The sequence below is a fragment of the Haliotis cracherodii genome, unplaced genomic scaffold (assembly GCF_022045235.1).
Source record: "Haliotis cracherodii isolate W230 unplaced genomic scaffold, xgHalCrac1.p SCAF_29, whole genome shotgun sequence".
NCBI lineage: Eukaryota > Metazoa > Mollusca > Gastropoda > Lepetellida > Haliotidae > Haliotis > Haliotis cracherodii.
Window position 1 is genome coordinate 459,421 of NW_027266285.1, and position 72,089 is coordinate 531,509.

The window sequence follows — 72,089 nt, forward strand, 5'->3', positions numbered from 1 at the left end:
TCTCATTTTGTATCTTGTTAAAAATGATAAGGTTAAAAAATGTATTAAAGTATCTAAAGTATCTGATGTTTGTCAACTAAGTCAAACCTAAAGTCCATGTGGTTGTGTAGAAAGTTGCAACAAATGTTCTGATTAGAGTTTAAAATAGTTATTAAACGTCAGCTTTTGTCAGTTGGCTGTGTGTGTATATATATAAAATGGTTTTGTTTGAATGGTGTGAGCGGAGACCCTGAGTGATGGTGAATGCATTGTCACAATGTTGTATGATTGTGTTTGTGAATTACAGGCAATCTATGGTCATCTAGCGTTCAATTACATGGCTCAATAGCATGTTTAAATATATTTTATCTTCATGTACACTTTGTATGTAGCCTTTGAGGGTTACTACATGCTTATTTAAATGTTGCAGCCATAAATTTCCGAGTCCCGCGATGGGATTCGAACCACGGACCTTCTGATAAGAGGTCGGACGCCTTGTCCACATGACCAAAGAGGTTAACCCCGTCAACAAGCTGACAAGGTAAGGATGTCATCTGTGAGATGACTCCACGCCCTGCTACACCTGCGAGTATACAACGACATAGCTCAAAACGTGTTCTTCAGTGGCTGGTTAATTCGTAGAAACATAGCAGACCAACTTGTCATTTTGCCATTCGCGGCATCTACATAGAACACCATCGTCAGCAATGTGTTTCACACATTCCTTCAGTTATTGTTTAGATATTAAAGGACATGGATCAGTCGTATCTCGTACACACTGCAGCAGACACAATGCAATTGTGCCCTGGCGGCACATGAGCAGGCAAATGCGAGGACATGATTAACTCCTGCCGTCCTTGATAGGACCATTTCGGATTAAAATGTGTAAATATTCTGATCAAGATCCTGTGATTTGTGGCGGGAAATTGACAAACAGTCAGATATTGTTCAGGAAGCGTCCCGATTCAGCCGTTTCCAGCCGAATTCGTCCCGATTCTCCCTTTCTCAATCCGAATCTGATCCGATTTGTATCTTCCACAGGATAAAAATCGACCGAATCTGTCTCGACAGCGTCCCGATTCTCACTAATGTGATTCGACAGAGATTCGACAGTGACCGGACAGTGAACCGACAAAGACGGTTTGCATTCCGCAAGATCTGGACGCAATCTGGACTGAGTCGACAAGAAACGGCAAAGAACAATTCTGCCCGTTCATCACGACAGCGTCCCGATCTACAGGACACTGTCCAGACAACACATGACATTGTTACAATTTTGATCCGATACAGCAGAATCTGTCACGACATAGTCACGATTGTAATCCGACCAGACAAAATCGGCTGAGTTTCCCGAATGTTATGGGACGCACCATACTGTCGGGAGTGCTTGGCCGACCTCGATGGACCTTTCCCGATCCGGAAGACTCTGTCGCGAACGTATACGACTGCGTTCAGACAATGGTAGGACATTCCAGATCATTGAGGATGGTAATCCGACTTTTTCGCGTTTCGTGTCGTAGCGCTGTCAATTAAAACTATTTTCCAAGATTATTGGGAGGTCCAAATTTCAATGTACTGATCTTCGTCGGGGAAAAAGCGAACCTCTAATGTCAATTGTATGTACATTGCACGGATATTCTGAAGATGTGGCGCCAAAGTGCTGATCAGAGTGATGTAGTCTGCGGGTGTTGGGTCTCTATCTCTGACGTCTGGCTTCCTGTTTATTTGCAACGGGGTACAATTTGGGAGATAAGATGATGCGTTGCCGGACATCTCTTTACAAAGGACACAGGATGATTTCAAATGATTTGTTAACATATTGTATGCTGGTCATTTAAAGACAATAGTGGGTTGGGAATCTTTCTCTGCTTGAGTTGTATATCCAGGGTGGTATACAATATTAAACGCCTATGTACGGTTCAAGAATGCAACATGTATCCTATATCTTCTCCTCTGTTCACTGATAAGCTGTCTCCGAGATGTGTGTGTGTGTGTGTGTGTGTGTGTGTTGGCGGGGGGATGATTGCAATGGACAACTCAAAGGCGATAGTCTCAGGTAGGCGTTTTGACAGTGACATCAGCCAGAACAGAATGTGTGCGAAACTGCGATTCAAACCCAAGACACGGAGATCCTATTGGCGCCAGGCAGGGTTACAATACGTACTATCTTTTAACGTCTTTTGGTATGACGCAGAAGGGGATCGAACCACAATCTGGTGAGACGTTCTGGCCACCAGACCACGGAGGCGGTCCCTACTCAAAGAAATCACCAGAGTTATTCGTTTAAGAAAACCCCGGCATGATGGTCGTACAAGGCGCCGCAATTGGTCAGGCGGTTTGACTGGGTGAATTGGCCGATGGCGTGTCATCGTACCCCAACGGCATGGCTCGTTACTCCGAACACCAATCATTGATCATCTCGACTCGATTATCTACAGGCCGCCGTTATATATAGAAGCGTTAAACACACACACACACACACACACACACACACACGTGTTCACAGTGTATTGACTATGTTACCAAATCACTTTATGTACTATTTTTTACGAATGTGGAATATTTTTAGCATTAATATCAATTTCGGCAGGACCTAGCAATGACTGTCCTCAAGCACGCATGACAAGGTATATTGTTCAATTTCTCATCAGTTATCTCCCTTTATATGATACATTAGTGGGACACGGTACTACTTGGGCGGAGATGTGACTTATCAAGGCCGGTGCCAGTGTCCATTTGCTGTTCACGCCTTGCACACGCCGTGCAGGGGGGATATATAGACGAACAGCCGATTCTGCTGTTTAAGCATCTTAAATATAATTCTTTCAAATGACAACTACTGGAAAAGCTGTGCCATCATGCGATGTCGACGACAGGAGAATTAAACAGGAATGACCAAAGAATGATATAACATCGAAAAGATGTTTGAGAAGTCCCGAGACACGGAACACATAAGGTAAGATGATACCGCTGACAAACAGCTGTTTCTTAGCGTAGGTCACTTGATGACATTGCCTTGACATTAGTGCTGGTACACCAGAGTAAAAGTCGATAGTGTTTTTTAAGAGGTGGAAACTGACGCGGACATTCAATAATACTTTGTCATCAAATTATTATCTTGAAATAAATGGCCAGCTGAGGCTCATCTGAGCTGAAAACGCTTGCCAGTTAAAGGATAATTTGTCACCACTGAATTATTATATTATAGCCGAGAGTTGAATTTTGTGTATATAGTGCATTAAGGCATTCTTCTTATGTTATAGTTCCTTTAGAATCATCAGAATGACAGATGTTTCTAGAACAAGGCCCACATTTATCATATCGGACAGGATGTCAACTGTATGTGGTTTATATTGTGGGGAGTTCTTGTCACTTTTGAGAGCATAATTACTTGGTGAGCACTGCCCTCATATGTCAGTTCATCTAAATCAGGGTTCTTGTAAGCTGATGTCAGTACGTGCAGTGTACATACATCTGAAATCACAATTTCACAAATGTAGAATTAATTAAGCCTTGGTTTTGCTGTCATGTCCCAGGAGTGGTGTTAATACTACCATTCTAATTAACTGTACTCTCAATATTATCACTGAAACTGACCACACTCAAACTGTGTTGTTATTGAATCTCACTACATCCAGGGAATAGTGTCACTGGAATTGATTGCACAATCCTGCAAATGTTTATTGAGATATACTCATTTAAAAATGTATCTGTAGGCTCATTTAATGGTGTCATTGAAATTGACTGAGGGCTCATGCAATGGTGTCATTGAAGTTGACTGTAGGCTCATTTAATGGTGTCATTGAAATTGACTGTAGGCTCATGCAATGGTGTCATTGAAGTTGACTGTAGGCTCATGCAATGGTGTCATTGAAATTGACTATAGGCTCATGCAATGGTGTCATTGGAATTGATTGTAGGCTCATGCAGTGGTGTGTGGCATTGACATTGACTGTAGGCTCATGCAATGATGTGTATCATTGAAGGTGACTGAGGGCTCATGCAATGGTGTTATTGACATTGACTGTAGGCTCATGCAATGGTGTTATTGACATTGACTGTAGGCTCATGCAATGGTGTCATTGAAATTGTCTATAGGCTCATGCAATGGTGTCATTGGAATTGATTGTAGGCTCATGCAGTGGTGTGTGGCATTGACATTGACTGTAGGCTCATGCAACGATGTGTGTCATTGAAGGTGACTGAGGGCTCATGCAATGGTGTCATTGCCATTGACTGTAGGCCCATGCAATGGTGTTATTGCCATTGACTGTAGGCTCATGCAATGGTGTCATTGACATTGACTGTAGGCTCATGCAATGGTGTCATTGAAATTGACTGTGGGCTCATGCAATGGTGTCACTGAAATTGATTGCACACTCCTGCAAATCTTGACTGAAATGTACTCATTTAAAATTCATCTGTTATTCTTGAGTTTGAATGTGTATTCTCTCTAAGAATATGAACAAGAAAATGAAAGCAATCTTGCACATTTTATACTTTTCCAGCATTACACTAGCTGTCTGACCATCATGGCATTACCAGTGTCAAGCATCAAGGCAACCAAGGGGTCCATAGTTTCAGCCTTGACATACAGCTCAAAATGTTTTGTACCTGTGCAAAGCCAGAAGGGATACCATTGCTTTTCCAGATACTGTACCAAACCCATGAAGTATGTGAACCAATTTCTTCAGAGTTCATCAAATAGTACCATCAGTAAAATTTCCAGTCGAACTAAAGTGTCTGGAAATGTCCACTTGGGAAGTGATATCCAACAGACATCTGTGAGAAGGTAAGATATTTTATGGTAGAAAAGGAAAGTGTTTAATGGGTCGTGTTACATCCACTATCTAAAACTAAAACATCCACTATCTATAATGAAGAGATACAAGAAAAAATCTGGTCCTCATGAAAATACTACTTTAATATTTTCTTTTCTTTTTGTTTCTAACCATTTTCTTCAGTGTGAAGTGAAAATGTTGTCTGTGAGACTTGCACTTGCCAAACATCCTTACAGTTACAACCAAATTGAGTGAACAGATAGACCAATGTTGTCTGTGGTGTAAACAAGTACTTTAGAAACAATGCTTGAACCAACAGTGTAGTGGGCAATAATGAAAGCTTTATCAGTCAAATAACTTCGATAATTCTTGAGATGGCTAAGCCCTGTGAAGATCCAGGTTAGAATTGGTCTTCAGCAACCCATACATTTTCATTGTTCATGAAGGTAGATAACCTTTTTGTTTGGCAAATTGGAAATGTCACATTTGAAAACAGTGGAAAACTAGCATAATTAGTAATTGTGCTATCCAACTCTTTCAAGAATTGTACTCCTGAAATGACCAAATATATGAGAATGGCTGAAATGAGTGAAAAGGTCAAATAAGTGTAAACTCTAAAGACCATCAGCAAGGCCTTTGACCCAAGATGATGTTTTTTACCATGTTTGTTTATATCTGCTAGCGAAGGCTAAGATCAGCATAGTATTTTCAAAAAAAAACAGTAGTGAGTGAGTGAGTTGTGTTTAACACCGCTTTTAAAAGTATTCAAGTTATATCACAGCGTGTCAGTTTAATGTGGGAGGAAACCCCAAAGTGATGCAGGTCTCAGATGTTTACCGCTTCGGTGAAACCCACGAGCATGGGTATGGTACTGATAAATCTGGAAACATAATCGGGGCGAACTGGGATTCGAACCCACAATCATAGGTTTCTGGTGTGCCCAAGGAACGCAACTCTGCACAGCAAATTGCGGCGCCTTAGACGACTGGGTCACCCATGCCCCCCAAAAAACAATAACACCAGCAAGAAAATTTATTGTTTTTTGGTAATTGTAAAAAGTCATTTATAGTTTCGTTTTATTTCTTTTACCTTAAAATAGATATAAAAAACAAGTACATAAAACAAGTTATTAAGTTGGTCAGGGCTAAAATATATCCTTCATAATTCTCAAATTACACGTGTTGTGTGTCCACTCCAACAGCAAGAAACTGGAAACTCACACAAGTCTTCTGTCGGATCCCCGGGTACTTTGTGCATCACTGTCCACATGTTGGAGTCATCTGGACAAGTACAGTGGGACAGTTGATCTAGAAAACATGCCTGATCTGAAGCGCTTCCTCAGTGAGGTAGGTCAACATGATGGATTCCTTGATAAAGACTGTCAACCTTCAAAATAAACTGAACAAATCCTGTTCTTTTACCATAAAACATATGAAAATGATATATGTTGAGTGTGCTTTGGTTATATTTTCACATTTGCTAGTGTCATTATTCACCCGCAAGATGCTAAGCAAACAATGCCTCCATCAGTAAGCCAGGATGAGGGGTTTTTCTTCAGTGATGACTGACAGCTGGACAAGCTGTGAAGGATATGTGTCCTGTATTTTATAATATGCTATCTGAACAATGTCCCTATTTACCTTTTGACATTGACATTGTTGACAATGAAAGCAGGTTAAAAGAGTATAATCACATTGTCAGGCCATGTTGAAGAGTGGCAATTTGTGAAACTTCCCAGGTTATGGTGGAGATTGTCCAATCATCATTTCAATAAAGACAATGTAAATGTATTACTAAAGAAGTAAAACTAAACTGTGCAGAAACCATCAGGAACTTTACATGAAGGATCATTTATATCCACAAAACACACATACACATTGAGCAGACAAAATGAATCTGCATGCATTTGTATGGTTTAATGTGATGAAACATATTTTAAGGAAATTAATTTGTTGTTAAATACAAAAACTATTGTGAAGAGTTTTGAGAAAAAAAACATGCTATGATCTAATTGTATTAGGTAGGTTTTGCCCCACCTGTTACTTCACATCCTTCTGTTTTCTCCTATTTTCCTCGGGTTCCCAGAGAACAAACGTTTGTGTAAACAAAAATAAATTACAGCCAATGGCTTTCCTTGTGTTGTAATGTCATTTTAAGCATTAGAATAATTTAAAGTCAAGTGAACTTATGTCATAGACTGTTTGTCCAGCGTCAGTTGTGCATCATGCATTGGCCATCTTCTCTTTGGAAAATATTAAACCAATGAAGCTGAAACTTCATGTACTTCTTCCCACTATTGATGACACATCATATTTTTCAAGAAGTTGGAATCTGATTTTCAATTCGGCGGCAACGGCAGCTACAATGAAAGATCTATTTATATGCCATTACTGAGTCATTTTTAATTAGATTTGCTGCATGTGCAGTTAGTAATAGGGTTCAGCATGTGTGTTCTGTTGGTTTTTTTTGCAATATTTTAACTTTTGACCTTGATTTGACCTTTCTCTTTGTCCATTCTGAATGCTGAAACAAGGCCTACTAATGGCCAGTACTCAGACCTTTTCTTTCAAAATGTTTTGTGATCTTTATTTGACCTTTGCTTTTTGACCATGCTCCTAAGTTCTCTCAAAAGCGTTTCCTCCCATTGTAAACATTATCTCCTCAGTGACCACTGAACCAGTGAAGCTGAAACTTCACTTGCTTGTTCTCACAAATGATGTCACCTGAATATGTTTAAGAATTTTAAATTGCTGACAGCCTTACAAAGGATCTATTTATGGGGAACTTGGCCAATGTGGCTGAACATATATGTTCTGTTGTTTTAGCAATGTTTGAAATTTGACCATACTGGAAGTTGAAACTTCTTATGACAGTTACCCAGGCATTTCTTGTTAAAAATGTAAAGAAATTTAGTATGTGTGTTGTTAGTAGTTGGGCTCAGTATATGTGTTCCTTTTTTTGCGATATTTCAGATTTTGTCCTCCATTAGCCCTTTGATCATGCGCATAAGTTCACCCAAAATGTAGTCTACCACACTTTAGACATCATCTCCTCAGAAACGAATAAAACTTTACATTAATGTGCTCACCAATGACATCACATGAATTTGTTAAAGAGGTTTGAAGTTTATTTCAATCTGGCAACCACAGCATTGAAAAATCTAGTTATGGCACATGTTCGGTGTGTTTCAAGAAAGGGAAGAATAAATATACAGCTTTAGTATACCAAACTAATTATTATGATATGGATGATCTTGACCTAAGTTTTCTAAATTGAGAAAAATCGACAAACTTTTACTTCAAGACCTTTTGTTTGGAAATTAATGACAATAATGCTTAAGTCAACCATGACATAATTATTTAATAATTTTTAATCCTTGTTTCGAAATCATAGTAAAAGGAATGCATATGGCAAACTTTTACTTCAAGACCTTTTCTTTGGAAATTAATGACAACAATGCTTAAGTCAACCATGACATAATTATTTAATAATTTTTAATCCTTGTTTGGAAATCATAGTAAAAGGAATGCATATGGCAAAATATGCCTGTTTTTCTTTGAAACAGATTCTTCCAATGACAGAAGTTTTAATTACATATTTGTAATGAGTAACAAGAGTGTTTTAGTACCTGCACTCTCAGCATGCATTTGCATCAGGAAAGACAATGAAGTCTTCTGACACTTTCATTGACTGAAGATACACAGCCTAGTTGATAAACATTTGTGTTGGAAAGGATGAGTAACAAGTTTTAAAGTAACAGTACAGGATTGTTATGGCCTGGCAAGTTATGAACCTGACTATTTTAAGGAGCTTGGTTCCTGGTGCTTCCAGAACAATAGGAGCTGAACACAGTTAAGCTGTAAGTGTCATTCTTGTGGCATAGTTTACAGTTTATTGGCTTAAACTTGATATTCTTCAGGTTGGGACTGACCCCAGAGAAGCCCGCTACTGGCTGAAACAATTCACCACTTCAGAACCAAAGAAACCTTTTGCAATTGTCCAGGTCGACCCGGAAATCTTTATGGATAAAAAACAGGTATTTGGAAAAACAACAACTAACTTTGAACTACAGCTTTTGCACAGGAAAAATAATGCACCCTCATGCAGTCTTTGTTGAAATTTGGAATCGGCTTTTTCCTTCAGTAGGAAGGAATATCAAGTGATTTTCATTCTGTAATCTTTCTCCAGTTTTACCTCTGAAATAAGTCATATGATGCTCAAGATGTATTGTTCTAAAATGAAAAGAAGTTTTGACTTTCTTCTTGGCACATTTCAGCTAGATCACCTGACATCATGTCTGTCTTTCCTTCAACGGAACAGCATGCGACCTGCTGTTGTCTGTGGCAGCCATATTGCATCTGGCCATCGGTTCCCTCTGGAGGAGCTCCAGGTGATCAATCTTGGTCATGTCTTTCTGTTGCATATATGTCAACACTTAATGTGAGCCAATGCATGAGAAGTACTAGTCAAAGCCATGTGTTTACTTTAAGTGCACATGTAAGTAGATAAGATGAAGTTGTTAGTCGACATGTGGTGGACTAGGGTCCCTGGGTGATGTCCCTTTGAAATTTGTCAGTTTGAGAGTTGTCTTGTTTGTTTTAGAGGGGTTGAGCAGGAGATTTTGATCTATCTGTATGGTTTGAAATAGAAGAGTTTATAAAAACAGAAAGGACATTACACACCCTATTGCTTTGTAGGCAATGTGGGGATTCTGGATGAAACTTGGTTCCTAGCAATAGATGTTGTAGTGAGACTCAGGGACTCATTTGATGGTGGATCAGTGTTACGTGACGGTGTGGATGGCTGCTAATTATATCACTGGAGTATTTACAGACCATCGTGATAATGCTGGAATAGTGCAGCGTTAAAATAAAACAAAAAACTATATACATTGCTGATTTTAAATTTGAGTCACATATGATAGGTTAAATTTGAAATTCCAAAAAGAAATATTTCTCTGCTGAGTGTTGTTGAGAAGGGAGAAAATCCTTTGATGTTCAGTTAAAAAAGGTATATTACTCTGTTGGTATTTTTTGATAGGGGATACAACTCTTTCCTGTAAAATGTTAAAAAGGGAAATAGAATATCACATTAGACCAGCTCCTACTAAGTGTAACTGATTTCTGTTTCAGAGACTGAAGACACAGGCTGTGATGTATAGCACTGTGCTGGCCAGTATGCTGGAGGCCAACAGAGTGCACTGTCGCCCACTGTTCATGGGGAGCCACATCATCCAAGCTGAGAGAGCTAATGGGTAGGTACTGAATGGTTTAAATCACTGCAGGTCAGATATTCTAAGGGACCAACTATTTGATATTTTTTGACATTTGTGAGCAACTCATGCCATTCCGGTTCAAGCAGAATGGAGACTTGTGCTGCTCTCCCAGCAATTGCTTACTCATGTTGAAAAGTATTTAACCTGTCTGACGTATACATATCATTTTGCTACACAGTATGTTTAGCATGAAAACAGACCATTTTCTTTGATGAAAATCAACTTATTTATACTAATCTTTTGCTTGTAAAATAATATTTTAAAGTTTAAAATGAGATGAAAAATGCTGATATTATGAAGGTGTTTTTTTAATTTCTACAATGAATCTCTTTGAATTATTCTATACTCCCCCAAGAAAGAAACGCAAAGCCAGAATCGGTGACAATATGTAGAGACATTTAATTTGATAAAGAAAAATGCGACAAGGATGAAAGTTTACAAGACGGATCATACAGTGGTTAAGGTAAAAACACAAGGATGTGAATGTCACATATTGAAAGTCAAGGTCATGAAGGTGTCAGTATCTTGTATGGCCACCATTGGCAACCAGAACAGCTTGGCATCTCCTTTCCATGGAAGCCACAAGGGTCTGAATCATGCGTTTTCATGGGAATTGTAGCCCCTTTCTGCCTGAAGTGCTTGTGCCAACTGTTGCAGAGTCTGTGGCTGACGTTGACGCACGCGTCTGTCCAACTCGTCCCACAAGTGTTCTATCGGATTCAAATCCGGGGATCTTGAGGGCCAAGGCAGAACCTGGATGTTGTTAGCCCGCAGGAAAGCTGTGGTGAGATGTGCTGTATGGGGCCGGGCGTTGTCATGCTGAAACATGACTTTGGCGGTATGCTTGATGGGTACGACGTGAGGCCTCAGGATCTCGTTGATGTACAGCTGAGCTGTTAAGTTGCCCTGGACATGGACATGGTCAGTTCTGCCAGTGTGGCTGCCCACATCATTATGCTACCACCACCGAATCTGTTGACCTGTTGAATACAGCATGGTGCAAAACGCTGTCCCTGACGTCGGTACACACAAGTTCTTCCATCTGAACGATACAGCCAGAAACGGGACTCGTCGCTGTACCACACCCTCCTCCAACAAAGTTGCTGCCATACCCTGTGTGCTTGGTACCACTGACGTCGATTTTGACGGTGCTGTGCCGTTAAAACGACCCCATGAAGGGGACGTATTGCCCTAAGTCCTGCTTCTCGTAATCAGTTCCTGTTTGGGCTGATATCCTGCGCATACCCGGAATGTTGGATGCCGTAGAGGATTGTGGCTCTGTCCCGGAGATGACGTAACCGGATGTGTCGGTCCTGCCCCCTGGTGGTCACTCGTGGTCTACCTGATCTGGGACGGTCATGTGTTGTTCCTTGATTTTGATATCTGTCCCACAGTCTTGTTATGGTGCTTGGCAACACGTTCAACACCCTGGCTACTGCAGATCGTGAATTACCAGCTTCCAATCTGCCTATTGCGTTGTTTCTCTCTGCTTCGCTGAGTCTTGGCATTGTTCTGCATTAAAGTGCGAGTCAAAAACAATTGCCACTCGAGTGAAAACCCTGCGCTTTTAATGCCCATGGAAGCATGTTACACGTGCAGTGAATGGGTGTGTTTTGGTGACATGGTTAGCACTTGGCTGCGTTTTGGTCAATTTTGCATGTTTTTCTCCCTGAAAACAACTGAATCAAATTTCCATCTCATTCTTCATGGCATTTGGTACCCATAACACTACATCTCCCAAATCTTTCCTGAAAACACCAACATCATCTATATTACTATTTCAGTAACCATTTTTATCCCTTTTGCGTTTCTTTTTTAGGGGAGTATATTAAGAGTCACAATTATGATTTTTCCTTTCCCGTGCTTGATGTCGCAATTTGAAACTTATTTATGTCACAACTGCTTTAACGAATAGTAAGCAAATTTATATGTGTTCATTTCATAACATTTTTTAGGAATGCCTAATCCACCATGTTTTGAAATGTACCAACAACATATGACCATTGTAATATTGAAACCCCATTTGGATTCTGAGTTAGATTTTGTTTCCAGTAACTAATGCTTGTAAGAGGCCACATATATGGACCGAGGCGTCAGGTACAGTGACTTGGTTGATTATGTGTCATACCCCGATTACTTGGATAGTTATTCACAATATCAGCTGCTGTTTTTTCTGGTCAAGTCTCAATTATTAACAGTATGCCATTATATACCTGGAATATATTTAATATACCCAGGTGGTAACTAAACACCAAATAAACCTTAATATTCATTTTTTGCTGCAATTTAAGTTGTTAAGAAAAGGAAAGAACAATCACAATCTTATCAAATAAAGTCAAGACATGCATACAAGCTACCTACATACATACTGTGTGCTGGATATGAGAAACTACAGCTTAGCTACAGTTGGTATTAAACTGACCAAATTGTATGGAATGATACAGCAAGGAAAGTGCCTTGCAGAGTTGAACACACAATCTATATATTTCCCTTTTTTTTTTAACAAACACATATTGCCATGATGTATTTTAAAAATAATAGGGACAATATTGATCAAAGTACCCCATCCTGCTGAGTATTCTGATTGGCTTGAGCCATTTCGACTCATGGCGGGGGGAAGAACAGTCTTGTAGGTTACGGAAATATGTGACTGATAAAGAATGATTTGGGGAGAGCTGTGCTCAAACCCTCTAGTGTTCAAATCAACAACTGAGAGTTATTTCTCCTGATAGCCCCATGTGTGAACAGATGATGCAGATGAACAGTAGATATATTCCTTGCAGATTTATCTCCCCTGTACCTTTTAACCCTTTTAGGCCTACTTATACTGCTCAGTGTTGAATTTAATCAAAACACTACAATGACAGGGAAATCACTTCTTTGTAACTGTTCATCTTCACAATAATTTTATTGCAGTGCCAACTATTGTGGGACTCTGTGTAACATCAACACAGAGATCATTGAGTGGTGTCTGCAGACAAAACACATTCCAATAATTCTGTCATTTGGAGAGACTTCTACTGGCCAAATTGTGGCGCTGGACTTGTGGAGTGTAACGGAAGGGTTGGCTAAGGCTCTCCAGCCACTGAAGGTCATCAAGGTCAACGCTTGTGGAGGCTTTGTTGATGAAGTTGGATCTGTGAGTACTGGAGCCCTTCATTGGAATAGATGGATGTGAAACAATATTTTTATTATGTCTTAAAGCCAGACATTTTTTGTTTCCACATTTTCTTGGTCAATATCCAAAGAGGTAGGATGCAAAATGAGAAAAATATAAGAATATTGCTAGGGTTGACTTGAAAGGATGAATAAAGATCCTTGAAATGAAAGTTGTAAACAAAACCAAAGGTTTCAGTAAAAGCAAATTATTTAAACCAAACACAGCCTTTTGAATTTTTTTCTAGTACTGAAACGTTAGAGTTAGGTATGATCATGGTCTTCTGTGGTAGAAAAGTATTCAAGTTTTTGCGTTGTATCTTTGAACTCCTTTTCAATTAAGCCTGCTGGTGAGGTTAAACTCTTTGAAAGACAGATTTGTTGAAATAATCACATTATGACTGTTTAGATTTTCAAATAAGTTTGTTATTCGGGCAGTCATACACTTTATAGTGTAAAACAACAAACAGACAAGTTATATACCTTGTGTGCCTGACATTGCAGATAGTGGCAAATATCCATCTACCAGTGGACCTGGAAACGTCTGGTGACAAGCCCTGGTGTACACCCGTCATCAGATCGAGTGTAAGAGTTGTATTCCTTGTGTATTAGTTGCATATATTTATTTCATAATAAAAATAACAATAATACTGAAATTGGGATCATACCCTGGTTTGCTGCCAGGAATACAGCCCTTCTGACAATCTGGGTAATGCAAAAGGCTGCAGTGTTGGGGGGTCTTCACATTGGCTGAAAACTTCTGGGTGGGTTTGACTAGGCAGCGCTTCCTGGGAGAAGACCCATTCGCTGTCTGGGCTAAGTGTGGAGAGGGCAAAGGCCCTGAGCTGATGATGAGCCTACCCAGCCTGACTGTGCCAGTATCATCCAACCCTCTTTGCTGCATTTATTTATTTTAATCTGAATAATAATAATAATAATCCTTTTCCAAAATGAGTGGTTTAATTTACATCTGGTATCTGGTAGAAATCATTCATGTAAAATACCTGCAGTAAAGGTGTATTACAGGAAGAGGCATATAAGTATAGTCAAGCTTGAGGATATATTTTCAGATAGAGCGGATATACAAATTGTTGTACAACATGCCGAGGGAGAGCTCAGTCGTCATCACCGCTGTAGACAAGATGTTGAAAGAGCTCTTCACTCACAGAGGTAATGTAGTGTACACTTTAGCATTAACACTTTGCAATGCATCCTGGGTAACTACAGCCCATGTCGGGTTTCCTGGGAAGAAAAGGGTCTCAGAATCCCAAGCTTGTTGAGGATAATTAAATGGATGAAGCTGTCAGGCTTGGTGATTGTGTTTCCTTGTACTTCGATGACACTATAAGTTGTATCAGGATCAAGTGGGTTACTTTGTGTTATAGGTGTCTCACGTTTATACCACGAGGCGGTGGCAAAATCAGACTGCCTTGTTCGTGGCAGGGTATTAGGTATTTTCCCTCCTCTGAGAAATTTATTTTCCACCTAGGCGGGATACAGAGTATTTTATCAAGATCACGTGAACCAATCAGATCTCATAATTCTGACATGGAGGTATGATAATGGCAGTTATTCGAAACCAATGGGCTTTTGAAGTTTCCCATCTTCAACACTATTCAAGGAGACTATTTCTCAAAATCTTTTTGGTCAGATGTGAAAAGAAAAAAAAGAAAAAAGAAATTGTAAAACAATATTATAGTGGCGTAAAAAACAAAACAATCATGACCAGTTTTACGACAATCAGAGCAATACATTTTGAATCCAGTAAGCAACTATAACAATGATTACACATACTCTCATTCATTAAAAATCTGGCGTGTGCCGAGATACTATTATTTTGTGTTCTAGTGAAATTCATTAAAAGACATATATCTCCACATTTGTGAGATTTAAGGTCATTGAATATATAAAACCAAATGTCTTTACTTGAAAAACAAAAGATAACAGTTACATTCATTTGGTCCCGGATACATCCTGCTCTATTGATCACCATTTGACTCCTGGTAATTAGAAATGTTCAGTAGAAACTACCGATAAGAACATACATTTTCAGAGTCCATGAAGTCATTTTACATAGACAGATTGGTTGTGTCGCAAGACAGGAAGTTAACTAGACAGGACGTAATTGCATGGTCAGTCAGTTGATGGATGCTTCTGACCGACTGCAAGTGATGAATTTATCACTACACAGACGGGTTTATCAATGGGACTGCACTGTATCCCCAGTATACTGCAATACGCTTTTCAAACGATACATATTGCAATAGGTTTTCTGTGTAAAAAAATATAACAAGTTTCATTTAGATTTCTATCTATTGTTTAACCTAAACTCTACAAAGAACCTCATTGATTTTTCACAAATGATTTCCCTTTGAAATTGTTTTACAAAATGGTGGAAACGTAGACGTGATTTTTCTCATACATTGTTATCTACCCTGTTATCCATGCTGGGTACTATTTACTTTCATATGTAGAAAATAGGATCTGCATGTACATTCAGTGTTAATCAACTTCAAATATATCGCAATACAAACATTTTGCCAACATTTATCAAAAGAGAAATTTATTTATATTTCATGTGTATTTGTTCGTGTATCTCCATTTACCTATGTCTTATACCTGTATGTCCATGTACTTGTATCTTGTACCTGTATGTCGATGTACCTATATCCTGTACCTGTATGTCCATGTACCTGTCTTGTACCTGTATGTCCTTGTACCTGTATGTACATGTACCTATATCTTGTACCTGTATGTTCATGTACCTATATCTTGTACCGCCATGTCCATGTACCTATATCTTGTACCTGTCCATGTACCTATATCCTGTACCTGTATGTCCATGTGCCTATATCTTGTACCTGTATGTCCATGTGCCTATATCTTGTACCTTTATCTCCATGTGCCTATATCTTGTACCTGTATGTCCATGTGCCTATATCTTGTACCTTTATCTCCATGTACCTATATCTTGTACCTGTATGTCCATGTACCTATATCTTGTACCTGTATGTCCATGTACCTATATCTTGTACCTGTATGTCCATGTACCTATATCTTGTACCTGTATGTCCATGTACTGTATCTTGTACCTGTATGTCCATGTACCTATATCTTGTACCTGTATGTCCTTGTACCTGTATGTCCATGTACCTACATCTTGTACCTGTATGTCCATGTACCTATATCTTGTACCTGTATGTCCATGTACTTGTACCTGTATGTCCATGTGCCTATATCTTGTACCTGTATGTTCATGTACTTGTACCTGTATGTCCATGTACCTATATCTTGTGCCTGTCCATGTACCTATATCTTGTACCTGTATGTCCATGTACCTGTATCTTGTACCTGTATGTCCATGTACCTATATCTTGTACCTGTATGTTCATGTACTTGTACCTGTATGTCCATGTACCTATATCTTGTGCCTGTCCATGTACCTATATCTTGTACCTGTATGTCCATGTGCCTATATCTTGTACCTTTATCTCCATGTACCTATATCTTGTACCTGTATGTCCATGTACCTATATCTTGTACCTGTATGTCCATATACTGTATCTTGTACCTGTATGTCCATGTACCTATATCTTGTACCTGTATGTCCTTGTACCTGTATGTCCATGTACCTACATCTTGTACCTGTATGTCCATGTACCTATATCTTGTACCTGTATGTCCATGTACCTATATCTTGTACCTGTATGTCCATGTACTGTATCTTGTACCTGTATGTCCATGTACCTATATCTTGCACCTGTATGTCCATGTACCTATATCTTGTACCTGTATGTCCATGTACTTGTACCTGTATGTTCATGTGCCTATATCTTGTACCTGTATGTCCATGTACTTGTACCTGTATGTTCATGTGCCTATATCTTGTACCTGTATGTTCATGTACTTGTACCTGTATGTCCATGTACCTATATCTTGTGCCTGTCCATGTACCTATATCTTGTACCTGTATGTCCATGTACCTGTATCTTGTACCTGTATGTCCATGTACTTGTACCTGTATGTTCATGTGCCTATATCTTGTACCTGTATGTTCATGTACTTGTACCTGTATGTCCATGTACCTATATCTTGTGCCTGTCCATGTACCTATATCTTGTACCTGTATGTCCATGTACCTGTATCTTGTACCTGTATGTCCATGTACCTATATCTTGTACCTGTATGTCCTTGTACCTGTATGTCCATGTACCTATATCTTGTACCTGTATGTCCTTGTACCTGTATGTACATGTACCTATATCTTGTACCTGCATGTCCATGTACCTATATCTTGTACCTGTATGTCCATGTACTTATATCTTGTACCTGTATGTCCATGTACATATATCTTGTACCTGTATGTCCATGTACTGTATCTTGTACCTGTATGTCCATGTACCTATATCTTGTGCCTGTATGTCCTTTTACCTGTATGTCCATGTACCTATATCTTGTACCTGTATGTCCATGTACCTATATCTTGTACCTGTATGTACATGTACTGTATCTTGTACCTGTATGTCCATGTACCTATATCTTGTACCTGTATGTCCTTGTACCTGTATGTCCATGTACCTATATCTTGTACCTGTATGTCCATGTACCTATATCTTGTTCCTGTGTGTCCATGTACCTATATCTTGCACCTGTATGTCCATGTACCTATATCTTGTACCTGTATGTCCATGTACTTGTACCTGTATGTCCATGTACCTATATCTTGTACCTGTATGTTCATGTGCCTATATCTTGTACCTGTATGTTTATGTACTTGTACCTGTTTGTCCATGTACCTATATCTTGTACCTGTCCATGTACCTATATCTTGTACCTGTATGTCCATGTACTGTATCTTGTACCTGTACGTCCATGTACCTATATCTTGTACCTGTATGTCCTTGTACCTGTATGTCCATGTACCTATATCTTGTACCTGTATGTCCATGTACCTATATCTTGTACCTGTATGTACTTGTACCTGTATGTCCATGTACCTATATCTTGTACCTGTATGTTCATGTGCCTATATCTTGTACCTGTATGTCCATGTACTTGTACCTGTATGTCCATGTACCTATATCTTGTACCTGTATGTTCATGTGCCTATATCTTGTACCTGTATGTTTATGTACTTGTACCTGTTTGTCCATGTACCTATATCTTGTACCTGTCCATGTACCTATATCTTGTACCTGTATGTGCATGTACCTGTATCTTGTACCTGTATGTTCATGTACCTATATCTTGTACCTGTATGTCCATGTACCTATATCTTGTACCTATATGTCCATGTACTTCTACCTGTATGTCCATGTACCTATATCTTGTACCTGTATGTCCATGTACCTATATCTTGTACCTATATGTCCATGTACCTATATCTTGTACCTGTATGTCCATGTACCTATATCTTGTACCTGTATGTTTATGTACTTGTACCTGTTTGTCCATGTACCTATATCTTGTACCTGTCCATGTACCTATATCTTGTACCTGTATGTCCTTGTACCTGTATGTCCATGTACCTATATCTTGTACCTGTATGTCCATGTACCTATATCTTGTACCTGTATGTCCATGTACCTATATCTTGTACCTGTATGTTGATGTACTTGTACCTGTATGTCCATGTACCTATATCTTGTACCTGTATGTTCATGTGTCTATATCTTGTACCTATATGTCCATGTACCTATATCTTGTACCTGTATTTCCATGTACTTGTACCTGTATGTCCATGTGCCTATATCTTGTACCTGTATGTTCATGTACTTGTACCTGTATGTCCATGTACCTATATCTTGTGCCTGTCCATGTACCTATATCTTGTACCTGTATGTCCATGTACCTATATCTTGTACCTGTATGTCCATGTACCTATATCTTGTACCTGTATGTCCATGTACCTGTATCTCCATGTACCTATATCTTGTACCTGTATGTCCAAATTGCCTACCTTATTTGTTTTAAAATGGAGTTTATTTATACCAACACAAATGAAACAGAGGTTAGGATGTCGTGAACTGTACGATAATTATATTTGTGTGGTTTGTTTTAGGTTCAGGAACCTTCTTCAAGATCACAGAACCTATCCACAGCTATTCCACCTTGGAGGGTATTGACATCAACAGACTGACACAACTCTTCACTATGTATGTATGTCTGTGCATGTGTAGGTACTTCTGCATATATGCAATATGTATGTACTGCAATGTATATGTTACTATGTAGACCTGTGTACAGAAGACTCCCTCTGTCTCAAACCTGAAGGGACCAACCTTTCAAGATTTTGTGTGATTCAACAAACTGAAATAAATTAACATTGATTAAGCATATTTCTTTAATTCTCTATTCTAACCGTTCTCTTACATAATGTTTAAGCAATGACTGGCCACCATTTTACATGTCTCATAATACTCTCCATTAATCAAAAACTTTACCGATTCATTAAAGACAAATATTAGATGTTTTTGTTCAGACCTCATTTGTATTTATGTGCTTAGTGTAATTGTTGTTGGTGCAGTGTATCAGGGAGTTGAGAAATGTCTGTGCATATAAAAGATTTATGATGTTCTAATTGAGTTTCAAGACAAAAGTACATATTATAAAATATTTTAGTGACTAGATATGTGTACAAATACAATTCTTATGAGACGAGATGTTTGTGATGGAAGGTTTAGTTTGCCATAGGCAAGACATTTGAGATTGAGGGATCCCCTTTTTGTCACCACAAACAAGCTAGTCATGAGGCAGTGGAAATCTGACCCCAAGAATTCTGAAAGTATTTCTCCTGTGGCAATTCCTTGGCAGAAGAGGATGTAAGTACCCCATGCTCATAAGTATAGCATTTGTACATATATCTAGTCACTAAAATATAAGTGAAATGATGAAAACTAGACCTTCATTCATGCACGAATATTGTGCGCCGACTATTGATCATCAACCAGTTGTCTGCCCCAGACTTGGATATTTGCAGGCTGTTCTGATATGATAATGGCGTGTGTGGAATAGAACACAGTGTTCACAGTTTTGGAGATCATAATAATAATACCGTACTCGTCGTAAGCGCTCCCTACCAGCTTCAGGACCGTCTGTAAGTCATCTTTGTGAGCACACCTCCTAAGACCGAAACTTTACATTACAGTCCATATTTTTTTTTGTATATTACAGACTTATTACTGATCTTTTACAGAAATAGTTTCGTCAAATTGTCAATAAATATGCTCTCCTCTTTCAGATCATTTAGGAAACCATTAATAGTAGACTACTTCAAGTCTATTGAGGGACAACTTCATGCTGTGTACTTGTCAGAAAGGTGACGAAAGTTCATACATTTCTTTCATTTAGTTTTCTGAAAGACAAAGAACTGACACATCATTTATCTGAAAACACTTCTTATTTTTGAAAGCTGTTGGCTATGAGGTGTTCCCCGTTTAGTGGTAAAGCATGAGTGATACATGTCAGAAGGTGAAAAAATATTTGTTCTGATTGTTCATGTGATCTTGATAAAATACTATGTATCTCGCCTTGGAGGGAAATAAATTTCTCTATCAGGTGAATAAATCCCTTATACCCCGTTATGAAGAAAACAGGCTGAACGTAGATTCCTGAGTGGGAGGATAAATCCCTTATACCTCCATTCAAAACAAAAGCTGCATGCTTTTTCTGAGTCACTGAAAGTCACGTGACATAGCACAAGTTAACCTAAGCTCAGCTCGAACAGCTGTTTTCTGTCAATTTTGAATTTGTTTTAATTCTTTTACAATGTCATATGAAAATATGTCAGTAAGATATAATTGTTTGAGCAGTATCACTCGGGGTGCATTGGGTTTTAGGCATCCCTCGTTAGGTTTTATACCACTGCCTCCTGTCATAGTCGTTCGCAAACATCAATATTAAAATGTTTCAAACTGAAAGTAAGCCTTAAAAGTTGGTAAATAATCCACACCTGTCTGTTACAGCTACAATGCAGCAGCTGTGGTCCTGAAAGATGATATGGACGTACCCTATCTCTGCAAGTTTGTTGTGTCCGTCAAAGCCCAGGTGAAAAACTCAACCCTAGTCCTGATTTATCTCTTGATTTTGATCACACATTATTGTGGCTTTTTCATTTATTTATTTTACAAGTCTGTCATTAAAGTGAAAAGACTCTGATTTCCATAACCCTATGGTAATATTTGATTACATACAAGCCTCCATTATTAAGTTGTACTGTTTTTGGTTGTAAAGTACAACTCTTTTGAATTAATCTTAAGTATGTACGTTAATATTAGTGGTTTGCATCTTCCCACAGGGAGAGGGCACTGGTGAGATGCTCTGGGAGACACTGAAGCGAGATCACCAACAGCTCTACTGGCGGTCCAGGGGAGACAACCCAATCAATTCCTGGTGAGCTAGTTGTGGAAGGGCTTTTGTGAGGAAATTGTATAATGTTTAGAAGCAGTGTTTGGAATAGCCAACTGCCAGTTATCCAATGACCTGTAAGTTTGTCAACAAACTCTTCATCGTTTAATCACATATACAGTCTAGAAATAATAAGAAGCAATTTGCTTTTAATGTTTGAGTTATATGGCAGCTTGGGTTGTATACTCCCCAGGGTGCTGAGAATAAAATTTGAGTGCACACTGACCACGGTAAAAAAAATACTGGGGTAATAATGATATAGCATTATGAACATTCACTTGGCAAATGGGGTCCGATGCATTCCTGAAGTCAAACCCGTCAACAAATTCCCCTGCTTACAAGAGCATACACTGTATGTATACATATTCACTGTCGACCCGTGAACATCCGGGTTTTCAGCAACCCATGCTTGTCATAAGACTAACGACTAACAGGATTGGGTGGTCAGGCACGCTGACTTGATTTGATGCCTGTCATCTTATCCCAATTGTGTGGATCAGGACTCATGATGCCAAACACTGGATTGTCTGGTCCAGACCGCTATCATATAGCTGGAATACTGCTGAGTGGGGCCTAAAGCAGGAACATTATCCTCTGTCAAGTATAAGAGGAGGACATTTTCAAGAGTTGTGGTATGATTGAAACTCAATACACCTTACATATAACAAATATTCACATGAACATTTTTTTATTACGTGAAATGGGAATCTTTATTATTCAAACACTGCAAGCATATGAAGTTGCAAATATTTATATGAGAGTTTGAATAGTATACTTGAATTCTTAACATATATTCATATAGATGTGACAGTAGAAAAGGCTGGTTTTAACTGTTCAAGGCCAGACCAATTTGTAGCTCATCTGAACTGAATGTTACCTATAGCGACATGCTGTCTTGTCCCTTAGTTGTGACAGGATCTGCTCATCATGGGTTTGTATCCAAGATTCATGTTGAGTACCGTCTTTGGTTAGTGAGCACCCTAGCTGCATTGTCTATGGTTTCACCAAAGTGATCAACATACATGGCCTCCCCGAATAAGCTGACTCTTAAGTCTTTAAACTGTTCACAGCAGTGTAGAGTATAGTTCACAGCAGTGTAGAGTATAGTTCACAGCAGTGTAGAGTAAAGATCACAGCAGTGTAGAGTATAGTTCACAGCAATGTAGAGTATAGTTCACAGCAGTGTAGAGTATAGTTCACAGCAATGAAGAATATAGTTCACAGCAGTGTAGAGTATAGTTCACAGCAGTGTAGAGTAAAGTTCACAGCAATGTAGAGTATAGTTCACAGCAATGTAGAGTATAGTTCACAGCAGTGTAGATTATAGTTCACAGCAATAAAGAGTATACTTCACAGCAGTGTAGAGTATAGTTCACAGCAGTGTAGAGTATAGTTCACTCACAATTATTCCTTATTTGAAAAAAATCCTAATGAGGTAGGATACATACCTTAAAGTGTCCAAACTTTGTTATTAGATTATCCCTTAAACTAGAGCAACAATATTTCTAATAATGATATTTTATAATGAAAAAAGGCATACCTGGGTAAATTGTCAGCCTGTATGGTAAGGCTGATTTTTGTGAATACACTATGAAGGTTTGAACCTGTTTTTATCCCCCCGGCATATAATGTGGGGGAATATAGCGATCAGCCAGTCTGTCCGTCCGTCCGTCTATCTGTCTGTAATCATTTCCTTTTCCGGGGCAGAACTCGAAAACCACTCAGTCTTTTTGATAGAAACTTGGCAAATCTATCAGTCACATACTGAAGTGAGGCCTTTTGCTATTTATGAATTTTAGAAATTTTTAGTTTTTACGTTTCCATGGCAACAAGTTGGACTTAGGTTCTATGATGGTGGTGTTCATTTCCGGAGTGTAACTCAAAAACTGTTGAATACTTCCTTACAAAACTTTGTATGTCTACCAGCCACATACTGAACTTGTGCCTTTTGCTATTTTGGAATTTTAGAAATCTTTATTTTTTATGTTTCCATGGCAACAAGTTGGATTTAATTTTTATTATAGGATGGGTTCACTTATGGATTATAACAGATAAACTGTTAAATATTTGCTTGCCAAACATTGCATGTCTATATATAAAGTACATACTGAACTGGTGCCATTTGATATTAAGAAGTTTTAGAAATGTTTATTTTAGAATTTCCATTGCAGCTATTTTGACATGGGCAAGGAGAAATTTTGGGTCAGTTACATGGTTTGGGACCATAACGTGTTAAAATGGGCGGAGGATATAGATGACTTCGTTGACTATACACTTGTTTAGTCATTGTGTCCTGTAATTTGTCATTTGTTTGCATAAAAAAATCCCACAGAAACACACTTGTTTTACTTTCCATTTCATATGGATGCGACCATGGTGGATCTTTTGTGGGTAAACAATGTATGCTTCTTCAAGAACATTCAACTCCTGACTGATTACATACAGAATTGCACGTTTACTTGTGGTTACTTTACAGACAGCTGCCGGGGGGGAAAATGTCATCTTTCTGATGACTCTTGTTTGTAAAAGACATTAGGATCTGGCAAGCAATTTTATTGATTCTCCATTGAAGGATGTTGTCTGTACATATTCTGTCTGCAGGTACTTCAGGAGAAGTGAGGGAAGTTGGAGCAACAGAGATTGGACAGTGTTTTGGTGAGAATACGACCGGTTCATTGTCATAAGGGGTTGTCATAATCATTTGTTACATAAGTCATTGTCTGGTCCAGTGCTACTTACTATGCTGGTTGATATTTTGTGTATATATGCACTAGAGCTGGGATGGGTAACTCGGGAATCCGGGTCAGGATATTACTGAGTTGGCCCCGGGTACCCACAGGACTACCCGGACCCGTGGTTAGTGATATATTGTTTAATCACAAAATTATCTAGAACTCTATGGTTACACTACAAATCAGTAGTGTTCGCATTTGTCATAATGCCACCAATTTCTTCTGATTTTTCATATGGTTAAATAAAGATATAACTTAATTCAACTTCAGTGTATGAATGACCAGATTGTTTAATACATGTATCTAAATACGTTTTGCCAGGACTATGCTAAAAATGTTTCCAATTAGACATTTTGAAACATCTTTGGAGACCTACAGTGGGTATCCGGGTAGGGTCTGGTAATAGAGGGTTGGGTACCCGGGTAGTAAATTTGGACTTGTCCCAGCCCCAATATGCACATATAACTATACCTGTCACTAAGGTTGGAAAGGACCATGGTGGTCCAGTCATCTAAGGCATTGTAATTTGCTGTGCAGACCTTGTGGGTTTCAAATCCCAAATTATGTTTCTTGGTTTGTCAGAACTATACCCATGCTTGTGGGTTGTACCAAAGTGGTAAATGTCTAAGATTTGCAACACTTCAGTCTTTACTCCAACATCAAACTTGCATGCTGTGATATATCCGAAATGGCGTTCACTCACTCCCTAAAATGAGTAATTTTCAATATTTCCAGGTACGGCATCCATCAGCCTAGCCTGTCGTCCAAACTGATAGATTCAGCAATCTCTAAGCCACAGTCCTTCGAGCCTTCTATTGAAGTGAAAAACGAAACAAAACTGTCACAAACAAATGTTTCAACAGTACTTTGAAAATTTGGACTTCAAGATGTGGCAGACAAAGAGGAACATTACACACTTCTCTGAGGGGATATTAATATCTTATGAGAAAGTAGGACAAGATACAGACATGTTGAGATCAGTTGTCTTTTGGTCATCCCAAGAAAAATGTTCTACCCTGACTGGACCTGGAAACCTCCAGTTGTTAAACACAGTTAATTTAAAGGGAGATAACTTGGTGTACCTTGGAGATAGTTTTCAATAGTCTGGATTGTTTGAGTGTTCATGTTTTATGCAATGGTGTCACATTGTCTCAGATTGTCACATTGGCGCACCTTTAGAATATAGCACCATGTGGGGAGGATCTCTGACATGGGCACATGTCACTAAGAAACTTGTTGGACCTTCGGATTGTCAGCTGGACAGCTAACCTACTGAGCTACGGCCACACTGTTAAACTAAGTGCAAATTTACCTAGCCATCCCAAAGAACCCTATGGAATTTGTACTGAATTTTAATTGATAGTCTTACAGAGTGACATAGGGCCTCATTTGAGTCAGTGTGATGAATCCCAGTGAATCCCTGTCCTGAAAATCGCTGTCCAGAAGCTGCACTGAGATGTTGAGGACTTGGATCATTGGGTAACCTGTTTGTGCCCGGCCTGTCCGGTTTGAGGATCAAATGCTTTTTCTGTTGAAGTGTTCATTATGTAATGTGGAACATTTAGCTTGAAGTTTTGTATTAAAAGCTTCAAGACCATTGTGTAATAATCTTCTGTATGTATGAATTTTGTTATTATATGCATTAGCCCCAGGAATTATGACAGAGTATATGCAGAAGCAGAATTTGAATATTCTTAAATATTTTGTGAACCACTGGTCATTGTTTTAATCCAACGTTTAATTATAATTCTTGATTTGTCTGCACCGATTTATGTTCCTGGGTTTTACCAAAGGGGTAACTATGTCAGTAATGATAACATGCATAACTCATCCCTGTTAACAAATTTTATGATATGTGAGCTACAGAACCTTGTATTAATTTAGTTCATGTGTTTGCATAATTTGGCATTGTTTTCTGTCCTTAGACCTGTCTGTGATATTGATTTTTCACTTTGTATATGTGAAGTGTGTGATTGACAGTACTTGTTTGCATGCTGTAGAGCTTAATGTGCCATTCAAGTTTGAAATTGTCACCTTGACAAGTTTCTGGATTATGATTTTATCAGTTTCTTTCCCAAACCATGTGAGTCATCAAATTGCTTGATTTTCAGGAGATTTTGATAGGAACATATAGATTATAATGGGTTACTTACAAGTCTGAATTAAGTGTCTTTAGAATGTCTCTGGCTTCAGATGAATCACAAGTGCTAAAATACCTAAAAACCTGTGGCATACACCTTAGGAAATCACTTTGTCAACATTCCTGTTGCATTTAACTGATATTTCAAATGTGTTATTTTGATACACTTTCATCAGCCTCTCGGCTGTGAAATTAATTACTGTACCACTATTCAGAATAAAGTAGTTTGATTATGCTACTCTTGTTGTTTGTGACACAGGGTGGTTTCAGGGAGGAGTTGTTTGTGACACTGGTGGGGGTTCTAGGAAGGAGTTGTTTGTGACAGAGGGGGGTTCAGGGAGGAGTTGTTTGTGACACTGAGGAGAGGTTCCAGGGAGGAGTTGTTTGTGACACTAAGGAGGTTCCAGGGAGGAGTTGTTTGTGACACTGAGGAGGTTCCAGCGAGGAGTTGTTTGTGACACAGGGGGGTTAAAGCTCATCGCCTATCCCTCCCAATTGGATAAACATTTGAAACAGACAAGACTTTCCATATCCGATATATAGACATTCCAGAACTTTCGTTCGTCCAGTTTTCAAATGTTGAATAGAAGTCTGGAATTGAAGTCGCCAGTTTGAAAGTAGTGCCGTAAAGCTACAGAAAGCTGTTTCCTGATTGGCTAATGTCGACTTCTGGTTAAACATTTTATTGGACGGTCAGAATTCGCGAGAGGTCGTTGTGACGTGAATCGTAATGGGATGGGGCAGCGAGAACTAAGATCTGATTTTAATGAGATCGGTAGTTTTAATTGAAACAATAACTGGTTTTGCAGTTGTAGCTGAAAAATATTTAATACTCCACACAAAATCCTTGGTATCGAGATTACATATATATTCATCTACAGCTGCTATTCGTGACCAAGTCGTGTTATTCCGGGACAAGCCTTCTTGTAGGTTACGGAAAGGGGCGAGTGGTGACGAATGCTACAGCTACAAAACCAGACATTTCTTTATCTAAAACTTTGAGCCTGACTTGTTTTAAAACGAAAACACCTGTCAACAATCGGTTTTTGTGGCAGACAATTTCTTGTTTCCAACAGTCTGAAGCATAATTATTTGTTTTAAGAATTTTAGGGGACAACTGAGTTTTTTTCGATAAAATCAAAGGCCTTTCCAGAATATCAAATTGTCGGTCCCTGAGCCAATTTGGATTGTGCCCACTAATGATAACATTTGAATTTCTTCAAGATGTTCGAATCCGAGTTTCATATTGTCCAGCACCGACCTGTACCTAGGTAAAATTTACCTAAAAGTTCGTTCCACTTATATTATTGTTAACTGATTCCTCATAATTGGCTATTATTGTTCCATATAGACTTCCATTATACTTTTCATAAATGACGATTAAAATCTTGGTGGAAAAACAAACTGCTTTCTGAATCAACAGCAAATAGAATTGCCACCAATGAACGTGTTAAGAACTGAACAGATCAGCAATACGTCAAAATCCAGTGGCGCAGATCGAGGGGCCCAGCTGTTGCAGACTGCACCGTTCTTAACACTTCAGGTATAACGTTGGATTGTGAACAGGTGTGGTGACCACAGATGTTCTTTATGATCCAGCTTGACGTAAGACAAGCGTTCTTTGTATCCACACAAGTGATGGGTAATAGGCCTTGAACATATACACATGCTGTCGGTAGTCTCAGTACGTGATTATGATACTATTCTGTGGATCTGTAGTGTAGTAGTAAACAATTACTGTAACTGTATTACATTGTTTCTGTAGAGATTCAGTGGAAGTTCATTGCATTGTATTTGGACAATAGTTAGTTGTCAGGAATGTTGTAATATTTAATGTAAGCAGTGGTGAGATATATTTAGATGCTCGAATTATCTGTAAACTTCCGGAATAGCGTGGACGGATGTCAAGCGTTATAGAAACATGTGGAATATTCTGTGATGTTCTAGTGACACTGGGCTTGTCTAGCACTGTGGAAAGTGCTGGAAGCTAGTTGAACTACAGTTAAAGTGAGAAGTCTTCAGCAACCAATGCTTGCCGTCAAAGGCCACTAACGGGATCAGGTGGTCAGGCTCGCTGACTTAGTTGATGCATGTCATCGATCCCAATTGCGTGGATTGATGCTCATGATATCAATCACTGGATTATCTGGTCCAGACTCAATTGTTTACAGACCGCCGTCATATATCTGGAATATTGCTGAGTGCGGCGTTAAACAACAAACAAACCAAACATACGTGAGCGGGGGCGTGCCTGTCTCCTCTCATTTCATCTGACATTACATCAAGACCAACTTTCGTGTAAAGATAATGTTTTCATTCGGTGTTCAGCCCAGGCTTGACCACTGTTGCGGGGGGTGATTTTCATTCTTTTCATTCTCTTCTTCACATTGTGTACTGCCATGAAATGAATTTGTAAACATAGTTAATTTTGTAATACAGTTGTTGATTGTATACCATTTGTTGGTTGTTTTTTTGGTTGGTTTCACACTAAATTCTTTTTCAGATTTCTGGATAAACATATTGTTTCAATTTGGGAATCGACCCGTAACAATACCGTAATAATAGTTACCTAAGCTTCCGAATCGAGATGATACTGTGAGCATATTGTACGTCATGTAAGTATTATAGAAGATCCGGTTAGATTGGGTCTCCCGCAACCGATGTTTGTAAGATATGACCAGTGAGTGAGTTGAAAAGTTTAGTTAAAACTAGTATGCAACCCTAAAAAATATCACAATTAACGAGATCGGGTGGTCAGGCTCGTTGACTGGGTTGATGCATGTCATCGCATCCTAATTGCGTTGATCGATGCTCATGATGTCAATCACTGGATTGTCTAGCCCAAACTCGATTATTTACAGACCGCCGTCATATTGCTAAGAGCGGCGTAAAACCAAAAAAAAAAAAAAAAAAAAAAAAAAATGACCCTCCAGGAAGTATTAAGGTGATCAATCCTGATGGTTATTCACCAGTCCCTGCGGACCATGACTTGTAAACAACGCTATTTGCTTTCTGGCGTTACACTTCATGACCGCACGCACGCACGCACGCACGCACACACTCACAAGCGCGCACATCGTATCGATTGCTCATAGAATAAACTGACCTTTGGGTCAGTCTGTCGCTGGTATTTTGGCCAGTGCATCAGATGCAATATTTAACGAACTGCCATATTTCATATCAGTTCATCAGAAATCCTGTCGATGACGAGATACTGACACATGGGCACGTTTACCTCTTTTGTGCTAGCAACCAAGGTTCAGAATCGAGGCCAATCTGGCATTCGGTATGCATGTGCCGCCATATGTCCATCAGAATGCGTAGGTGTTTTATTCATAATGATGATTTAAGTAACTGTTGGTCATAATATAAAAGAAAAGGACACCACAAAGAAGATAGTTTACATATTTATTTATATCCCAAAATAAGAATTTTAACCATACGTACAAGGCAACCCAACAATATTACTGATTCCACGACATGGCTCGATGCAGCTATACACAAAATGCACCAGTTCAACCTAATATTGAAAAAAAGCAAACGAATAGTTATGTCCACATAAAGCCGATTTTTGCAAATTTTGGTCTAACCCTCCACGTCCATTCAACTTCGATCTTTGAACACACTCCATACCCCTATGCTTATTTTCCAGACTAAGTCAATAATCCCTTTTTAATGTGTAATTTGTTTTTGTTGAGGGTGGGGGTGGGGAGATTTGACGTACTTAATATGTGGGAATCTCAAGATTTTGTGCACGTTTCAACTTTTGTAAATTTACGGGTACAAGGAGCAGCCAGGATATGTCTGGTGCATCTAGGTTTTCATGTCACCATGCACCCGGTGAAGGTTAAATAAGTTCCTGGAGTCGAGCCCTACATTGGTATACATTCCTTCACCCTCCTTCGGCTCCCCAAATCATGGTTTATACATCTGGTACACACATATCAGTGTAACATGCTGTACCAATGCGCCTGTTATACACGTGTGATAAGCGACTTCCTGTAAAAAAACGTTCTCTGTAGGGATTCCAGTGTAGCTGGCCAAACTTTCCCCACCTTTCCCCCATGCAAGATTAGCCTGAAAAAAACCCGTAGAAAACAGGACACGATTCTCTGGTAAAACTTTGGAATAGTGCACATGCATAATAAACAAATATTGCCTTTCAGTTAACTGAATTCGAAACGTGTTCGTGTATATGATATATATGTTTTGTTCCCAATCGATGATGGATTTTGGCCCTCCATGTAACAGCTGACATCTGTTGTGGTATCAGTGTACTCAATGAAGTTGGAGAATTCAAGATGGAGAACTGTGCTTTGTATATTAATGTAACACGAAAGCTCTTCAACTGCCGGATGACAAATATAGAGCTGGTTTCGGCAATGTCTCTTATGAAACCCCGAACTGTGCCAGAAATGCTGGCGCCCGAAATATAGCGCTTTGCGGTGGGCTGTCTGAAATGAAGGAACTTTACACGACTCACTCACGGGAGTCATTGTGGATAACTTGTATGCTTTGTTTTTTAAAGTTGGACATGTTTGTTCATAATATTCCACATTCTGAACAGAATGGACGTTGATCAACATATACAACATTCCCCTTTAATATTCCCATAGTGCAACTTATTTATGTTATATCATTAACAGTTGGAAAACGTTTCCGCTTTCAAATTCCACCAGTCGGCCCCAGGTGCGTAACAGTCATTCTAGGCATTGTAACTTTTATCATCAATGTATCCTTGTTTGGGTACTTTATCAGATTGCTTTTTCATCAAACCTGGAATTAATAAACGCCCAAATCACACACAGATGTTGTCTCAGTTTCAAACATGGGAGGATTAAAGGTATAGACCTAAACTGGAAATAGGCACCAGCCTGTCAAGCATCTCCGTCTATAAACCATGTGGTGAACTATATAAAGTAACAAATAGCACCTGCATCAATGATATGCGTTGTAGTGCCGTATATACAAAAATCCCCTAAAGCGACCACAATTCCAGTTTGTATGACCACCCAGAGTTTGTTCAGTGATGTAATCAGTGTTCATGTTCCTCTGGCATGTCAATGCTGAGTAACCGACGGATCACCTTGTCCAAGCCGACACTGCTTAGGGTTTGGAGATCTCGCTGACTCAAGCGCGGATGAAGACCGTAGAACACAACCCCGATTATACTGGCAGAGAAGAGGAGGAACTGTATCCGAGTGAACATCTCATTCGTAGACACTGTTAAATCGAAAACAATATCTTCAGGAAATTAATGCTAATGTTAAGAAGACCTGTGGTGCAAATCAATAGTATATATGACAGTGCGGAACTTTATGGCAATTCAGCAACATTTCAGACGCATCATGGAGGGGGACACCAAGGCTGGGTTTCAAACATAGTATATGTTCTATAAAGGTCAATGAGGTAAATTAATGCTTAATTAGATCATATGCTTCAAAGCGGTATTTTTTTAATTTATCATAAACTTACCAGATTTCTGAGGTTGTGTTCTTTAGAAAGTTTTATTGAACAGGAAAACAAATTTCAAAACAAAACACTTACTATGAGGAGGAAAACGAAAATGAAATTCTGTGTATACACAAAATAATGTGGCATGCGTCAACAAAAGAGGGTGGTTTACTATGGAATTGCCATGACAACTTTTTACTTACCACTCATATGACTCTGAAAGGTGTGTCCAGTGCCCACCGTTTCCTGTGTGTAGGCATAAACTCCACCACACAACAGCACGAGCGCCACAATCGCTATGACAAATGGCGGCCGCGTTGACATCAATAGGACCTGTGCCTCTGTGAACTGCAGTACTGCACTAAGGACACACACTGTTGTAATGCTGTACTTCCCAAGAAGGAGTGCGCATGTCATATAGGTTGCACATGCGTGAAGGACACACGTAACAGTTGCTAACGCAAGAGGAAGTAGCCAAACGTTATCCAGGTACAATGAAAGTCCAACAACAACAACAGACATCCCTCCAACGATACCTGATAACGTTGTGTTTGTTCTTGGCACAATGTGGACTTTTTCTTCGTGCAAATAGTTGACACTTATATTTCTTAGTATGACAAACACCCCAAAGAGAATTTTGATGAGGACCGTTCTGTCCGTTTTGATCAAAGTGGATGTACTCATTGTGAAAGTGATCATCCCAAAAGAAATGATACACAAGCTTACGGCCCTTACAGAGTTTCCAGAGTGCCCGGTGCATAAATAGATTAGTACCAGAGCTGTTATCGGTTCAATCAGTCCGCCCGCGATGCCCAATTGAAGATCAGGAACTTGAAACCAAATATTTGCAAGAAATGTGCCCGAGAGATGAGTCAAAACGATAACACATATTGTTTCTAAGTAAGAATTCTCCTTTTGTTGGTATTCCAGTTTTAGTGAAGCAACACACACAACTATCTCAACAAGCGAGAGGACAACGGGTAGATACAGGTGATTGTTTGATCCAACAAGATGTCCCGATGTTTGCATCAAATAGTATAAGCATACGTCTTGGACAAAGGAGAGGACGAACCAGGAGGCGATGATCATCATGGCGGCCCATGGACGTTTACTCTGATCGCTGAAATTGAAAAGAAGTGAGTTTTCTGTTAACGCCGCATGCTTAAATATCACTGAGTGTCAACGTCAAGTAAGTGAGTGAAGTGGGTTTTTGGATGAGTGAATGTTGTAGTTAGAATCGTACCACATATATACCAGTGCAGCCTGAAAGTAATCGTGTCTGGACAATGAAGTTCAGCGACTGAAAACATGATTAACGACCCACGCCTTCTCACGCGGCACTATGGCAAGCCGTTATCACATTTATTACGGAATTACAGATATCTTCAATTGTTTTAAAGATATCTGTATTTTAATTAAAGATATCAATAATGTTTTAAGATATCAAAAAATAATTAAAGATATCTTAAATCCATTTCTGATATCCATACTACAATTACTGATATCTTAAAATGCTACGGTGATATCAACAAATTAGTTTGTGATATCTCTAAATGTATTTAAGATATCATTAAACAATTACCATCCTACTGTACATAAATATATTAGAAATAAATTCAAGATATCTTGAAATAAGTTATACATATCTACAAATGCATTGCAGATATCATTAATTCGTTTTAGATATCTTTAATTCAATCAGAGATATTTTAAATCCAATTCAAGATATCATTAATTCTGACCGTTACTGATATTAAAAATCCAATTAAAGATATCATTAATAATTTTGATGATATATTTATATCAATTATTGATATCAGTTATCTAATTTAAGTAACATTATTAAAATAACGTCTTTAATAAAGGCAAAAATTGAAGATATCAATAATTAATTATTGACATCTGTATTTTGTTTCAAGATGTCAGGAACTGAATTACTGACAAAACAAAACATGACATCATGATGTCTTAAAATCATATTTTGACATCAGTAATCGAATTTAAGATATCAGCAATTCTTTTCAAGATATCAGTAATCCTTAATTCATTTCGTGATATCTTACATTTTATTGCAGATATCAACAATTATCTGTATTTAAGATATCTTCAATTCCATTCACGATATCTTCAATTAGATTTAAGATACATGTATCTTCAATTCAATTCAGGATATCTTTAAAACAATTGAAGATATCTGTAATTCCGTAATAAATGTGAAAACGGCTTGCAATACGGCACTCAGTCAAGTCACGGAACCCGACCAGCCTGCTCTTACGACCAGCAATGTAGAGATGGGGACCTATTCTAACTGGCTTCCCATTGGGCCCAAGCAAACACAGTTTGATGGATCATAATAGAGGCAATACTATTGTAATCGCACCGACGATCAGCGGAGCATTGGTGGTAACAAAAGGACACACCTCTGGTCCGGGACGAGTGTTACTTTGAATGACACTGCTAACCACCACGAAAACCTTTTCATTTCACTGCATGCACGTGTGGTATGTGTGATGAAAAAGGAAGTTATAAATAAACACGTAGAACACACAATGAACTCCAGAAATAGATCCAAATATTTCCCCAGAATATTACTTCATCGTAATGATATGTATGTGTCATTAAGATGATTATTTCCACAACAATGTTTTAAGAATAATAGAAATTTCCTCTCGTGGGATCCGTCTTAACAAAACATAAAAACGTTTGATATTTTACTGTTTGTTAATCTTTCTACACCTCTATGGCAAACTGCTTTCTCGGGAGTTGGCGACGACAATCACAAGCTGCTGATGAATAGTGAATTGTAATAACACCTATAAAGGCTAATCTTTCAGTATGTTAAAGCAAGCAATAGATACATGTACAGGAAAGAACATGTCACACAAGTCAAAACAGTAACACACACTTACAGTTCAGCCATCGCCAATATGACCTTCCTGATCATCTGAGCAGTATTCGGCGCTGAAATATGAAACGGAATCAAACTGATGAATGGTAAAACGAACATGTATATTGGATGATGACGTATATAATGATTCACATATTCCTCCACAACACCATGACCTGAACGCATGCCAAGGCATGTAATCATACAAGTGTCAGAGTACTGTGATGCTGAATCTGGCTAGATATCATCCAACTTTGTTGCCGATCTAATGATATGACACGTCTAACTATATATATTCACACGCAAAAGAAACGCAAGTGTTTTTAAGCAAATAGGTAACAAACACGGAACCATAAATTGATACGAGTTTTAGCATGTAGTGAAGCCTGATGGTGTTATCAATATTTTTGGTTGCATTTTGGAAGCCCCGACTAAAAACGCAACATAAAAAACGAATCGCCAAAACGCATCATTTCAATCAATATGTGGGTTTCATGCACCCATTTCTCGCGAAATCGAAAATGCACGAACTGTCACGAACTGTAGTGGGTATAAAACTGTTGCCGATTCTTGGACTTCCCACTCCTTGGTCAACAATGCCACGCCTAACTCAAATTCAGAGAAACCAGGCTATCGGACGTTTGGAAGCTGGAGAGTCTGTCCAAGATGTTGCCCGTCTTTTCAACGTTAACATAACCACAATTTACCGTCTCCTGCATTGATAAAATGCTACACAGATCACAGATAACCTTCCTCGGAGCGGTCGTCCTAGGGTCACCACACCTCGACAAGATCGGCAGATTACCCGTCAACACCAGCGACATCCGTTCCTAACTGCAAGTGAAAGTGATCGACAGACAGTGCTCGTGGGTTTCACCAAAGTGGTAAACGTCTGAGACCTGCATCACTTCGGGCTTTCCTCCGAAAATAAGCTGACACGCCGTGATATAACTGGAATAATATTTAAAGCGGCGTTAAACCCAACACACTCACTCACTCACTCCCTCTGAGGCGGGTTGCATTAAAAGTTGTAGCAGGATCACGCGGGGTACATGGGGTTTTACGCGTCCCGCGATTAATTTTATACCATGAGCCGGAGGCGGGACGCATAAAACCCCACGGACCGGATTCGAGTGGCATAAAACCTAACGAGGGACGCATAAAACCTCATGTACCCCGAATGATCCTGCTACAACGAATATATCTCACCGACATGTTTTAATAAGGCATTGTAGACGAATTTTAACAAATTCTAAATGCGAAACAGCTCTTCGATTTAATTGAGGTTAACTGCAATGTCACGTGACTTTCATTGACTGGAAAAAAGCATGCGGCTTTTTGCTTCGAAGAGGGATATCAGAGATTTATTCTGCCTCTCAGAAATACACGTGCAACCTGTCAACCTGGGGGTTAGGGATTTATTCATCCGCTGAGAAATTTATTTCTCTCCAAGGCGGGATGCAAAGTATTTTATCAACATCACATGGACCAATCAGATCTCATCACTCTGACATGGAGGTATGATAATTTTGATAAACACATTGTCACTGAAGTATAATGCTCGACTTTTAATATGAATATTTCTACTAATAGTATATAATATTTATATGTACAAACAATCTATCCGATTAAAGATTTTCTCTTTACTTCAAGGTACAATGTGTTCATGCAAATCCTATGATTGCATAAAGACAGAGTCTATTTGAAATATAATATAATCAAGCGGTATTTAATGACATCCATTAATATATGATATCGCTACCGGATGCGATCGCCAGCGGCAATAAACCTCGATGTCAGCCAACACTGTGAATTTAATGATTACTTGAACGGGTCCGTAATTTATCACGGGAAAGGAGGCTACATTTCACTGTTGGTTGACATTTATTTAACTTTATAAATTCGCGACTCCATCGGGGTTACACGTCCATTAAAACCGTTGAACATGAAACCAAAGAAAGCTTTACCAGGAAAGCAACCATTTCATAAATGCTTCATGCTAGAGGTAAATTTTCTGTTAGTTAGGCACGATATTCAAGGGGACCGGGGACGGCCATTTTCTGGAACGGGATGTGAATGGTGGGGCTGGCAAATGTTTTCGGACATTTCAACACATTCTGTTACAGACAGAGTCAATGCTTGCATCAGAAAACGTATTTAGCTCAACAGAAAATAGATTCAAATATGCATGTCCCTGGCCCTCCAAAGAAACGCAACGGCGCCAAAGTGAATTTTCTGCTGTTGACCATCATGTGGTAAATGTGTGTTTTGTGGGCATTTCTAAAACAATCCTTCGAAAGCTTTGCTTCATAAATGTACCATATATTTTCCTATTTAATCAGTTATGAATTGTGACATATTTTGATAAAATATTGGAAACACACCCACCGGAGACAAAGTATTATCATGCGAAGACGCCACGATCACGATTTGGGTATTTTAAACAATGTGTTTTTAAGTGACTTAACTGGACGTAAACACGGCTATATTTCTGAACTGCATTTGTATTTGGTAGGAGCATTTAAGAGTGTAAACGGGGTATAAGTTAGTTCAAAATTTGTGCTATTTGATTGTAAAATGAATAACCTACACGAGATAACTTCTATTTCTAACTTCTATTTTGACAAGTAAATGAGTAAATATTGCTTTAAGTCAAAATTGACAATAATCAAGTAATAAACTGTGCTAGGCAAAACGGTTGCTGATAGCATGAGCACCAACCCACGACGTCGGGGTACGATGACGCACAATTAACCAGGTCACACATGGTGACATTTCCATTTGTCGTTTTGGTCACAAAAACTGGGTAATAGGGATCTATTCCACTTGGGACTTTCACCCAAAGGAAATTTTGATTCAGAACCAATTGAACATTATTGAATGTTATCATTTTCATCACTTCTTAATCAACGTTGAATGTATTTCTGTGTCACTTTTAATGTTATTACAATAATCCTGAACACATCATTATCACTGTTTTAATGAACTGAATTTCTTCACTGGTGATAATCCGTTGTGAAACATCTATAAGTTTTTACTGAATGAAATCGAAAGATGTGTTCTTGCATTTACAGTAAATACCTCCGTGATCAAGTAAGTGGAGTACTTTGTGATGAGTTCCATTCGGGATTCGAACCTACACTGCCAGAGTGAGACACGTATAATCGCCAGCACATCGTCATCGATTAAACCCACTCAGCCGCCGAGGTTTGTACAAAAATGTAAGTTCGACAACTGGTAGACCAAATCACGCACTTTGTATATGGATGTAGTGTATATGGACTTAGTGTCAACATCATGTTTACACATCAGTTTTATTATACGTATTTATATCTATAAAATTTAATTCCGTATTAAGATTTATACGTGGTAATCAGATTTGACATTTTCATACTGTTTTTATGATCTGCGTTGTTTATGTCTGTGCTGGTAACTCTATATCATTATTGTGGTCCTACAACTGAGTACGCACTGTTGGTAACTTTTTATAGGTTCTAATAGCCTGTAACGTACTAACTGTACTTTGTAAACATGGATCTTCCTTGTTTTGATGTTTTTGACATACAAAAGTACAAGAAATGCTTTGTGATTATATTTGCAGTGGCCAGGCACTCTACAATAGAATTTAGTAAGTTTGATTTGAAAATACTCTCAAATAGAAAAATAATTGCATAGTATGGTATTCCGTAGTTCAAGGGCAGATAATCCTTGTCAAGTTCCATTTTGAATGGGATTTTATCGAAAAAATCAGCTGTCTCCAAAAATTCTTGAAAAAAAAATTATGCTTCAAATTGTTGGAAACAAACTCATTGTCTCCCACAAAAACCCACATTGTTGCAAAGTGTTTTTAGAAGAAAATATATTTTGGCTCATAGCTGTAATTAATAAAATATCTGGTTTTGCAGCTGTAGCTGCAAAAATATCTGTCTCAATACAAATTCAATGGCCCCCTCCCCAGAATATCTAATGGTCGGACCCAGGTGTGTGGCTTTGTGACAAGAGGGATTGACCTGTCAATAAAGGATGTAGACCTTCCAAACTTCGTCCAAGCCTATGACACCGGTTATACCATATACTTTAATGCATGTTCCAATTGTAAAACCAGTGTTTAGATGTCCTTGTCAGGAGACAACAGCCAAAATTATGGTAGCAAATAAAATGAAATTATTGTCCTTGTTTCAACATACTTATGAAGGAAAGCCTCGATTGTCAAAAGAGAAAAGAATAATACTGACTCGGGTATTTTCCAAAGTCGAAAATACTGAAAGTGTGACCGACGACAAATGACAAATGAGGAAGCACCCATTTAGTTTTCAAAGGAATAATCATGCCCCTGTTTTACTGAAAGCAACTTACATATGCCTTTGCATAAAAACATAACATGTCCCTTTGCTTTGCAGACTATATTAAGAGTTCGTTATTTCTATTTATGTTACAAAATAACTGAGCACCTGTTTAAGTTGGAAAATAGAACAGAGTTCGTGAGCATTAAATACAAAAGCGGATCTCAAACCAAGATCCCTGCCCCCTCCATGAAAAGCAAATGGTTACTCCTTAAGCCTGCAACACAGAGTAAGTTTAGGCAGAATATATACACTGTATATGACTGTAGCCACTGGTGTATCACAAGACATTCACACAGGCTTTAACACACACGAATACACACACGGTGTCTAGAGCACCTGGAGAAAAGAAAGCTACATTTTTGTTTATTCACCCGTTCTTAATTGTCACTGGGCGGGGAGGAAACAGGTTCAATCGGTACACAATGTCATTTCCACAAGGGCAATTTCTGGTTGTTAAACACGCGTGTTCTAAATAATGTAACGCTACCATATTTTGCAAGGTATAATATTGATTTCATATCTAAATATAACCAGTTACATATACATACCTGTGTGTGCTCATGCGAGTGACACGCATTTGTCATTTGCACATACGTGTCAATGTTACACGATCAATTGTTTGTACATTATTGTCAGGGACAGAAGCATGACTACGCTATCAGATACATAATAACACAGTAAAAGGACAGTAAAACATAAATAAGTTATTAATGATGTAGAGCAAACACTGTCACACCAAAACCAGTTTACACAACACAACCAATCGATGCGGAGTATTTACAAACACAAGGGTCAACATGACACTAGCTACCCGTTCATGTGATATGACAGGTACAGACACGTGTCATTCAGTTAATGGCAATTTACCTACCCGATTTTTTTCCCTCCATAACCTTACATCACCTCGTCTTCTGTATGTCTTAGTTGTGATGTGGCCACGTCCATTGCCGCCTGCGATCGATGAGCACAGGTTGCGAGCCACATGTTGCTTTGCGTCAATGAGCGTTGACGGTATCCTAGGTGGTGTGTTCGATTGGATAGTTGCTAACTTAATACGTATCACCGTGGTCTATTAATGTGTCAGCGGGATACCACGGTAGAGTACATTAACAGTATGTATTAATGGAAGTTAATTAGAATAGTACAACTAATTATTGCTGGGCGTTTGTTAGCCCAACATTCGTCAGTTGTTATGTTTACTGAAAACATGCTCCTAAACTATTTGGGATTTCTGTGATAGAGACACACAGGGTATTATTTTTGGTCACTGTGTCAAAACACGCTATCCATTGATCTGTGACAACTGGAGCCGATCAATATCTTTTTGTATTTTACAGCACAATTTATTCGGGACAACCTGTGTGTTCACTGAATAATTGATTATTTTGAGGTAAATCCTGAGAGAGTGAGTTAGGTTTAACGCCGTGGGTAAATCGTGAGGACAAATTGTGCATTTTCCATTTTACACGTCAATTTGAATCGTATGTCCACCTAAAAAAAAGAAAATAAGAAAAAACGTGTGTGGATGTGTGCAACCTTCATTCTGGATCCACGCGTGCGTTGGTGCAGAATTAATAAAATAAACGTGCTTCTGTCAGAACAGGTCGCCATGCAATTCTCAACTGGAATAAAGAATATTGGGTCGTCGTTAACACTTCACATCAGGTATATGACGACAGCTGTAATTAATAGAGCCTGCTGGCAACTATAAATGCATTACGGCATCATGCATACTTTAAACCCCGATGTCACTCACCCGTCTCGCCTGCTCAGTGAAATCGGTGCTTACAATTCATTATATCGGCTCTGGAATCCGACGCAAAGTCGCGCTCACTAAGACGAAACTAATAACTAGCATCCCCTCTTGTAATGAAACTGAGAAACGTTAAAACTTTACTGTCTTCTAACGGACTCAATGTTTGGTTAGCCACAGCTATACATTGTCTGATCAAATAATGTGCGTCCCGTCCAAACACAACACCTGATAGCAGGACGTGGCAGTAACGCGTAATTGTTCGCTTCAACAATGACCCTAACATCGAGGCAGGACGGAAACTGCACACACCCTCGATTATATTTCAATGTTGTCAGGTCTATAAACATTCTTCCATGCTCTCTGTCATTTGATACTGGGACTGGAGCGCGACTAGAGCATAGTGAGTAGCTTTCCTATTAAAGAGGTGTGTACGGGGCTGTGTGTGCGTGGGGGTGGGTGGGGGGTGGGGTGTCTGTGTGGGTGTTGGGGGGCTTTGTGGTGTTGGTGTGTCTCTGTGTGAGGGGGTGGGGCGGCCTCTGTGTGTTGGTCTGTGTGTGTGTGTGTGGGGGGGGGGGGGGGGGGGGGGGGGGCTCTGTGTGTTGGGCTGTGTGGGGGTGGGGGCTGTGTGTGTATTTGTGTGTGCGTGCGTGCGTGTGTGTGTGTGTGTGTGTGTGTGTGTGTGTGTGTGTGTGCAGCTGGGAATGGGTCTCACTAATGTCCTCGAGTTTGAGCGCCCCCCTCCCAATAAGTTATTCGCTGGACCATTCTTGAGCTTCTGGAAATAAAGGTGTTGCGTAACTACTTAGATTGTACCTTACTACATGTACCTTACTCCGGGATTTCAATAGTTAGTCAACCGAATTATGACGTAAATCAGATAACATGTGCTAGCATTGGTGAACCAAGTTAACATGGTTATACTTTGTTTAGTGAGGGTTCATCAGGGTCGCCCAGGGTTTTGGAATCGAACATAAGCACAGTGTGTGAACTGACTGATAATGGCGTTTTCCATGTCGGTGAAACCCACATGTTCGGGCATGGTGGCGGTCACAAACCTAGGATCACGGTGAACACACATCTGTAACGTCACATTATTGTTTAAACGATTACATTATTTTTAATGTATGGACAGTTGATTTTATTATTCAAGCCTTCAGTATATGAAATTTCAATTAATGTATACTTGGAATTTAGGGAAGTTTGTTTGTTTGTTGTTGTTTAACGTTTCACTCAGCAATATTCCAGATATATAACGGCGGTCTGTGAATTACTCGAAACTGGACCAGACAATCAGTGATTAACTTTATGAGCATCGATCTACACGTCAAAATATTTTCCTTATCAAATAGAAATCTCTGCATAAGGCAGAGTCGATTGTACGATTCCGACTATATCATGGACATGTGTCTATGAATCACCATCAAATAGTGTTTGCGAAAAGGTGAGTACCTGTCACAAACACAGGCAAAGGCACGTCAACGATGCTTTTTCACATGTCAATACATCTCACTTCTCATCATGAAAGAAAGAAGTAACAACAAAAATAATTTCAGTGAAATTTACTACTGAAAGCTAATGCGACATTATAAGTAACAAAATACCACATTAGGATTGTATGAGTAGATCGGATTAGCAACTGAAGTACACACAGTGACCTCATAAATAGGCCAAGCACGATCTGACTGGCAATAATTTGCATAAGGACAGGTTGACCCAAACTAAATATACGTGTAACCTTATGCGTACATGTCTGTGTACCGCTGCAGTGAAGGCTAAAGGTAATTGGACACATGTGGATACAACACAATATTTGGTATTCGACGCATCAATAATGTGTAAAGCGGAGCCTATAAAATAATTGGCTATCTTACTTACCTTTTCAAACCTTTGCCGTGTACAATATTTAACTTTTCAATGTCAAAATAAAAATGGTATTACAAGACCTGAACACAATCTGCGACACACGAGATAATAGACAACAGAGTATCACATTTAAATGAAATATCTAATACATACTTAAATTCGCTTCTCATGTAGAGTTAAAACATTGACAAAATAATGAGTGCAAATTCTTTTCATTCATATACTGTATGAAAGGGGTACATGACACCAGTCATCAAACAATGAAAGAACAAGAAACTCAAATTTACAATTTCTTGGGGATTTATTTCATAACGAAAACTAAATGTAACAATAAAATACCCATAATGACACAAAAAATACATCACAAACAAAACATCAAAGGACATCATAACACATAATAAGCGATATTTTATAAGGTCATGGTAATTTATAAGGTACAGGTAATTTATAATAGGTCTCAAGTGAGGGTCATAAAAGGAAAATACACATACCTGGGGAGGGTCATGAAAAAATGGACAGTAAATAATAAATATAAAGTGTTTTTTCATTTTGTCTTTTCAGGGAGGGTCATGAAAACAATGTACACGGGCATGAGGAGGGTCATCCAAAGATATGACAAGCATTAGGGGAGGGTAATTATTTTCAGTACTTTAGTGCATAAAGAAACCTTACCCTCACCTGACCACTAACCCACCACATCAATATAAACATTCCGTGATGTAGTTTTGTCTTTGTCTCTTGTGTTCAGAATCTGTGAACACATCTAGAAACAGAGACTGGATTGTGGCATAAAATGAGTGTTCATTTTCTAAATGTTTTGGTACAACATAATTATCATTTATCATTATCATTCTTTGTTCCATGTTGCTTGCTTGCTGGTTTAAGATAATTCGATACGTTGTTGATATGACAAAATGGGTAATGATACAAAACCGAACACTTGTTTACACACATATACATCTGGGAGGTGAGCTACAAAGATCATGGGAAATAGTAGAGTTAAACACATGGTTTCTACCCCCCATGCTTCTAGGAGTGCAGTAATATATTTCTAAACATTGTTTGGTGTTCATGTTTTTGTTGTTGCTTTAATGCTCTTTTGAACTATATATATATATATATATATGAAAGCATTAAGCCAACGTTTTGGTTAAGCATCACCATTTTCGTGTTCATAAAGGTCTACGACCCGGACCACTTTACTCCAACATCAGACAGATACGCCGTAAAATGGTGATGATATAAATCACGGCGTGTCAGATACGCCGTAAATGGTGATGATATATATCACGGCGTGTCACCCTGATGCTGGAGAAAACTGGTCCAGGTCGTAGACGTTTGTAAACAAGAAACTGGTGATGCTAAACCAAATATTCATTATAAGGGAGAATCTGGGATTCGATCCCATGATCTGCGGTTCCTGACTAAAACAAACAACACCACACACCGTATCGCGGCGCGATTGACAAAAATGTACAACTGTGTACATACACAGGTTACATACACATAAACTTACTACCAGTTCTTTTCTCTACGTTCGCTACATTTGTTACACTACAAAATAGGCAATAAATTTATATTCGAAAGGATGCAAACTATCACACACATATACACGCACACGCACGCACGCACATACGCATATACATATGAAGTACATGCATGAACATATCCAGATAACGGATTCAAATGTAATTGTAACTGTCTGGTTTGGAAACATAATTAACTGATGAATTATTTACAAAATTGGTAAGGAACAACTGAAATCACGGATGTGACGTGTAAAGAACAAAAGTCAATATTAGTGGCTAAAATATAGTCATTGGTTGTTACTTCATACTGCTATTAGTGTTTAAACCCATTGCATTGCATACTAGCAATATGCCAATACCATCAAAGTATCCAGGAGTAGATATAGCTTTTTCAATGTAGTTGTCATACGAACTTAACTTTCGGCGGAGACGATCTGAATAATTATGAGATACCTTTCATGTAAACAAATAACTATTTTTTGCAGAAGAATCAACACTGTTCATGATGATCAGAACCTAGCACTCTTTTAAAGAAATGTCAAATGATGGCAGAAATTCAAAATTTTCAAGAACACACACACATCTACTTTAGTAATATTACAAAGGTCAACAAAAGACCTCAAAGTACAGTGGTCAAAATGATATAACAATGTATTGAGCCTCAACACATTCGTCAAATACCACATTTCATTTTACGCAAAACACGGCTAATGTTTTCTTTTGAAGATCATTGGCACGTTTAAAATCGTTAACCTTCGTTTTAGCCATTACAGTTGTCGGCTTTCGTGAGGAAGGTGCTCCTGTCGGTATAAGGTCAAGACAAAAGGGTAAAATATCACGCAACTCCATCATGATTGTTGCAAAATCTGCGTCAGTTAAGACGCCCTTCCAACAGAGATAAGATGACGGTGGTCCAATCACTGCACTGGTGATCACTTTTCGCGGAAACACAAACCCTGACAACAACCTGGAATATAGGCAACAAAAGAAGGTTATACGTAAACATTATCAGCAGAATAAAACTGGATATGTTGTTTCTTTAAAAAAACAACATGTTAGCATAAATTTGAATCACATGATTTTTTCACGTTTTAAATATCTTAGTGTGAGTTTTTCGTTTTACATATTTTACTTTACGACCATACATTCCTAGATCCACAAGAGTCAGTGTCCTCTGATACCACTATACCCAATCAATTAATCCGAGGTTTGTTAACGTTGTCGTCAAAAACCTTTCCGTCGTACTTACATTCCGCCGCATCCAAACACATATGGCATTTGGGTTTGTCTGCAGTGTTTCGGGGACAGCCGTGCTCTCGGCAAGATAAGCCATGACCTGTTCAATCAGCTTCATTTTATCACGACCTGAGTTCAGGTGAAGCAGCAGGTCCTCCAGAAGTCGAAAGTTAGGGTCAAGTTCATCTTCTTTCACGAACACATCTTTACGTCTCGATGTGGATGCCAAACCTATGTATAAAAAAAACCATTACATATTATACGGTCAATTTATTGAAATACAAGAAACAAAACCCTTTCATAATCATAAGAAATCTCTTAAAAAAGCAGAGTCTATTGTACAATTCCGACTACATCACTATAAAAAAATGACGATACCAGGTGTTCGCGATAATGTAAGTGATTCCTGCCCCACCGGTGGCTACCGTCACAAACACATGCAAAAGAAAGTCAATTGATCGCCTTAAAAAACCGGGAACATATGGTACAAACCAGGGACAATAGGGAACTGCATCAATTTTGTCACCGATGCATCTAATTTGAAAATGTCCTCCATGCGTTTGCCATAAACCTCCTCGAAAGCTTACTAAGGCATGGAGTGTTGTAACGCCGATAAAAAAGTGAACCACGGACACTCACTATTACATGAATGTAACATTAACGTTGATGAAGAACTTACTAATATTTGTCTCTGTTTCCTTTTTCTGTGTCTGCTTCCTCATCATCCTCTAGAAAGGAAATTGACCAGAGTGAGACCCGTCATAATTACGATTTCAACAATATATTGGCTTTACCACGTCGCACGTTAAAATAATAAATCAGGACCACACAAACCAGTATTTGATAACGTGAGCAACGATGCATATAGCCTTATTACCCTTTTTAGCCAACAATCACAAATTATGTCGATATTGCAACACGAATTGGAGTATTTAGAATATATATAGTGCCAGAATCCAACGAGATGGCTAATATGAAAAGGCAGGCTCACCATTTTGTGCTTGACAGCTGGTACTGCATAGAGAAAAGGATTGAGAGCTGAGTTGACAGGTAAAATAAACACAGCCGTCCAAGCGAACATCTCAACGCCGATTTTAGTTCCCGTGAGAGCTAAAAGACCTGTCAACATGATAGACCATACTGCAATTAGATCAGGAGTGGAAAATCCTAATTTCTGTGCTTACCTTTGGAATTAGTATTATGAAATTGCATAAACAAATATGAATTAGGTATCATAAGATATTGCAAGCTACAGACAAAAAATGATTTCGAGTGACTCACAGACTAAATGTGTTGATCACTTGCAGAAGAACGTTTTATCAATTTTAGTCCTATTCCAATTTCTCCAAAAGTTTGGAGTGGCCCATCCAGACCCAGAATGCACACTCACTCATAATCCCAACAGGAAACCAACACATGAAGTCGGTAGACACAATCAGTAGAAGCCTCTTGGCAACCTCCACATCTTGGGAACCTCTGTCCTGATTTGACATCACTGATACTTCTTTGATTTTCCTGTAGATGCTATATTGCCCAAAGGCAATGCAAATGAAGACAACAAAGTTCAGACCTATGAAAACACATGCAGAATAGATCCATCCGGGCTTCTTCTCTGTGAAGAACGGCACAGCCAGGCATGCTCCATTTTTATTGTAGAATTCCCAGTTGGACAGTTGAGGTAAGAGAGGTATACCAGCAATAACCCCCGCAGCAATCCAGACAAGGACAGAGCAAGCCATTGCTGATCGGAATGTAATCTTCATTTGTTGGAATGGGTATTTGATAACCAAAAATCTATCAACGGTAATAAGACTTATAAACAGGGCAGATGCTTCTGAAGACAAAGTTGATAAGAATCCAGCTATCTTACAAAAAACACTAGACCTCCACTCTTGATCCTTCAAAACGTATATCCCTTGATACCTTGTATCCGCGATGGCTATTATAAGTAAGTATAATCCCATGATAAAGTCAGACACGGCAAGATGTGTAACAAACACACTATATCCATTCATAAATGAACGCCTTTCCCAACATATTCGGAGACCAATAGACAGAATGTTGCCAGTAAGTGTCGCAATGCATAAAACCCATATAGCAACACGCAAGAATGAATTTGCCATCAAATCTTTGCATGATGATATAGACGCCTTTGGAGAAAAGCAGTTTTCAAGACGTGCGGGGCGATAGTGAGGGCAGCAGAGGTTATTTGTGTTGGTATGCAATTCAACCAGGTTAATTAGATCTTTCACAATGTACTGTCCATATGTTATAATGTTGTTCGTCTGTAGATATAATTGCCTGAGATATTGTAACCCATTAAATGCTCCGTCTTTCACAGTCGTTATCCCACTGTTGGAAAGATCTAACTTTTGCAAATGTCCCAGACGGGAAAACAGATCATCTTCAATTGTATCGAGATGTGTACATTTCATATACAGTTCTTTTAAGTTGAGAAGTCCAGCAAAACTGTTTGAAGTTATATTTTTTAAATGGTTATTAGACAAATCCAATACACCGAGCATGCCCAAAGAACTGAATGTGAAATCAGGTATATGTGTCAAGTTGTTATTGCTTACATTCAGTTTCTTTAAGTTACCCAGTCCCCAAAATATGTTTTTCTGCAATGAATCCAAATCAGTTTCGGAAAGTATGAGATCCACAAGATAGTCTAGCAAAAAGAATAAGGGATAAAAAGGTGTTATATCAAAATGAAGAATTATTCTTCTTGTTTGAAGAGGAAAAAACAAGATATATGGACGAGGAAGGGGGTCCCAACACTCTACGTATCCTTCACGTTCAAGGCACGTACAATTCTTGGGACATATGACGTTACACATTAGCTCATCTTTTCCCCCAGAACAATCTACTTCCTTATTACATATAACCGAAGGGTGGAGGCAGTAACGGGCGCCGGGACATCGAAAGTAGCCAGGACACTCGAAGTTATCTGAAATATTGAGAACACATTCACTGGATTACATTTCATTTGGGTGTTATGAATAAATGTTTAAAGATACGTTGTTTGGAATTGTGTTTGATTTCATTTTCACATGACGCAAAGGCCTCTAACAATGGTCGAACATACAGCTGTATAATTACCTCATCATAAAACCTCACTCATACTGTAATACCCACCAGATTCATAGGAAGTGATGATGTAGACAAAGTATATGCACATCAATAAATTGACACAATCGTATTTGAATCATTAAAGGTGAGGTGAAATTGGGTTTAACGTCGCGTCCAAGATTATTGCACTTATATAGCGACGTGTATGCACGTGTGAGTGTGTGGCTGCTTGTACAAGTCCGGAATGATGCCGATTTATAGTGCTAACTCATTGAGATACCATGCCGCAGTTTAACATGAATACCCCACTCAGACACAGTATACTGACTCCGATCCGACCAGTCCTTGTTTTAGCCCCTTAATGCAGAGCGCCAGAGCAGAGGGTAACAACAAGTACCATCTTTTAACGTCTTTTGGTATGACGTGGCCGGGGATCAACCCCCGGACCTTCCGCTCTCCGGCGGACACTCTACCACTAGACCACGGAGGTGGTCGCTTTCGATAGATCGATGTTTTCATACGTAAGATTTTTGTGTGAAAAGACAAGTTAATTTTGAGGTATCGAAAGTAATTAGATACCTGATTTGTATTAATTTATTACTGCCAATGTTGATTCAAGATAAAGTAACCTCCTATCCTGTCAAAATAGGTACAGTAATGACTGAGTAAATGTGAACAATCCACTAAAGTAATTGTTCTTCTTAGCAGATTCAATACTCAGTTCAAACAAGTAAACTGTACCCTGTAAGTTTATCTTCTCATCATGCACCAAGTCATAATACATTTGTCATTATGCTCATGAGCTATGAACTATAGATATTGCAGTTGAAGGAGTCAATCTTGTTATAAAGTGACTGCAATAAATAAGAAATAAAGGGAAAGATAGCACGGAATAGTACTATTTTAACATTGTAATACTGTCATAATACTAGTATTAATGAACAAAACTTCACTAATAAAGATATATTTTTGACAAAGTCTACAATTATGAAATACTGCCGAACTGAAAAATGTTACAGTCAACTCACATAACCAAGATTTCTATTAAATAATCTTTAATTGTTAAATAAATAAGTTTGAAAAATCCTCATAAAAAACGTGGGGTAAAATCTATGTTTAGATCTAGTGCTGAGCGAGCGAGATTTGAATGCAGCAAAGAGATTCGAAAGTCGTGTGAAATACAGGCTAAATAACGTGACTGAATATTGCAGAAAGTGATGCTCGTAAGGTAATTATATTAAACACAAAGGGTAAGTTTGGGTCCCCACTCCTTTCTGTACGAAATGACCCCTTTGGTCTCAAACTAATCCCCTATAGGGGCCGAGAATTTTACGATAATGAAGCCGTATTCTTGTGGTGTCACCTTCATGCTGTTTATGGGCGGGACATGAATGATGTAAGACGTCACGTGTCTGATCATGTGACATTCCTTATATGGTCACGTTACTGCGAATGACGCTGATTGTGTAGTTATTTGTAAATTAAAAAAATGGGGCATGTACATAAATAGAAAAGAATTGACTTGGAGAGCAGTGACATCACCTTTGCTTGGGTATGGGACGAATAAGGAAATGTATGACAGTTATTTTGTTAAATACATCAGAAGAATTGGGATTTTGTTAGGAAATCGTAGAGACACCATAGTTGTTATCATCTTTGTGAAGTTGCAGCTTCATATGCCTTACAGATTCAGAGGCGATTGAAATGGAAACGTTCAGTTCACGACGGCCGGGTAACTGAACGGACAGATGAAGGCCAATGAACCATGACATTTCAAAGCTTAGATCAAATCAAACCGATATCACACTCCAATGTAACCAGGATCTAAGTACGAGTATATCTATATGCTCTCTTGACAAAATCTGGATATCCAAAATAATTGATAAGATAAGATATCCTGTGTTGGACACTTATTATTTCTCTGCTTACCACAGTCATGTTCCTCCTCCCCATCTACACAATCCATGGCCCCGTCACAGACAGACTCGATGGGGATGCAGTAGCTGGAGGGGCATCTGTAGAAGCCGATTGGACACACAAGGGAAGAGCCTAGAAAGCAACATACACATACCTTAGCTGCTGAAACAGGAGATGTCTCCCGAATTACAAAAGTGACACTGAGATACGTTTGAAAGTTATGTTTAAACTTTACAAACTGCTTCATACATTTTACCCACCATGTTTTCATTGTTACTGCGTTTTACCACATGGTATGATTTATTTTTTCAATGCAAAGTTACGCATCACAGCATGTTTTGTCAGTTTTGCCAGTTTTGTAATTAACCCAAATATATGATTCTTGTGTACTACTGTTGAAAAACTGATCAATTTGTAAGAATGGTTTTGAATGATAATTAGAATCTTACTCTCGTGTCTTATCAAATATATCATCAAGAGACACTTGGGTGAGATTCTGTATGTGTAGAAGTATATTTCCATTTATTAAAGAGAGAGAGAAGTAATACAATATACAACATGGGTTCTAATGCTGCAATAGTACATATTTTGGATACAATTAACCTTCTGACTGTTCGATGCACTCTCGAAGTTATGTCGCCCAAATCAACATAATGATTGACAGGTGTTAAGAACATACTGCAACTACTGTCCTTGTAATTGCCAACACTCTTTCCATATCCATCAGGGACCATGATGCAGTTTGGTGTTGAATTCAGGTGCATTTCCATTGGATCTGAAATTTAATATTTACACCAAATATTGTAAACATGATACGTTATCTTTTTATATGATTACTCCCTAAAGGTAAACAAACGCGATTGTACAAAATTTACTACAGTGATGAAGTCCCTGTAAATATTGCTTTAAATGTAAGGCAGTTGTCAACATAGAATATGCTAAGTCTTTAAAAGGCATCTATCTTCCTTATAGAATATGCTGTATATAGTTGCGGATGCGGTTATGATAATTAACGGTATCATTTACATCGATTATATCGATGTCGATGCTTCATTTTAGTCTTATCAAGAGCTTGTGGAGTAATGTCACGCTCATCTTCCATACGTCCCCCATTACAGTCCACAAGGCCATCTTTTATCCAATGGTTTGGTATGCAGGTGCCATCGTAGCAACGTTCTTGGCGGCATGTGTCTAAAAGTGGTAGAAAGGATTTCTTCAGTTTAGATCGTTAAATGGATACATTTTTAATGATACTAACTCTGAACGTTTGTAAAAGTTATACATTGTTAAGTAGGAAGTTAATTTATTAAGGGTCAACGCAATAGACATCTTCATTTGATAAACTAGAAACGTATTGTGGAATAAAACTGCTTAATCAACACAAATCGCAAAGGTTCTTAAACACAAATGGACTTCGAAACTATGTAAAACTTGCATCAGAACCAAATCAAGAAAAACATTGACTTTTACCAAAATGGGTCAGACTGTATACGAAAAATGTCAAGTTAATTTTCACCTTCACAATTTGTTTCGTCTGATTTGTCGAAACAGTCGTAATACAGATCACACCTTGAATCTTCGTCGATGCACTGGCCATTTTTGCAACGCCATTTTTCCCCCCAACAAGTCGGATAATCTGTGAAAAAGATTTTCTTATTTCTTACATTCACATGTTTGGTTTGATAATTACATTTGGTTCCTTGTTTCATAAGACATAATAATAATATAAGTTTATAATTTTATATGTTTGAAACATTTTTTTCGATAATTACCACTAACCACCCGATTAAATCCAACTGAAGTTATCATTTGCTGAATATAATACTTACTACATTTTTCGTCTGAATTGTCTCCACAATCATCGAAGAAGTCACAGTAAAAGGCCAGGGAAACACATCTACCATTATCACACTGGAACTGCCCTTGATTACAGTCATCGTCCAACCGAGCTGTTACGTCATCATGAGAAGAGACTATAGTATGGTGAATGCTGTTTTCACAATGTGTGTAAGAGTATTACGAAATCTGCACTTTTATACACCATTTACTTATGCAGTTATTTGGAACAATGAAATACTTACAGCAGTCCTTTTCGTCAGATCCATCTTTGCAATGATCAACGCCATCACACACAAGGAACTTTGAAATCAGTTCATTATTAGTGCAGTTGAAGGTATATTCAGTATACCCTCTGCTTGCATACATCTTCAGAGTGGGACCTATAATTCGAAAATAAGTAGACGACTTAGTATTGTTGTCCTTCCTGTTTAATATTTGATTGATTATGAAGAAGAAAGTCACACAATAGTGACACAACACGAAATGTTCTCCAACTTAGTACAATGGTAGCTTTAGGGATAAGTGATCGCAGTTAAAACGTCATTATGTTATGACGCCATAATGTAACTGCAACGCCGCGTCACAGCATGTGTGTACAGTTACAAATTTACGTCATAATATAGTTACTTCATTATTTTCGAATATCCCCCATTTTTTTCGGCGAGTACATACAAAAGCAACAAACACCGTTTCCATAATCATAAGAAATACCTTTCTTCCGTTGTACGATTCCGACATTATAACGACTATGTGTTTGTGAATCACTAGCAAATACTGGTGATACCAGGTGTATGGGAAAAGGTTAGCATATCCTGCCACACCCGTCACAAACACACGCAAAGGCAAGTCAATTGTTTATCTAAAAATAAACCCGGGAACATATGGTACAAGTCAAAATAAGGAATTGCATCGTACATAAATGTTGTCATTAATGTGTCAAAATTGGAAATGACCTCTACGCATTTTGAAACTTTACTGAGACCTTGAACACCTTTGGAGATTCGTATGACGCTCTTTGCAATCTTTAAGAGCATGCCCGATTTAACCTCAAAAGTTGTAAAATGTAGACACCAAAGGCTGGATATGCTTGAATATTGCTCGAGATAAATCGAACATTGACCAGAAAATTTCAACTTCATGCTCTTTCAAAGACTTACGACACCCCTTTTCCGTCGAGTTTTGTTCATACTTGCACGCATTCTCTTCCCACAGTGGACGAATTTTTGAACCTGAAAAGAGCAATCAAACATATTTTAGTGGAATGGACAATATAAGTGTCGATCTTTTGAAATCACACACTCAAAGTACCAGTGCGAGTACTGGCATATTGTAGCAAGGATGTTAAATGTTAATCCACTATCCAATTTTACATAATCATGTATAGTTCCATACCTTTATCGTTTTGCTTTTCTTTTGCTGCACGAATTGGGTCTCTCTCACAAATAAAACCGGTTTCTAGTCTTAACGAGCATCCAATATCTCTCCATCCAATCGAGTTCCAAACCACACATGACTCCGATAGAGAACAAGTAGGTTCGGTGACACTACTCCTGTTGATTATAAAAATGTGAAAATATGTATTGTAATTGAAGATATCTTTCAACTCTAAGAGATTTTCTTGGGGAAAACGACATCACGATTTAAAGGAAAATTCCAGTTAACTCTCGTCACAAACATTCGCATAAACCCCCCAACAAAACCAACACCTAAGCAGGAAATGATCACAATACCTCGGTGACCTATTTTTAACCTGACCATAAACATTTAGCCTTACACTGCCGGTTAGAGATATGTTATGTTCCTACCAATTTGAAAATACGAATGGTTTGCCGTTTTCCCATTTGAAGACACCGACGCATGGAATTGTGTCGATCCTGTGCTTGCGTAAACCTGAGTAAACAAACAAACAAACAAATAGACGAACATAAAAGGCTCACCAAGGCATCATCGTCTTTGTGCAAAAGACGTCAAGGCAGACTTCAAGTTACAGTGACCCTAACTCAAACACAAAAAATATATGATGTTGAACAATTGCAATATCTCTTTGAACTTCGCATTTGAATTATTTCAACCCGTGAAATTTCTTTGTTCTAGACTGGTCTAAAGAATTATTCATGAATTATTTGTATCTGATGCACAAGTCACAGTGATGCCTAATGTTCTACATAATGTACGACGTTTGAACGAACACTTGTCTCAATGCATGACATCACGCATATGGTGCATTTACATATAATCATTATTGGACATACATATCTATTTGCAGAGCTGTCATACCTATATACACCTGGTACGGTGGCTTGTCAAGATATTGCTTAGCTAGCCACTTCAGTATCCTTTCGTTTGTGATACTGACAAGCGTCCCCCTTTTCTGTGCACACTCAGCTTTGGACTGTAACCATGTTGTTTGCGTTACGTTGTAGTAATAGCACATATCCTCGTGTAACGTCCACCCTCGATCACACACTTTGAAACAAATAGATGCATTAAAATATATCCTTAAGTTGGTTCGAATTTCGATGGTGCTTAAACTATAGGTGATTGGACCAAATTTTCATCAAATACAAATATATACGTTATCGTGTTTTTCACACAGTTTTGAGTGTCCAACCGTATTACAATTTTAGCAATAGTACAGAAACAGCTTTATATCTGTTTTTGCGTTGTTGGTCGTTGGAGAAATTCATATTTGACAATCACTAAGACAGAAAGCGTTTTAGTACTTTGTGAAATGAAACAGAAAGTCACTGAAGATTGGTATAATCGATCTTGTTCCTGTAATTTAAGGTTCAGTGATACACTCAATGCCAAAATATAATGTACACCACGCATTTACAATAAGCGTACCTCAAAGGGCGTACTCAGTCCAATGGATGAAGATGTATTAATTTTGGTCTTCTCTCTAATTATACTCCTCACAAAAATAACAAGATGTATTTTGTTGATAGCTTATTCATGAACGCAAGGTATAACTCTAAATGTGATGACATAAAATAAATAAATGTATACATCTTGATAAAGTTTATAGAACTCAGTATGGTATATGCGAATATTTTGATCAATATTATGATCCACGTCGTCGGGTTACGACCTCACACTTTCAACCACGTCTCCGAGCCTGACCACCCGATCCTTATAAGTAAGTGTCAGTGAGTATGGAAGGCGTTGAAGCTCATTGCGCATTATGTTGACAGGCGATGTGTCATAAACGGTCGGGCGAAAGAAAGTATACACCCCTGTGTGGTGGTGGTTAAAAATGAATCAAACTAGAAATGGATATTCGATGGTGATGTATTTGATACAGCGACATATCATGCATCGTTAATGAGTTTCTCACAACAGGTGACATGCACATGATGTCTCAAAGAACATGGAGATCGCAATTTTACAGTACACAGTAGTGAGCAGAGCGATGCAGGTATTGTCATGATCAGTTTGACTTGGTTCACATTCTCAATAGCGAATATGACCACCATGAGCACCGATGCACGCCCTGACACGCCCGGACTATCGCCTGTCGAAACCCGTTGCTATTGGTCCCTCAGTGCGGCTTCAAGCTGTTGACGGTTCTGCGGTGGATGAGGACGCCTCCTGATCCAGATGATCCAACACGTTTTCATTGGGGTTTAACGACCTGGTCATGGAAAAATTGAGAGGTTGTGCGCAGACGCTTGCGGTGTACAGCCTAACATTGTCGTGCTGTAAGAGTGAGTGAGTGAGTGAGTGAGTATGGTTTTACGCCGCTTTTAGCAATATTCCAGCAATATCACGGCGGGAGACTCCAGAAATGGGCTTCACACATTGTACCCATGTCGGGAATCGAACCCGGGTCTTTGGCGTGACGAGCGAACGCTCTAACCACTAGGCTACCCGACCGCCCCTTGGTGTAAGAGCGTTCCCTGGCGAAGGACTGGTAACGGCACAGGTTGAAGAAAGTCATCCTTGTAGATCCGTCCATAGGGGTTATCACGGATGACAAGTCCCGTCAATTGGTTGCCCATCGCCCCAACCCAAGCATATACATGTAGATGGACTTCCTTAATGCAGACTGGGGCCAATCGTTTCCCCCTGCGACGAAAATCGCATTATGGAATAAGAAGAATCTACTTTCCTAAAAAAGCACTCTGCAAGTCACAGACCTGCCAGTATTGTACTGTTTTTCAACGTAGGTGTTCATCAGTCAAGGCCATTCCGAGGAAGGGGCGGTTGGCTCAAATACCTGCAACACGGAGACGTTGAGGTACAGTGCGTCGACTGATGTTGCCTCTCAACACAGTTGATGCAGTTTGAGTCGCTGTGATAAACTTGTTGTGAAGTTGACGTGGCATATCTTTTGTGCATTTTCATTACCTGTGATGTTTTGGCATTGCATTTAACCCATTTCTGCACGTTCCTTTTTATGGATGGTGGACAAAAGGTGCTTAGTGATTTTTCACTGCTACACTAGCATCGAAGAAACCAACTGATTATTTGTTGCCCGGCAGTACCAGGTAAGTGCCTCTGAATGCCTGCCATAAACATTCTGGTATGAGAAATCTAGATGCCATAAGCTGGAGCTGAAGGTGTATAGATCCAAGAAAAGAGAACATTCAAGATTTTATTATTAATCGAGGTCATCCATACAGCTTGATACAGAGGTTGCCAACATTTTGAATCATGCATCGATTCAAATAGGATTGAAATGATTTCTCAGCTGTTTCTTTGATCAGTGGAAGGAAGGTTTGACCATCAAAGAAAGATATCAGATCACCCGATATACTCGAAGCTCAGGTTAACCTTGAACTTCGCCTTGCATTGGTTGTGTGGGATAGTGGAGTACAAAGTTGAAAAATCAAACGTTTTGACAGAATTATAAATTATGTGACAAAACCATTTGCTATAAAAGAGTGTGATGATACCAAGTGTTCGCAAAAGGTCGAGCATATCCTGCAACACCGGTCACAAACACATGCAGTTTTTGAGAATGCACATGGTATTAATTGCACTTGTCTAACATTCGTTCTGCGAATATGAAGAAAGTCCTTTCTCGATTGTATTAAAGATTATGGCCATGTTTAGCCAATGTGGTCGGCGGGCTATGACGTCGACGCACGTCTTCCTGTCATGTCCCAGACGTTACCAGCGGAGGCTGGCCATATCATTCTATGGATGTTTTGGTGCTGAAGGTGAGCATTGACGATTTGTGCACGGTGAATATGGGCGTTGTCGTCCTGAAAGACAAAACGTCGACCAACACGCCTATGCAAACGGGACAAGAAAGTGTGTCAGCATGTCCTTATAGTATTGTCGAATGACTTTTCCTTGCGCAATATGGAGTAGGGTTAGCTCATTCCTGGTGATGCTAACCCACATAATAACCGATCTACCCCGCTAAATATGTCATGAGGTTTCAGGTAGACTTTGGCTAGATGTTTAGTTCGTCACCAGACACGTCCACGCCTTTTTAGGAAGTACAAAGTGAATTGGGACTCATCTGGAAACAAGACACGTGGCCCGCGACGATTACCCAGTTGCGACATTGTGTACACCATTGGCGTCTGTTGCAATATGATGATTTGTAAGGGGTGGCTTAACACGTGGCCGTCGAACATGGAAATGGGCTGCGTGTAGACAATTTCAAATCATCGGAATCGTACCTAGTAGCCCGATGAAAGTTTGCGGCAATTAGATTAGCCATTTGAGCTAAATTTCGTGGAGCATGGTTACAGATAACTTGATCCTTCACTCTGTATATGTTCGCACTTTAATTTCAATAACAAACTACAGGGGTCAATATTAGAAAGTGAAGGGTATAACTAGAAGTTACGTGTTAACAAAAGAAATGAGAAATGAGTTTTTAAATGTGTTATATGTACGTTCACTTCATGTTTGAATCTTGGCGAAGTAATTAGGGGTCGAAACTCACATGAAGTCGGTTTTGATGAAATAGCTTTGCATGCATAGTATGTATTTGAATTCATTTCATGGACAAGTAATTTGTAAATAATAATGTTTATCTTACCTGGACATGATCTTTTGTGTAAATTGTCCAAGCCAGACGCAAGATCCTTCATTGTCTTCACCATGGTCATTTGTTGAGGTTCAGTGACAAAGTGCGAAAGCTTTTCCTCCGACAGTTCTCCCACACCCAATACCAAAACACGTGGCCTGGACGACTTACACTTTTTTGCAATGAATAAAACCTCCTCCAAGGTGTTGTAATGTTTGTTGGCTATTCCAATGAGTAATGATTCACTTCTAAATAAATACCAAGAACAACTTATGTTTCTTATATTAGAGATTATGTACCAACCGATACTTGAATATTGAGTACGTAATAACCTTTGTGCATTCAAACTGATTTTGTCGTTTGACTGGTCGTTTAAAATGACAATTTCATGCTTGACAAATGATGTATTGAACTGTGTTATGAACTTCTCAAGTTCAGACAATACGACTGACATATTCTCGGTAATCTCCAAAAATATGCCCAAATAAAAATATCGTTCATAACATAAACTGTATCTTGGAATGGCATCAGCTGAAAAGAAATCAATGTCATGGGAAAACATTGCTTCACTGAAGGGAAATCAATTGATACTTAATTCTATATAATTAAACTAATAATTTCGTGTACAAAAGCATATGTCTCAATTTTATTAAGTATTATTAAGGACCCTACTTTACTGACCTCAACATTCTCACACGATGTTGCAAGAAGGGTTTAATATCTTCACCTGTTTCTTGACAGAGAAACCAGAAGAATGACTTATTTTTTGGAGATCTACAGCTACACTTAGCAAGAGTATAACTGAATATGACATTAATTGATGCGCTTTAGACAATATTATCCTGCCTTTTCTATGTCTGTCATTGTAAAATTAATTTTCTTACACACCTGTGGGTGAGAAACCCATTTGAGAAAACTGGTATCAAACATATGTGTGAGGTCGAACTCCAGGCCCGTGATTGGCTAGTCCATGAGGTCAGATTATGACGGACTACTTTCCTGAACGTAGATATCGATAAGTTGCTCGTGCTTCAGTTGAATGTTTACCTACGTCTTTGTTGACTCACAGCACCGTGTAACTAATTATAAACAAAGTCTGCAAGTTTGTTTGTTATTATCATCAGTTACATTGTCTGTTGTTATGTTAACGTTGTCGTTTTTTAGAGTGTAAACCCCCTTGATGCCACAGGGACATATATGTCCCTCCTCTTCAACCCTCACTTCGAAGTCGAATAAAATTCAAAATACATCACGCAAACTAATACACAGTTTTGAATTCCCACTTCTGTGATATCATTCACTGTCATTTTAGGCAAAGCGGTGTTATTTACTGTGTGTTTGGAAATCTAAAAATGGGATATTTACTCGAAGAATCAAATTTAAAAAAAAGCATAGTAGTGACAACGGGTATCTGTTTTTCATCAAATCACTAATGGTAATTCTGAAACGTCGCCTAGAGCCTAGAATCGTTTAGAATGTTTTGGAAAATACGCATACACGAACGCCGAATTGTACGTTCCGCCATATTGGATTGTGTTTACAAAATGCCGGTAGGGAGACGCCTATGAGATCGCGTATATTTCAAACTCAGCTGCGATACATGCGTCCCTGAATTCCGCATACATTTATGAATCAAATGACAAATGGTCTTTCACGATTGCAAATTATCAAGATGAAATCAAGCCAAATATATTAAGTTTGGAAACGAACACTGTGCCCGGAAAGCTGTACTTTCTGAAATGTAAACAAAGCCAAATATTCAGATTTTACACTGCGTCGTGTTTTTAGAGGTAGTTTCGTCTAATTGTTGAACACATTGGCTCGATCACGCGTTTGAGTATATTCACGGGAAGAGTATCGTAGCACGAATTATGGAATTAGATATATATACATATATACATATACACGTCACCAACTGTATCTTCCGCCATTGTAGGCACAATGATGATGAAAATCACTGTGATAAAATGACAAAGCAATAAATTGAATCTTATTTTTTTCTCATAATTACGGCTTAATGCTCGTAAATTTGCAGTCATATATTTATTTTGTCTTCAGATGTCATTTTATCTCGTTCAGTCCCGTAAATAATTACTGTTTGAGATATCTAGACAAGCTCTATATATTTCTCCCCAAAGGTATAATAACGTATGTAAATTGTAAAGACGAAAATTAAGCTCTCCTGTTTACTTTTTACTTACTGGCATTCAAGGCTTCTGAAATATTTCTGACAGCAAGTGATGTATAATTCACGTAGCTGGTTGTGTTTTCATATATATTTCCGTCAATCAGGACTTGAAAGTGATTGCTACTTGCAAGACCTTGAATGTCATATTCGCTGACGTCAGGTCCAACTCCAATAACCAATAGAGAGACGCCAGAATCCTTCAATCTCGCTGCAACCTTGAAAGCCTCAGACTTATTTTCTGTGTGAGAGGCCGTCAGAAGAATGCACAGATTGGGGGCAAATATTTTGTTATGAGGATGGACGTCAAAAGATTTATGGGCCATCGATAGAGCGTCGGCAATTGTACTGTTGTTATATGAGGGTATCCCACTTAAAGATAAATCGAAGGAGCATTCTTTATCGTCTTTTCCAGTTTTATACTCAACAGATGGCATGTTTATAAAGGAACATAATCCAAGACTATAGCTATCGATTAAATAGTCCGTCAGAGTTCTGGTGAACAGCTTCAGAAATGAAGACATGGTTGATGTTGACTTGTGATGATGAAAAACCACAAACACAATATTCTGGCCAAAAGTTGGATCTGTGTTCTGTGAATCTAACAGTGCTGAAATGAGGAAACATAGCTCATAATGCCTCCGAACAACAGTCATAAACAGATCATACTTGCGGATAGAATTTGCCATGAACAGCGATATGGATTCCTAACTTATTCCGATTCTCGTGAGAGCAGGTACTGATCATGTGACACGATACTTCAAGTATCGGCAGTATATCTGAATATTACACTTGCTATATCTGACATGACATGGATTTATATCACAAAGGAATAACTGTATTGTGATACTTGATTTGTTTCTTTGTTTTTTGTTTAACACCGCACTCAGCAATATTCCAGCTATATGACGGCGGTCTGTAAATAATCGAGTCTGGACCAGACAATCCAGTGATTGACGTCATGAGCATCGATCTACGCAATCCACGATGACATGCATCAACCAAGGCACCGAGCCTGACCACCCGATCCCGTTAGTTGCCTTTTACAACAAGCATAGTCGCCTTTTATGGCAAGCATGGGTTGCTGAAGACCTATTCTCACGGATCTTCACGGGTCACCAGACACTTGAAGTTGATTATCCACCACTGTAATGTCTCGAAGATGAGACATCTATGCTTTCTGATCTCATCGTTCAACGGTTATAGTCAACGTAAACCAAAGTGTACATAATATGACCAAAAATATATTCGTTTGCCCGTCACGCTGACGATCCTGGGTCGATGCCTACATGAGTTCAATGTGACGAGCATATTCTTTGTGCCCCAACGTGATATGGCCGGAATAATGCTAAAGACGGGGTAAAATCATAATGACAATGTTATACTCACTGTCAAAAGGTGAAAGATTTTTTTATACATCAATTTCTGTCGAAGTCATTCTGAAACCAGCTCCGTGACATTGTAGCCAATTTGTAATTTTGTTGACATCGACCGTTGTAGTAAATTCAACCGGAAACGATTCCCAGATCAGTTTTAGTCATTGTCATGTGACCTCTAACCTACTTTAAATTGGCGGATATAGTTGTTTATCGAACATGAGCTATTGTTTTTTTAAAGATAAACTATCTTAATTTCAAATTTTATCAACTTCCATCAGTATTTGTTCTTTTGACCTTTGACCTACTATCTTGATTTATCTGGTTGCCTACCTTTATCATCAGTGATGTTGGTCGCTGAAGAGACCTTAAAAGGCATTAATCCAGGACCCAAACCGAACATCAATACCAGCATACAACGTAAAAACATTGTTGCCATGATGAATTTCTGAAATGTAGAAGGCAGTAGTGAGTTTGGGGATATTTTTTATTGCAAAAATACCTCTTCCCTATGGACAATATATAACTTCACTTCATATTCAACCTCACACGAATGGGTTATAACCGTATGGGTTATTCTGTCACTCGCCAGTGAAAGGTCTTCAAACCGCTAATCTGGATGCTCGGCGACCACGTTTTGTACCAACGTTAACGAATCTACACATTAAAACCAGACGCAATTGGTGTTTTCAGGGTAGACATGTCGATGGTTATGTAATGTTTTCAGATGAGTCCAGATTCACTGTGAACTTTATGATATACCTGGACTTATCTGGAAGCGTCCTAACGAACGTCATGGCCACGTCAACGTAAGGCAACACGACAGATTTAGGGGAGGGTCTGTAATTACATGGGGCGAGATCACAATGACTTAAAAAAGGCCACTGCATATTGTCCATGGAAGGATCACTGGAAATATTACCGACACAACAAATTGGCGCTAATACTTGTGCCGTTTTCTTGACAAGAGGGTCAAGGGTTTGTCATTCTTGATTATGCAACTTCAGTGAGAGGTCGTCAGTGCGCTCTGAGCCATTAGTATTGTAGGTTTTCATTCTCCACGGAAACACGTAAGTTCTGTACTCTTGCTTCGATGCAGTATTTGTGATGAGTTGGGAATGTGACGTCTACACCTTAATGAACGCCTTGGGGTTACTGGCATGCTTCAGGGTGGTAGAAGCCAGCGAGAGGTTTCTGACCAGACGATTAAAAACCGTCTGCATTTTCGGTGACCACGTGTTGTACCACCTAAACAAATCGATACATTCAGCCAATAAGGTTTTGAGCGTAGAGAGTGGAAATGTAACTCGGCGGTTCTACCGAGACAACGTAATGACGCCAATAGACTACCAAAAGCATGTAAATGGCCAGCATGACCTTTCCCCCAAAGAGCACACCTTGGACATGATCGGGAGACATGTACGCCGGCGTCAAAGGCCACCCGCTACGTTAACCGACTTGGTAAGGAGTTGCCAGACGAGTGATCAAGACTCACTTAAATTCTCATTGGGAGATTAATTCGGACCATGCCACGCCTTATGAAACAAATGTTTGACAAATCGAAGCGGACAAACGATATTTTTGACACCGTTACAATTAAATATATATTGTTTGCGCCCCTACAATACACCGCCAACATGTTCTCTTGATGGCCATGCTACAAAGTCAATTTTCTTATCCATCTTTTATTATCACTCGAAACCTATTTGTAATTCTGTAATCACCTGTTATTTTCGAATATCCTCTACTTTTGTTGGCGAATATATACAAAAATACAAAATCTATTTCCATAATCTTCTAAAACTACTGGTGCGATTTCGACTATATCGCGTGCATGTTACTGATTAATTATCAAATAGTGATGACACCAGGTGCTCCCGTCACAAACACATGCAAAAGCACGTGCATTGTTCGCCTGGAAGAACACGGGGAAATATGGCACAAGTAAAAGTAGGAAATATCATCGGACATCATTTTTGTCACTGATGCGTCAAATTTGGGAATGTCCTCCACATGTCAACCACAAGCTTTTTTTAAAGCTTTGTTGAAGCCTTGAAGGAAATCCTCATAGAACGAGCACGTTCGATTGTACCTAAACAGTTGTCAAATGTAGACACCAATTTTAATACTGAAGCTGCTGGAATATTTCTGGACATACAAAAGGAAAAGTTGACTTTTGGAAAGTATAAGTCATCCTCCTAGTCATACAATGCTCTGGAGAGTTTTTTGTCACAATTCTCTGCATAGATCTAAATATGAAACAGATGAGGCAGTTTCACTGTTCGCTTTTATTTCTAGTTCAGATAGATAAATCAGTTGAAGGGCTATTTAACTATTATCGAACAATATCAGATCATCGATATACATGAAGTTCAACGGGTTCATCTTCATTGTTGGAGCATTGTTCGACAGCACACAAAGAGATTTTATAGCTGTGTTCCCCGTTGGTCGCAGGCTGTTCACGATATTGTGAGCCATTTTCGAGTATTGCCAACGATAGAGACAACACCGTATGACGCATTGTTACGTGTCGACTTCAAAATTGAAACTATAAGTTAAAACAGAAATCTATACTGTAAAGAATTCAATGTTAAACCACTGTAAACACTGTAACAAAATTTTGCTGAATTTACATCATGAGCTGCAAACTCAATGTTCTGCAACACGTTGCTATGATTGAACAACTTGGATTAAATGGTGTTCGTATAGGAAAATGAATAGGAAAATAGTTTTCGCTGACAAAGCCATACTAGGTAAAAGGAGACAGAGCGACGCTCCATAAAAGATGGATTGTGTAACAACGCAATTAACAATGTCAGTATCGCATGTAACCAGCATTTGCGTTGATTAAGATGAGGCAGCGGCGGCGCATTGTAGACACAGATGATTGAAAACAGCCTGGGGGATGTTGTCAACTAAAAAGTGGTCCGACTGAGCTGGCGCTACTAAAGTAGGCGTCGATCATTCATCTCATCCTAGACATGTTATATGGGGTAGAGGGCTGGAGCACGTGTGACATGTGGGGGGCATTATCCGGCTGCAATGTGACGTTACGTCCCTGCATTTACTAAAAGGGAAGAACGTGATCTCAAACGACATCGTCCCGGTTGCATACGCCATTTAAATTGCCATAAACAATGATGAGTTGTGATGCCATCCCCATACCATTACACTTCCGACCCTAAACTAACGACGTTGAGTAAAGCAAGCTTTGCTAAACGTTCTCCTGTACTGCAGACCCTGGACTCATCGGTGATCTGTGAACAGTATGCCGTCCCAGTCTTGTCTTCTGAACATCAGATGCTGGCGTGCATGACGGTGACGTGGAAGCAAAATTGGGGGTATCTCTGGACGTCGGGGCCGGATGTTGTGCTCCCTCAACCTGTTGTGTTCTTTTCTACCAGGGGGCAGGGGTGTCCCAGTCGTCTAAGTCGCCGCGATTCGCTGTGCAGAGTTGGGTTCCTTGGGCACGCCAGAAATATGTGATTGTGGGTTCGAATCCTGGTTCGCCCCGATTAGTTTCTAGGTTTGTCAGCACCATACCCGTACGTTTCACCGAAGTGGTAAACGTCTAAGACCTGCATCGCTTCGGGCTTTCCTCCCACATTAAGCTGACACGCCGCGATATAACTGGAATACTGCTAAAAGATGCGTTTAACCCAACTCGTTCATTTACTCACTCTGAGCTTTTAACCTGGCAGTTTGGTATCGATTCCGCAGATGAACCAACTGAATATGTCTGTCTTGTTGACGTTACGTCGTACGAGGACTACCGACCCGTGGCAAATCATAAGTGTTTTGTTCTGCTGAAGATAACGTCAGACTCTCCAAAGATGACATTGGTGTTCGAGTGAGTGAGTGAGTGAGTGAGTGAGTATGGTTTTACGCCGCTTTTAGCAATGTTCCAGCAATATCACGGCGGGGGACACCAGAAATGGCCTTCACACATTGTAGATGCTGGCGTGCATGACGGTGACGTGGAAGCCAAATTTGGGGTATCTCTTGACGTCAGGGCCGGATGTTGTGCTCCCTCAACCTGTTGTGTTCTTTTCTGCCAGGGGGCAGGTGTTCGAGTGAGTGAGTGAGTGAGTATGGTTTTACGCCGCTTTTAGCAATATTCCAGCAATATCACGGCGGGGGACACCAGAAATGGCCTTCACACATTGTACCCATGTCGGGAATCGAACCCAGGTCTTCGGCGTGACGAGCGAACGCTTTAACCACTAGGCTACCCGACCGCCCCCATTGGTGTTCTAACATTGAAATGTCTGGCAACTTAGTTTTGCGCCATTCCTGTTCTTACCCCGGGCACGCAGATGTTGGTTTTCAGCAAACCGTGGCATTGTGTAAATGTAATTTATGGATAAACAAACTATAGCTACACAATCATTGTGTGCTGTTCACATGCACATGAACATGCCCCTGCAAATTGTGAATCACGACCTTGAAGTAGTGGGGCTATGTTCATGGATATGCATTGAAGGATGCATTATTTAATTTCAGAATAATTATTTTCTTAAACCTTATTCTCTACTTTTTTCCGTTTTTATATCAGTTCCCTGTTTAGCAATTTTCAAATTTAGGAGCAGGGATTCAGGAGACATGATCTGGATTTCCATCCCTATGCCGGCATCAACCAGTTCTACATCTCTATTTAATCAAAGAAAATACATACTGGTATTCAGCAGACTTGCATCAAGGAATTGAGATCATGGATGGCAGTCAACTAGTTAAAACTAATTGCAGTAAGACAGAATTCCTGACAACAACTTCTCAAGGTTTCTCCAAGTCTAGCTCTCCAGATCAGAGTGAAGTTCGCATATCATCTTACGCTCGAACCCAGGTGTTTTATACTAATCTAACATGTCAGTCAGCTACATATCTAAATCATGCTTCTTTCAACTTTATAACATCAGCAAAATTCGCCACCACCTGGACTTTGAGACCATCGAGCTTCCTATGCTAACACTAGTGATATCAAGACTTGACCAGCAAAACTGCAAAGAATCTAAAACGCAGCAACTGGGAATGTTACTTGTACTCGCCACACAGACAGCATTTCACCTGTCCTGAAAACCCTTGCTTGTCAAACAACGGATACTATTCAAAACTCTGCTTCTCGTCTATAACTGTATCTACGACCACAACACCTGCCCATATTTGATAAATCTGATCAGTCAACATAAACCTTTTCGTTCTCTCCGTTCTGTGTACCAGCACCTGTGGGCAATACATGCAATGAGCGATCGAGCTTTCTCAGTTGGAGCCCCTAATCTCTGGAACAATCTACCTCTATCAATGAGGACATCATCTTCTAAATCCCAGCTTAAGACACTACTAAAACCCCATCTGTTCCACAAAGCATATGACATTTGACATGTGTTCATTTATATATGTACAGCGCCACTGAGCACCAAAAGATGGATATAAGGTGCTATATAAATTCATTATTATTATTAGTAGTAGTAGTAGTAGTAAACGTAGTAGTAGTAGTAGTAAACGTAGTAGTAGTAGTACTTAAAGATTAAACTAATTAAATGAATCAAAGGGGGTTTGGGTGATCCTGGTACAGTCAGGCTGGCAAGGCTACATGCAGCCCAGACAGTGAATGGGACTTCCCCCAAGAAGCGCTGCCTCGTCAAACCCACCCAGAACTTTTCGGAGAACGTGAAAAACTCCCAAACACTGCAGCCATCTGCATTGCCCAGATTGTCAGAAGGGCTGTATTCCTGGTAGCTAACCCGCGTACTCTCCCAATGTCAGTCAATAAATTGGGAGGTACCAAACATAAGGCACCAAGAACAATGGGCAGTCAGACAACTTGGTACTTGGGATGTAAGCGTGACATTTCGAAAGCGAGGTCTGCATATATACCATGTTTTTCGGAGTAAAAAATACAGAAAATCCAATGATATAAATGATTTCATGGGATTTATAAAAAAGGACAAGATCAGGTTTGTTTGCTGTCTGAGGCTGTATGCGGACATATTTCAAAGAATTTTGTATTTGTCATTTTCATGACGCCCTCTACATAAACCACAAGCATTGCGAAGACGGTAATACGATGATCGACCCACTCCATCATGTCGCTTAAGATACTGTGTTTGTGGCAAAGCTGGGCATCCACTGACTATGTGTTGGATAGTCTCAGTAAATTCATTACATAATCTACATTTTGATGCACTTTTCAGGCCAGCCGACTTCATCCAAGCGAAGTGGGGTTGCTGATCATCTCAACACACTGCACCTAAACTCCATGCAGTGGTCGTTCATATTGCCTCTCCTTGAAAAACTAAGTCTGGGCCGATTTGATATGGCATTTTGCTTGGTTGACACTCATTTCTGTACCGTCCAGCAGTGCAGAACCATCAACAAAATCAACACCGACATTGAGATTATATCCCACATCCTTGGCTCGTTTTAGAAAACTGTGGAATGCCTTGTTTTCATCATGAGTCTTGACATGCTTCACAAGAGGATCACAAATAGATGTGTGCAAAAGTGCACAAAACATTTCTATCATGAAGAGCCCCAACGTTAATCAAACCACGCCCTCCCAATCTGATTGGTAAATATGTTATTATTATTATTATTATTAGTAGTAGTAGTAGTAGTAGTAGTAGTAGTAGTAGTAGTAGTAGTATGCGGTCTTTGTCTGATATAGTTGAGTTTCTAGTTTGGTCAAACGTTTCAAATCAATATCAAGAACTATACACTCTAATCGATAATGTGGGCTCTTCATACTGTTTGTGAATAGAAACGACAGAGAGTATAGTCTTAATCTTACTTTGTTCAGTCCTTATAGCTCCTTCCAAATCAATGGAATCATTTGCTCTTCATCTTTCCCTGTGACCATGGCTGCGGCAGTGTCTTTGGCATTAACATTGACAGATCATTGGCTATTGTGTCATTACATCCGTGTGGCATTGCAGTATACATCAGTCTCTGGACATCCTTTTAGGTCAACTGCATGCAGGGGTATGAGATGGATGGTATATTTTCTCTTATATCCCAACTTTCATGAGAAATGAGGCGATTTTCAGAACTGAAAATGTTGGTAGACACAATTGGAAATATTTCTGTTTATGCCAGATCTATGCTGGCGGATATTTCTTATTGTGTCTCTCCAACATAAATGAATAAACTAAGCGTACACTCAATGCAATCGATTACATATATAGATTGACATGACAGGTCTTCCAAAGTATGTTTTAGCTGCAAAGTAAGATGTGTATTCAGAATCAATAGAGGACAAGTTACGGATTTTTGTTGTGCCACATGAAGAATTACTGCCTGGAGCTTTGGTGAAAATGAATCTTTGCTTTTTAAATAAAAGTTTACCTTGACAACAGGTAGAGTTCATAATATCCCAAAGGACCGCCCCTGCAGTCTAAAACCATATATGTTGCAAAAGTCCCGTCTGCAGCACAGCAGCAACTCAAAAACATATCAAAAGTCTGTATTCAGCTTTAATTGAAAAGTGTTTGAGTGGCGGGTGCTTCCCGTTTCGGTGTCATCACTGATTTTCAGTGATCTATTCATACAATTTTTACCTCTTTTGCCTTTTACGCCCTGCGGACTTTGCTTCGACAGATAATCCAGACCTTTTATACGTTTTATATTGATATATGTTACATATGTTATGCAGTGTGATGGAAACTGTGGACGCTTTGATTTAACATTAACATCATTATGTTAAATATTGTTGTCTCCAATTTCAAGAAATCGGAAAGATGAAATAACTAGTTCACCTAATTATACCCCCCACTTTACAGGTTTTCAGTCATATGTATATATGTAGATAAAATTCTTGCTCACCAGTAATCCGAGCCTTCAAGTCAAATGACCAGTAGCAATACGTGTATCAAATGAGGATTACACAGGCAAGTGTACCTATTACTTCGGCTCAGGTATTTCACACAGAGAAATCGATTATTCATCAGTCAAAGTAGTCACAATGAAAACTTTATAATGCATTGGACGAATACGTGTCATAATTAACTTTCCATTTGGTATCAATAACTCCATTTCGCCTAGCATTGGTCCTTTCAAAGTTACTGTTTAGTTACATTTCGAGGAGATAATGGCTACGGTTGATACACTCTAAATGCTGAATTATTAAATTTCCATCAAGTCACTCCATGCATTCGTTTGTCCCTACACACAACATAGTTTTATGTAATTCACTATTTATAGATGGGTGAGAATATAGATTCATAAAACGTTGAAAAAATAATTAAGTTGCATCATACATTCCATCAGTAATAGTGAACGGGTTGAGAACATACGCCATAACAGTTAAATAATACAACATCAGGCAACTACTTGAAGGTTGAAACAACGCCAAATGTTTGAAGTGTTCACAACTGTCGTAAAAGCACATTGCTTCAATGTAATGTACTTGTCATGAATAGCATAACGTGTCGAACAAAGGATTTGGACAAATATAAAATGAGGGCAAAAGTCAAATTTCAACATTGCTGACCCTGCTTCATGTAATGCCTTGACCGCTACCTTCAGAACACCAAACTAATATTGACTTAGTAGGATGTTTTGACATAGCCTGTTTCCACAGAGACCTTGAAAAGTTTATAGACCAAAGTTGGTGGTTAATTTTCGGTCTAACTTTTCTATGATTTGTCTTTGCTTTAAGTTGCTTGTCTCTGTCATCCATATCTATCTAAATGTTTATATTATTCACGACCTGGGGCTGTTGTGTCAATGCTTGAATCCAGGGTATTTATCATAGAATGGAGTCATACTGCACTAGATCATAGAGGATGAAAGTCAGCATAGGTAATGCGAAGCTAAAACAACACATGGTAACTATGTTTCCGCATTGTATCCTGGTATTGAGGTCCTGGAGTAATGCCTCTTAAGCTTCAGATCTCTGCTGGGGTCAACATCAATAATAGTAAAAGTAGGCGCGACATTTCTCGTTAAAGTTAAAGGTTAAATGAGAAATAATAATTTACAACAATGTACTTTTTCAAAGGAGAGGTAGACTGATTTTTTTTATTTACACAAAAGTATGAGCTGTGTTTTGTATACATATAATAAATGTCTTGCATAATCTCTCCAACCCAAACTTCCAGGTGGCTGAACTTGACCTACTCCAGTTACACCTCACTGTCCATATGTGCCAAAGTAGTTATTCACAGGAACGGTGTTACTTTACAAATTGTATGAACCCGAATGACAACCCCATTTGCAACCTTCAATTATGTTCACAATAAACCTGATGATTTACAGGTGGAAATGAGTTCCATCATTGCCAACGGAACCACCTTGTTGAATACCACCGCTCTTAGCTGAAGATCAGTCGGCATTTTACGCCACTGGATGCTCATTTTTGTGACTGATGATTGTGTGTCCCTGACAAAGTTGTAAGTGTGTGTTTTACTTAATTGGGTGTGTTCTGAAAAGGAGATCCCATCATGTTCGATAAGCAGTTGTTCTAATATCGAAGGTATTGACTCTAATGGGTTATAGGCAGCCCTTGTTATGTGCATAGATACGACGGCTTTCGATAGATCGATGTTTTCAGACGTAAGATTTTTGTGTGAAAAGACAAGTTAATTTTGAAGTATCGAAAGTAATTAGATACCTGATTTGTATTAATTTTGACCAATCAGAATCAAGAATCCAGTGTCATGGTCGGTTTTAGATTAATGCGTAAGAAACATAAAGTCATTAAAATATTACTCTGCAAATGATGAAAGAAACAATGAGGCCTTGGAGATGGGAATGTGATTGATTGAGACCTTGCAGAAGTTCACAGGAGTTCATCGATTTTAATGAATATTTATTACCTTCAGCCCAGAAGAAAATACTTTCAGTTGTGAAATATATAAGCATGTAGCTTAGTATATGCAAAACCAGCATGGTAATCGCTAATCGTAATCCTAATGTGCCTGTATATATATACTGATATGGATGTGTTAGTTATAATGTGATGTTGAAAAGTTAAATGTAAAAATCTGCATATTAATTATGAAAATAGTGTATTTCAGACATTTTGAAATAGTATTATGACTATACATTAAAATTCATTAATAAAAGCTTAATTGAGAAGGATGTATGATGCAGTTGCTTCGAAAATCGAAAGAAAATGTCATACAAAACGACCAAACCATTATGCTGTCTATGATCTTCGTATGACAATAATAGT

The 72,089-nt window shown here is 38.9% G+C and overlaps 3 protein-coding genes and 1 pseudogene across 3 annotated transcripts; 2 read left to right on the forward strand and 2 right to left on the reverse strand.

The window, feature by feature from the left end:
* Window positions 1-2,847: 2,847 nt before the first annotated feature.
* Window positions 2,848-25,278, forward strand: LOC139473522 (N-acetylglutamate synthase, mitochondrial-like). Its single transcript, XM_071256142.1, has 15 exons — window positions 2,848-2,935; window positions 4,488-4,771; window positions 5,962-6,106; window positions 8,680-8,796; window positions 9,037-9,150; window positions 9,893-10,014; window positions 12,952-13,174; window positions 13,696-13,776; window positions 14,262-14,361; window positions 19,253-19,346; window positions 20,432-20,509; window positions 21,156-21,237; window positions 21,488-21,582; window positions 24,199-24,252; window positions 25,065-25,278. Exons 2-15 carry the CDS (start codon window positions 4,512-4,514, stop codon window positions 25,198-25,200), a joined length of 1,701 nt encoding a protein of 566 aa, XP_071112243.1. The 5' UTR covers window positions 2,848-2,935; window positions 4,488-4,511; the 3' UTR covers window positions 25,201-25,278.
* On the forward strand, window positions 16,231-19,216 carry LOC139473500 (uncharacterized; annotated as a pseudogene).
* Window positions 25,279-29,861: 4,583 nt separating the features above from the next.
* On the reverse strand, window positions 29,862-40,167 carry LOC139473507 (uncharacterized). The gene is made up of 4 exons (XM_071256127.1): window positions 40,028-40,167; window positions 34,833-34,884; window positions 32,127-33,043; window positions 29,862-31,692 (listed from the first exon to the last, which is right to left on the reverse strand). Exons 1-4 carry the CDS (start codon window positions 40,044-40,046, stop codon window positions 31,505-31,507), a joined length of 1,176 nt encoding a protein of 391 aa, XP_071112228.1. The 5' UTR covers window positions 40,047-40,167; the 3' UTR covers window positions 29,862-31,504.
* Window positions 40,168-45,175: 5,008 nt separating this feature from the next.
* LOC139473419 (G-protein coupled receptor GRL101-like) lies at window positions 45,176-52,634 on the reverse strand. The gene is made up of 10 exons (XM_071255989.1): window positions 52,611-52,634; window positions 52,099-52,165; window positions 51,209-51,304; window positions 50,542-50,661; window positions 48,429-48,490; window positions 46,931-47,690; window positions 46,532-46,659; window positions 46,220-46,268; window positions 45,554-45,771; window positions 45,176-45,271 (listed from the first exon to the last, which is right to left on the reverse strand). The coding sequence occupies exons 1-10, from the start codon at window positions 52,632-52,634 to the stop codon at window positions 45,176-45,178; spliced, it is 1,620 nt and encodes a 539-aa protein (XP_071112090.1).
* Between the last annotated feature and the right edge of the window lie 19,455 nt (window positions 52,635-72,089).

What these genes read in the sequence shown, in the direction of transcription:
- LOC139473522 (XM_071256142.1), top strand. Translation starts at nt 4,512, where the DNA reads ATGGCATTACCAGTGTCAAGCATCAAGGCAACCAAGGGGTCCATAGTT. An exon ending in TTGTTGATGAAGTTGGATCT is followed by an intron (nt 13,175 to 13,695) that starts GTGAGTACTGGA and finishes CTGACATTGCAG; the next exon opens with ATAGTGGCAAATATCCATCT. An exon ending in AGAGCTCTTCACTCACAGAG is followed by an intron (nt 14,362 to 19,252) that starts GTAATGTAGTGT and finishes GGTTTGTTTTAG; the next exon opens with GTTCAGGAACCTTCTTCAAG.
- LOC139473507 (XM_071256127.1), bottom strand. An exon ending in ATATTGGCGATGGCTGAACT is followed by an intron (nt 33,044 to 34,832) that starts GTAAGTGTGTGT and finishes TTTCAATTTCAG; the next exon opens with CGATCAGAGTAAACGTCCAT. An exon ending in CTTTCAGAGTCATATGAGTG is followed by an intron (nt 31,693 to 32,126) that starts GTAAGTAAAAAG and finishes TCGATTTAACAG; the next exon opens with TGTCTACGAATGAGATGTTC.
- LOC139473419 (XM_071255989.1), bottom strand. Translation starts at nt 52,634, where the DNA reads ATGGATCTGACGAAAAGGACTGCT. An exon ending in TGCATCGACGAAGATTCAAG is followed by an intron (nt 51,305 to 52,098) that starts GTGTGATCTGTA and finishes ATTAAATTTCAG; the next exon opens with ATCCAATGGAAATGCACCTG. An exon ending in CAGCTGTCAAGCACAAAATG is followed by an intron (nt 46,269 to 46,531) that starts GTGAGCCTGCCT and finishes TTTCCTTTCTAG; the next exon opens with AGGATGATGAGGAAGCAGAC.